General features: G+C 32.3%; 1 protein-coding gene across 2 annotated transcripts; it reads right to left on the bottom strand.

The window, feature by feature from the left end:
* Positions 1-12,762: 12,762 nt before the first annotated feature.
* LOC124372456 (cohesin subunit SA-1-like) lies at positions 12,763-59,525 on the bottom strand. Of its 2 annotated transcripts, XM_046830858.1 has the most exons (16): positions 59,315-59,525; positions 58,458-58,557; positions 58,239-58,357; positions 55,086-55,268; positions 53,897-54,109; positions 51,488-51,649; positions 49,439-49,618; positions 47,959-48,118; positions 28,788-28,799; positions 24,137-24,270; positions 23,385-23,561; positions 22,962-23,170; positions 21,423-21,583; positions 19,168-19,219; positions 17,740-17,808; positions 12,763-13,017 (listed from the first exon to the last, which is right to left on the bottom strand). In XM_046830858.1, exons 2-16 carry the CDS (start codon positions 58,504-58,506, stop codon positions 12,867-12,869), a joined length of 2,031 nt encoding a protein of 676 aa, XP_046686814.1. In that variant the 5' UTR covers positions 58,507-58,557; positions 59,315-59,525; the 3' UTR covers positions 12,763-12,866. The 2 variants fall into 2 exon arrangements, with proteins under 2 accessions (XP_046686814.1, XP_046686815.1); XM_046830859.1 differs by lacking the exon at positions 28,788-28,799 and having other exon boundaries at positions 59,315-59,524.
* Positions 59,526-65,920: the final 6,395 nt, after the last annotated feature.

The raw sequence follows: 65,920 nt of genomic DNA, 5'->3' as shown, positions 1-65,920 counted from the left end.
AAACATTTTATACGAATAATAAGAAATATATAGCTTTTAAAACTGAATAATCTTTCCCCAATTTTTGCATTTGAAATCTTAAAAATTTTTCCCCCTGCAATATATGTTCGTATATAAAGTTTTAAAAATATTTTTCATTCGTAGAGATGTGCATAAACTGATAAGGCTTTTATGTCTAAACTAAGAAAATGCAGCTAGTTTTTAACTGTACCCAAACCTTCCAATAATACTTTCACAAAAACATATTACTTTTTTAGCACCAAGAATGTTTAATAAATTGCCCAATTGGAATTCAAAATTTTAAAAAAACAGCAACCTTTTTTGCTAATAAAGTTGGGAATATGGGTTTGGTTTACTGTTGAAAAAATTAATGAGATAAGATGTTTAATATAGTTCAATAGAAACATTCCCTTTTCATAAACTATAGTGTACTATCCTATTTATGAATTGCATAGAAACGCTTTTGAAAAACCTTTTGCCTACAATTTCCCAATTTTAAAATATTTTACAAATTTAAATACACGTCAAAAAATATAAATTTAAACTTTGAAAACAAAGACATTTTTCTGGTAGTTGAAGGGCTTTATACAAAAATTGCTCTTGGGAACGATATAATTTTTTTTGAAAATATCAGTATGTTAAAGTTTGGGAAAAATTTAATAATATTATATATAATATATTATTTTTATAATTACGTATTTATATATATATATATTTATACTCTGTTTTGCCATACTATTACAGGATTTTGAGTGGTGAAAGGGTACCTCCAAACAGGCACTGGCCCCCTTGGAGTACTCTAGTTTCCAAATAAATAATAATAATGAATATCCAATATATTTTGTACAAATTACATTTGGAACCCAACAATTCTGATTTAATTTTGTTATAATTTTTAAAATGTGGTCAATCCATGAATTTTTCCAGTAATAATCTTACTTTATAATTTGTTGTGCATTTATGAATGTGAAGAGTGTATGTAACTTTTAATTCATGTTGGAATGAGCATGCGTTAAGTTTTAAGGATGTAAAGTTAAGGCTTGGCACTTAAGTTTAAGATACTTTGTAGATTTTCAATTAGTTGTGGTAATGGCCAAATGTATTTTGTATACCCTATAGTATAAATTATTATAGGTTGTTTGATTATCCCTGTATTTGTAGCAAAGAACTATGCATTAAGGTATGTATTTAATTTAGAAAAAAAATAAATTAAATTATTTATTATTATTTATTATTTATTATATAACAAATTAGATGCAATATAGCTGAAAATATGATAAAGGGTAAGAAATAAAATTTTCATGCTGTTATTGTCTGTAGACAATCCAGTACAAGGCAAGAGGTAAAACTGCTGCAGTCAGAGACACGAGAGCTAGCGTCACTCTCAAGAGGAAAGATACGACCAGGGGAGAGTGACGAGTGGAGCAACGAACAGCTCTATGTCCCTCCCCTCCCCTTCCTACCAATCTCCGTGGCCTGCCATCTCATTAAAATACAGTACGATGTCTATGTAAGTATGTTTTCTGTTCTCAAGACGACAACTACAGGGTGCTTATATTTTTTACATATAAATGCCACACCAGAATTTATAGTTTTTATAAATTAAAGAAGTTTTGAACATGAAACTTATGGAAAGAGTAAAATTAACTATGCCAGAAGCCTAACTGTTTACCATTTTATGCCCAGAAATTGATGAAAATAAAACATGTTCTAGAGTGTAAAATTTAAAACATTAAGAAATTAAGAACTTTAAGTTTAGATATTATAATAAATGACCCACAATATTTCTTTTACTTTGATTGTAGAGTTTTTGTGAATATTTTATTAAAATACTGTATGTTATATACACAAATTTAAAATGGGTTATTCCATAACCTCAGATACGATATGTATACCCTCGTATATTACAAGTCCACCACCTAAGGGCTGAAAGTTCATTATTTTATTTTTTATGGTAGGTCAATATTATAAAACACATTTTGGTAAGCATCTAATTTTGTATATATCTTACCAAAATGTTGGTTTGAAACAATACCGGAGTAGTGTAGTGGTAACAGCTAGGTAAAATTTAATCATTTTTACAAGAATTATAATATTTCTAAATGATAAAAATTAGCAATATCAGGTTTTGTACTTTTTTATTTTTATTAGTATATACAATTATTGGTATTCACTATTAACAGAAGTCACTAATACACAACTAGTGCCAACAAAGAAAGCGATGAGAACTACATTAAGACAATTAGACATTCAAAGAAAATGGCAGGTAGGCATTCATAGCCATTGCTCACTGTCTCTCTAGCCCGAAGTGCTCGAAGTGACGTCTGTATTAATATCTGTCAACTCCCACGAGTCGCAGATGGACTCATCATTCCAAAAATACGAAAGCATGAGTCTTGTGTTTTACTAAAATGTCAACTGTTATAGTTAAATAATCAAAACAAGTTAAAATAAAACTGAACTACGATACATTGTTTGACTACGAGTATACTTTCAGTTTAACACAAGTTCAAATATATCTTGAATATATGTACCAATGGAGGGAAGTGTACAAACCCCCCCAGATCTTCCCCTCCCCTCTGAATAAAACCTATAACCATATCAAGATTGTTCTTATATTACCATTGACCTAAACAAAAACAAAGGAGAAAGTGAGGAGGAAAATTAAGGCTAAAAGTAGAAAAAAACAAAATGATACGTTAGAACCTACTTATCCTTGTCTAATCAAGGACATCACCTAATATTTATCCAAAGATGCAGGAGCTTAGTCCAGTACAGAATACAAACCCTCCCTATAAGAGTACAAAGAGTATTTGGCGGCTCTTGTTATCTGGTACTAATTTAAATATTTTTTACCATCATTATTTAATACTTACAATAAAGTTTCAAAGTTTTATATTTACCAGTTCAAATGTATAGAGATGTATACATGGTGTAAGTAGTGTACAGAGAGAATTAATTTATTAGTATACCAAAGTAAAAAAGAAAGTCTTGAGTTATTCTGTGAGCTCAAGAGACTGCTAATGAATACAACCAAACTGATCACAGATCATCAATTCACGAACATCAATGAAATTATACTTCATTTTCAAACTGTCTTAGGCTGGAATAGTCAGTTTACAGTTAAGGCCACCAGTTGTAGAGTATGTGCTGTTTCCGTTACATATCATAGCTGCCAGGGACTGGGAAAGTTATTTTTTTATTTTACTACAAGAAAATGCCACACTCCACAATATTATACTCCTTTCATTTTATTATTGTTATTAAAACTTTACTTAAAAACTAAATTAATAAAATTTTGTTAAATTTGTTGTAAATTATTAAAAATTTACATATATTTTTAGTTTTTATGATTTCTTTGCAATGGATATAACATGTTAAAATCTTCCCATCCTTTCTGCTTTGACAGTTAAAAAAATATTTGCTCACTGTAACAGGCTGGTATTACTATGAGCTGGTGTGTTTTTTTAAAGTGAAAATTGTGTATTTGTTATAACTTTAGCTAATGAATAATAATATGATGTATCAATTCTGTTTTATTATGGAAATTGTATTAGCTGAATATAAAATTATAAAATTTCTAATATTAAAAATAAATGTTACTTTTGAATTCTTAAGCAAGGGTTTTCAATTTGTAATTACATTTTTAACAAACAATTTATCCTATCCTTAATATCATGTTTTTGCTTGTTGGCATAACAACTTAAAAGTGTTATTTCCAGTACTGTTATTAATTATTATTCTTTATTTCTTAAATCTTTATCTTTTTAAATAAATAACTTAACGAGGGATTAAAAAAAATCTTTGGGTTAGGGAATAAAGCTTTAAAATATATTACTAATAACAAAGATATCATTAATAGCAGTAAAAAACCTCCAGAGAGGATCTATTTTAGTATATGATAGAAAGTATAAATTAATTCACAGCACAAATTCAATACAGTGGTTGTCAGATAACAGAAAATGTCTCAGAATCAGATTCAGTAGTGTAAACAGACCGCTCTACAGCCAAGCAGTGAGGATTGAAGTATGGCATTGTTCAGTTCATTTCAGCAATGGTGCAGTGAGGATTGAGGTACAACATCCCTTCAGTTTCAGTTCAGCAATGAGCAGTGGTGTCAGACTAATCACTATAAAGAGCTGTTTCTCAACTGAATCGTGGTTAAAAGTCCACCTATTATTCAAAAGAACAGTGAGAAAAACACAGGTAGTAAGTTCGGTTTACCACTACTAGAACAAGAATTGCAATACTAATGGCTAAGCTTTTATTACAGCTTATTTAAGTTCTCATGCATTTTGTTTTTTTTTTTTAATAATTTTTTCACTAGACTCACCCTTTTTTACCTTTTCAATGCTCACCATGAACTAGCTGCCATGGTTCACCAGACCTTGAAACAAAGTTCTAACGATATATCCTGTCAATATTCTGGCTGTCTGAGTCTGAATCTGTACACAAATACACGGTAAAATTTCTTAATTTTCTGTCAACTCTCTGTATCTGAAAGTGTGTTCCACAATCTAGGCAAAAAACTCAGGCAACAAACTCCCCTTCCTTACCCTATGCAGATATGATCAAACAGCTGTGCTAGTGAGGACAGAGTCCACATCACCATGTTGTATCTATGCCTATTCCTAACTTTGCCTGTATAAATAAAGAATTTTTCATTTCATTTATTCTGCTACAATTTAAAAAGAAAAACCTTTTATACTGATTTAGCCCCAGTCAACTTGCTAACTCTGGGTGTTAACGACTTCTGCTTGTTTTATTTCCTCAACTATGATATCTTATTGGCTGTGAGTATCTCCTTGCTATGTTCTGGGGACACTCACTCAGAGATTATCCAGAAAGAGCAGGGCCATATTTAGCTTCAAGCCGCCCTTAGGCCATACAAGAATTTGCCGCCTACCCCACCACCTCCTTCACATACACAAGTTATAGATAAACGCAGCAAAGAAGGCATTTAATCCAATCGTTGATGATTGGGGGAAGAGGTAAGCGGTGCAGAGAAAAAAACAATATCATCTCATACAAATTTACAACAATTTTGAACAAAAAATAGTCTAATATATTTTTATGATATTTTTGGGAACTTAGACACATCCACCTTATCTCAAGTAGATTTTATATACAAAAACAATCTATTGCAAGTATATATAAATGTTTGAAGGGATGGGGTGTTTTAGCCTCTGGGTGTCATATTTGAAGTTTTGTGGGTAATACGAGGACAATTATGATCTAGAGATACTCACTCTCAATCTGCAGCTCTTTTTTTCCATGTTAACTTCAGAAAACCACGTTTCTTTGAAAAATCTAACTCCATGCTCAAAATCAGGCAACAAGGTAAAAACTGGCTAATTAGTTCAAATTTAACAATTTAAGAGTGACCTGTCTAACATTTTTTAAACTCTTTTGCACGATATGTGCTCCTCATTTTTATCTTTCTATATATGTCACTTCTACCACCTTATCAGTGAGACTCCCATTTCCCTCAAATTCTTAAGTTGTACTCTTTTTGACACACAACTGATGAAATGTATTCTTAACAGTTCATCATCGACCCGAAGAGTTTCGAGAAGGAGGTGAAGCTGCAGTTGCCGATCATGATGGCCACTTATCCTCTGAGGGGATCAGAGGGAACGTTGCGGAGGAAACAAGGAACCCACTATCCCTCCACACTACCCATCTTTCGCCCCTGGCTCGACGAGAAAAAACCTTCCAGTGATTATGACTACAAAATTATGTTTTGTAGTTAGATAACACTTAATTAATTTTCAACCATTTGGTTGCATCAGAGACTTATATTGAATTAGATATGTAATTCTTCAATTTAAAATTAAACTATATTATTTAGTATGATCAAATATACAGCTAACTTACTATAATCAGGTGATTATCAGTTCAATTACCTACAGGAATATCATAGTTTCAAGCCTTGTCAAAAGCACATTGTGTATGTTATACTTACAAAGCAAAATAATTCGATAACAAGCCTACTTTAGTGAAGTTTTCTCTAAAACATGACCAAGAAAATATTAATAAGTATGCTGCTTCATATACATTAAATACATTTTTCACAACCCTAATAAAGAAAAGAATTTTTTTATCCTGTACAGCTGACAAAAGTAGAAGTGTGAAAAAATTAATAGCATATACTAATTTTGCTTAGTATGTTCCATAGGCTTAGCTATTTTATACATTGTTATTACAGTACTACTTTTATTGTAATGTTTATTTATTTTGTACATACCATTATCAGTGGCATAACCAGGATTTTCAAGGGAGTTTACCAGGAACATTCCTAGCATAATATCATGATTGTTGTCTCAAATCAAGAATAAATAGCTAGTTGGCAATTGTTACATTGATATAGAGTGAATTGATTATTTGTAATTTCTTGTCTCTACGTTATTATTCTGAGATCCTCATAATGACAATTCATGGAGGCCATGTAACCTTATATAAACCCTTTTGGTTATGCCACTGAGCATTAAAGTATACTTTACTGCTACTAACCTCTATTTATGAAGGCAACATGCACCTTTTCTCAGTTGTTTTAATAGTAAATCAGAAGAGTAATTAAAAAACATGAAAAAGCTTATTTCTAATAATGAGCGAAGCTATTTCTTTTGTTGAATAACTGAATAGGTCAAGCATATGTCCAGTTACGGATCACAAAATGGTGCAGAAGATAAGGTCATTTGAAAAACCTTGTTACTACTTTCAAATAAAAAGCTTTGTGAAGTATATTATTCTCTTCAGTGTATAATTTATTTCATATGTTTATTTTTCAATGAACAAATAGTAATCTTACTAACCTATTTTTTTCTTAATTCAAAATTGTTTTATTTACTTAACTTTTTATTACAAGTTGCTGATAGCAAGAAAAAACCCGATTGTTCCATAGCATATTGGTGCCATGCTTGTCAATACTGAGGTTTGGCTGCATCTTCCTATTTAATTTTTTTTTGTTTTATTTCACAAAATGAAACAGGACTAATTACTACTGTACTCTTTAATGTTAACTCAGCCACATCATGTCTAATATCTTCTAGGCTGTTAACTTGTTCAAAATCTAATAAGGCTTTGAATGACTTTCCCTAGGAGCAATTAGATCAATCATAATAATATTATTTTTAGTTATCTATAATTATAAAGTTTAATTTTAAAATATACAGACATATTCAATAAGTATAAGCATATATTAGTTGTCCACGTAATAAATACCATAATACATATAACTGTTAAAATATTAAGCAGATGAAATAAATTTATTTTTCAAGATTTTCTGCCAGTGTTATTGATCACCCAATAGGTTTTAACTTGTCTTCCTCAAGGAAAAGTGTGTGTTTCAGTACTCTCGACTTAAATTCTGGATACTGGCAGGTGAAGTAGAAGAGAGTTCAAGACCATTGACTGTGTTCACTACTCTAGAAGATCTATATCAGTTTAAAGTCATGCCATTCGGTTTGAAGAATGCACCAGCAATTTTTGTACAGCTAATGGATAAAGTACCGTATGGTATTGGACAATTTTGCCAGGTTTAATTAAACAACATTTTAATTTACAGCAAGAATGTAGAATACATGTGTCACTTAACTCGAGTACTCGAGAGACTAAAATTGCATTGTCTTACATGTCAGTAAAGGAAATGCTGTTTCATGTCACCAAGAGTTAAGTTTCAAGGACATGTTTTAACACCAGAAGGTTTAGACAGACAGCTGGAGAAAAAGTAAAGCAATCAAGGAGGCCGAAAGACAAAACAGCAAACTAAACAATTTCATGGACTCTAGTTGTTATAGCAGTTTTGTTCCACACTCTAGAGTCTAAAGCCGATCCTTTAAACCAACTTGTTACAATTAAGATCAACCATTTAAGAGGTCACAAAAAGAAGAGAAGTCTTAAATCTATAAAGGAGGTAATCTGTCAGGTACCACGACGATTAGGCCTATATTGAATCCAAACAGAAAACTTTGCCTTCAATCTGATACAAACAATATCTGATTAGGAGCAGTTTTTGTTTCAGAAAGGGATTGATGGTGGAAAATATATAATATAAATAGTCCAACCCCAAAAATTCAACCAGCAGAAAACCGCTACTGTACAGCCGAAAAAGGAAGCCTTACCTGTGATTTGAGCTGGGAAATATCAAGGATATATTTTGATGGTAGGAAGTTCAAGTTTTACACTGATAACTCTCCCCTTCAATGGTTTTATAGTGTTCAAGGTAATAAGTCGAAATTGACATGTTTAGCGTTCCTGTTGTCTGGATACGATTTTCTTGATGGATCATACATGAATAAAATAAGAACATGTCAAGAGAATGATCAAGGCTGTATATACAAATGAAGGTATGGATGGCTAAAAGAACAACAAATATTGAAAGGAGTTCCAAAACACTTTCAAATGTGTTATAGAGTAGATAACGAAAATTTTAAAATATTCGTCTCGTCTAACACTTCTGTTCCAGTAATTCCAAAATGTTGCACTAAAGAATTAATTCAAAAATATTTTGATGATGTAGAAGCTTGTCATTCAGGAGTTATGGAGATAGGTGACGTTTTTTCTGGGTCCATATGAGTCAAGACATAGCTAACTATATCAAAACATGTCTAGTATGTAACTACACAAAACCCAGTAACCAGAAAGCTAACTAATCCATGCAAGCGAGACAATGTTATCAACCTTGGCAAGTAGTCGCACTCAAGCTTGTGGGATCATATCCAAGGAGTTCACGAGGGAAATATTTTCTGGTGATAACTGATTTGTTCAGCCGTTAGGTAGAAGTTTTTGCTATCCCAGAAGCAACAACAGCTTGAATTCTGTCAATTTTGAAAGCAAAGATCTTCAGTCCTTACAAGTATCCTTGATACCTGTTAACAGATAATGGTACCCCAATTCAATTCCAGGTTATGGCAGAAAAAACACTTGGAGAATGGAAGGTAAAACACTGGACCAACTCCTATCTATCATCCTCAGGTGAATCCAACTGAATGAAGAAATCTAGAACTTAAGAATTAATTGTGAATTCTTCTAATAGACAAAGAACATAAAAACCTGGGACCAATAACTTTCCCCAGTCACTGTTCGCTCTCCGCCAATAAGTAAATCACATAACTGGTTACTCTCCTGCCAAGCTGTTCCTTGGGTGTCAACTCTGCCAAGCTGTTGATTGGAGAATTAACACACAAAAATAAGGATGAAGACGTTAACGTAGTGGATTGGCAGAGAGCCAAGCAGGAAGAATATCAACGGAGACAAGAACAAGCATGAGCTAGAGGTGTACATGTAGTAGTACAGGATTATATTGCTGAGGAATATACCTTCAACCCTGGTTTAACTTGGTCTTACGACGTAATACATGTCAGAAGTGACTCCACCAATCAAGATACATGCAAGCGATTTGAAATCGGTAGAAAAGCCTTCCCACTCAGTCAGCAACATGGATGGTGAAGAGGAAGATGGAAAGTCTGATGTAAAATCTCCTAGATACAGTCTCTGACCAAGGATGAAGTGAACTAAATATAAATAGACTTGAGTTAAATACTGTAATTATTTAATGTATTATTATATTGTGTGTATTCCATATCACTAAGTTTGGGTGTTATAGGGGGGGATATTGACATAGGTAACATTATTATTAGGATAACATCCCAAACTTAATGTTTTGATATGTAATCAGTAATCCCTGTTCTAGAACGAATCAATATAGATGCATAAACAGCTGAGCATTGTTGGTCAACTGAGCGTATGTTGGCAGATCTTACAATGGCAATCTTTTATAGTGTGTGTTGTTTCTAAGTTCTATTAATAAATGTTGTTAGCAAGTGATATTCTGGTTTATTGCAGTCTTTGGTTTTTAGGAACAATAACTTTTATGCTTATTTTTAGAAAACTGGTATAAAATCACAAATAATGTGGAGTTTAAAATGTTGAACAATTAGTTTGAATACAATGCCGGCATACCCGAGCTTAAACAGACAACTGAGCAGAAAAGACAGCCATTCACAGATAGTTTGTTTCTCTTCTTCTTAACATAGATGTTAAAATAAACACACAAATAAATGGAATATTTTGTGCTCTCTGGGTACTTTATTAGATCCACAGACACTCATCTCCACCCTCTCTATGGTTGACATAATGTGAAGTGGGCATAACATGTCCTATTTACTGAGAACGTTATGTTTAGACATGATAGAATCTGGTAAATAAAAAGATTGGTCACCATCAAAGTGAATGTAGCATTCACAAAGGGTCTAAGGTCTTGCTAACAACTTAATTTATGGTTCTATGCACATTATTATTTTTAAGATACCGAACCATAGAGTTAAGACTGTTTTGTGAGATGTATGGTGTGAGTGTCTGTGTAGTCCTACTGCTATTTTAACCGATTTTTGGAAAAGGTTGTCAATTTCAAATTATGAAAACCTTTCTTTTAATAAATGATGGATTATCAAAGGTAAACCTCTGTGAACAGGGAAACTGTGTTTAAATATACACTTTTAACATTTAGCCATTAGTCTGATTGTAAAGGCTAATCGACAAGCCCTCTTGAATTCCCTTATTCTAGTCAACCGGGACAAGTACGTTTCTCTAGTAGAAACAAAATTCAATAATACCGGTATGAAGATAAACAATGTGTAAATGCCCCTGTCAAACTTTCTCATTCTAAATCTTCTAATACTAGATTACAGTGCTAAACACAAGTTGAGGTGATTACAGTACTACAGTAGTGTGAGGTGTTTGTTGCACATTAAGATTTCTTAACCCTTTGCACTAGACAGGCCATTAAGTGTTGTCCATACTTATCTATCACTCAACTTAGGTAGAATACAGATAGTTCTTCTTAGCTTGCTGTACCATAGCTAGTGGCCTGGCTAGAATCTGCATCACAAACTTGGCGCTTGCGTAACCATGTACATCACTTCTACTCGTAAATTAAATAGTAGTATTTGACCTTCAGCTCTTTAAAAAATTATGACATTAAAATAAAATTTTCAAAAAATATGCAAGGTTTATTAGCTTCAAGTTTGAAACTTTATCAATTGGTTACTTTTCATTTGTTTTTAAACAAACCAAAAGTCATTTGTAAGTACTTAAAAGTATTTTTGTTTACAGGATAAAAATACTATAAATCTCAAGTAGGTTTCTAGTATCAACAGAATATACTCATTTCCATATTTTGAGGTTCATCTCCACTAAAGGCACTAGTATTTTAATAAATTGATAGGATACTCTATAGCAGCTATGGTGACACAGATATAAACAATTCAAAATGACGATTACTATGATATATAATGCAAATAGAGAAATATTCATTCAGTTACTTATTTGGGTGAGAGATTGCAGCACTTTCCAGCCACAACTGGATAAAGATTGATTGTTATAACTGTGCAATACCGTGGGCCACATATAGTGGCCTGATGAGCTGAACGGACAAAACGGCAAGGTTGGGTGATTATGAGTGGCCTGGACAAGATGGTACAGGACATGGTCATAAAACTCCTACCTATAAGATAGAACACTTATGGGCACCCATAGTGGCACTCTGAGCTGAGAGGACAATTACATACATTCAACTTGAGCTACAAGGGTTAATTTTTAATTTGCTTCTACAGTTATTGTTAGTTTTACACACTGCATGATTTCTACACACGTCCTTCACTTGATAAAGATTAATAATAATAAAACCATATATGCCAAGTATAACCACTCCAAAAAGGCAGAAATCTTCAAACAAATATATTAATATTCTCATAAATCATACATAGTACACAATACTGGGGATAAATAAGTCTATATAAACAATTTCAATAAAAATATGTTTATATTAAAATTATTATTTACAATTTATTACAAAAAAACAAGTAACTTATTTTAATACATTTCACAAACATTGTAAAAAACCTTAAAGTTCTAGTTATTTATTGTTGAATGGAATCAACAAAATCTACACTAAGTAAATTAAAATAGTTGACAATTATTGAGAAAGCCATGAATTACAGTTTAGAATGTGATTTTTCTGTTAATATTAAGTAGAATTACAATTACTATTAAATGTTTATAAGCTAAAAAATGGATATGTAGTAGAAAATTGTTGGTGTTTTCTACCAATAAAACTGTTAATATTCATATAAACATGAAATTCTAATTACTCTGTAAAAGGTAACTTTTCTGACCTTTTTAACCTCATCAGCTCAGTGTTCAGTGTGTTGTGCTACTAGACCTCTCACTGTGTGTCAACTGTAGAACTAAGGAGGTTAAGTAAGCAGCTAGGTATGCCCTATATAAGTACTCAATGAAGTAGGCTGAATATCATAATTCTTTTCATACACTTAAACTTACCAAATTTTATTAGCAACGTGTAGATATTTGTTTTTTTTTATTTTTAAATATCTATTGTAAACATTAAATTCAAAATCAATATTAACAGAAAAATGTCCTTATTCCTTCTTTGTTTCTACTCATTTTATAGAAAAATATAGTACATTACTTTAATGTGCATTAAAGATTGTATTCGTATTTTAAATTCAAAATAAAATACAATCAACTGTTTTTTGTTGGAGAATAAAACCAACTTTTAACTTCCATTGTACAAACAGTCCTAACACACTGTTCTACTCATTTCCAATTATTCGGAATGTCAGTTGTTAGTACTAAGGCACTCAAGATGTAAAATAACTAAGTACAATGGATAACATATAAATACCAAAACTACAAGAGTTGTAACATAAAAAACAAGGTTTTTCTTTCACTTGAAACTATTCAAAGATACTTATTATACAAAGATAATCTTCACAGTATGGACACAATTAATGTTTTAGATCAATTCTCAAAACTTGAATGGATCGATTGAGTCATATTTATGTTTACATTATGATGCTCTCTTCATCATCATCACGCTCCACATAGCTGAAGGCGAATCGAGCGCACTGGCGCTGGGGCCGTGACGATGTAATTGTCATGTGGTGATGCTGCTCCTCAGAGTCGGCATCCTTCAGCACACCCGCAAAGTCCAGTCTGGAAAACAACACAGACAGTTGTTAGTTTGCAGAAAAACAGTTTTAATTTTTGATATCTTTAACCAGTCTTCCCAGCAGTCAACTACAGCATTCAGCTGTTACGTTGTAAAATACTATATTCACATTTACATCTAAACATTTAACTTTAAATGGTAATAGGTTGTTAATGAGTATAATTAATATCTCTTCCTACACCCTCATATGTGTTATCTACCTCCTAAACCCCATCTAAACAACTCTGTATAAAACTAAGTTCATCTATTTCAAGAGCTGTCTAGGGGTGATTATTGAAGGAAAGTGTTACCTGAACTATGAAATTAGAAAAAGCCAGGCATTTAAAAAATAGAGAAATCATTGTGGATTGACCCTTCTATTAAATAATTAACATCTTATTGGTGAAAACTGACAATATCATAAAGTAAAAGTATTAATACTGTTTATAGTAGGTAGAAGCATAATGTTGAGTGTTACAAGATTAGTAGGTTATGTTGAAAAATACTTATATGCAAACCTAAGGTTTAATTGTTGTTATATTAATGTTTTGCATTTCTAGAAACAACCAAAATTTAAAAATCACAGCAGATAATTGTGCATACAAGGGTAAATAATTTTCTTTAAATCACTTTGATACTTACTGGAATTTGATCTGCAATTGATTTCATGAATTTCTTTGAAAAAAATATGATGATTCAGCTGTTTGCATAATTACTGAATCATCATACTGGATGGTGTTCTTTTGATTCTTGCCTCATGAGTTAAATTCTATACAACTAATTTAGACAATCTTGGTACAGTACGCGCGCTGAAGGTTCGGCTCCGAGTCAACCGAGCGGACTGTGGCGGGGGATGGGTGGATTGCCCGATATAACAACTGTTCTGTAGACATCCGCCAATGTTTGGCCCGCTGCAGTCTGAATATTTATTGTCCCTGTTCTCCCTCACAGTCGAGTATTCACTGTTGTTAGAAGTGGACAAATGGTTTAAGTGCGTTATACACAATTCATTAGTTTAGTTAGTAGTGATGTTAGTGAATTTTGGTAGTTGTAGGGCGTTACAAATTATTTAATATTATCCTTGCTATTAAGGTTATATTACAAGTTTTAGTAGTTTTGTTTTGATTCATCATCTCAGTCGGTATAATGGCCCACCAAATACATTTCCAAAGTGGCTCGAGGAAAAAACTACGAGAAGCCAGGCTCGAGAAATTATATGGAGGGTTAATGAGTTCATGGCAAATGAGTTGAAACTATCTAATGATGAACGAATATAAATAAAAAGTTTAGAAAGAACTGCCGCGGCTTGTGGTGTTTCAAAGGCACTGATTAAGGAGATTCGCCGTTAAAAACAAATTATGGATTCTTCCACTGAAGGGGAGTGTTCGTTCACAACCCCTAAAAATACAAAAGAAAATAGTAGAACTAGACGACTTTGATAAATGTGTTGTTCGAAGAACCGTCCATGAATTTTATAAAACTGATAGTTGCCTGCCAACTCTTCAATTGTTAAAAAACAAGCTGAATGAAAAAATTAACTATGAAGGGGGTTTGACTAGCCTCAGAAAAATATTAGCATCATTAGGATTTCGGTGGAAAAAAATTGAAAATAATAGGCAAATTTTGATTGAAGCTAGTGACATAAGAATGAAACGTATAAACTATTTACGAAGTATAAAACAAGCGTGATCATAGAACTCTCCTATTGTTTACATTGATGAATCGTATATATTATCTATCATCTCATGTGACTGAAAAGGGATGGGCGCAGCCTTCAAGGTTTTAAAAAGAAAATAAGTAAAGGCGAGAGGGCCATAATACTGCACGCAGGGGGTGAAATGGGGTTTATTCTTGGTGCTTGCTTAATCTGGAAAGCGGGAACGAGCGAAGGAGATTATCATGATCAGATGAACCATGCGAACTTCATGACATGGACAAGAACTCAGCTCATTCCAAACTTACCAGTTAACTCTCTAATAATTATTGATAATGCCGCCTATCATAACGTCCAAGTTAATAAAGCACCTAATTCAGGTTCAAAAAAGCAGAAATGATCAAGTGGCTACAAGATCATGGACTGCAGTTTGATACAATGTCACTTAAGCCCGAATTGTACAGTTTGGTAAAACAACATAAGGATCTATTTAAAAGATTTGCATTTGACGATTTGTTAGAAAACCACGGACACAGCGTTATTCGCCTTCCTCCGTACCATCCAGATCTAAATCCGATTGAGAATATTTGGGGAATAATAAAAAATTATGTAGGTCAAAAAAATGTTGTAAATAACATTAAAAATACCATAGCGTTACGCAAAGAGAAGATAGACTCAATAACAAAAGAAGAAAGTTGTAAAATTTGAAGATGAATATTATAAAAAGGAACATTTAATTGATGACACAACAGAGAGATTTATTATTAGTTTGAATGACTCATCTAACGGCAGCAACAGTGAACAGAATGCCAGCGAAGAATCGGAAACGGGTGGTGAGGATGGAAATAACTCGCCATTGGCAACTCTGTTATAGGTAAGAATAGCTTTGTAAACAAAGTAAAATCTAGGGAAAATACTGTTCACCACGCCGATTTTAAAAATAACGGATTCTACATTTATGCGTTGAGAATTTAAATTCTTAATTTGTATTGTTAGACGTTTAGTAATTTTACGATTTTTAATCACTAATAGATTTATGACATTTTATTTCTTATCTGTCAGAAAGTCAATTAATATACAATGTATTGCTAAGGTAGTATTCGAATTTTTAATTGAATGCTCTAATGTAATACGGTTTAATCCATATATAACCAATGCCTCTATGTATAGTGTATTCGTAGAAATGCTAAAAAAATAATTTATTGTCATGCCACATAATTAATAATTAAGTTTTTCATAAACAGGATTCTTTATACAACAGTGTTTCGTATTCATTCATCTGTCATAAAATTAGTTTATAAACAATACACCCCAAAAACCCCTTTCTATTTGAATATAATACAATGAAATTCAACATAATTGAAAACATAATTAGTTTAAAACTTTTAGTTATCACAGATCACCACTATGGCTTAAAGTGTTTTTTTTTTTTTTCAGAAATAAACTATTGCAAAGTGATTCAATGTTAAACTTTCAAATGGTATTGCCGTGTTGCATTTACGTGAATGGACCATAAACTGTAGGGCAGCGGTGTCGGTGATACATTCCACTTCAGACTAAGTTACGGCTAACCTAAACTATGTATCTGAAAAAAGTTAAATCTAAAAATAACTTCAGTTCATTCAGAAAAACTTTCCTGCTGGTGAAAGTTTCCTGACCAAATAATAAAAAAAATCCTCACATACAAACTTTTTTGTATTACAATTTTGGCACAGTTAATTTTAAAATATATTTTATTGAAGAAAAGTAATAAGACATTGAAACTTAATACATCCATTAGCATTGGCATAAACAGGAAAACAGATCTGCGAAGTTTCAGAATTTTATTTGTACAGGACGTTGGTCTAACCATAAGTTGATTGTCGAGCGAGAATTAAACATTGCCGTCCGTGACGGATCATTGGAGAGTCAATGTTTTTATTTCGTTAGTAGGGCAACGACAGGGCCGAACCTTCAGCGCGCGTACTGTATTACCAGACATTTTTGGATCTGTCCAGGATTAGATGCTTGAACCTTTGAATAAGAATATCAAACTTTCTGACATCTTTCCTCATTCTCATTAATCTTTTGGCCCAGACCTGTACTGCAATGCTTAAATTAATCTTTCCCCCCAGCCAGGATGGGCCAGATAAACCATTTTAAAACTCCCGACTTCCTCCTGGTTGATAATCCTAATAACTTCGAACTAACCTCAGCAACTTTATTGTTCTCAAATGCAGAAATAAGTGTAAATATAAAAGTTAAAAACAAGTGGCAGTGTGAACAAAACATAACATTTTATGTGCCATAAAAATTACTGTAAGTTATAATCCAACATGCTACTCAAAAAGGTAACAATAATGGTAAAAAATAAATGTGTAACTCTAAAAGGCAAAACTTAAGATGGTATGAACAAGAACAGCTTGTGCTGGTATAAATATTAGCAGGTCCAAAAACACGTGCAATTCGAAAAAGAGTGAACAAAATACTCTTCTTCATAAACATGGAATACACAATTGTAGAACTAACCAAGGTAAGCTTTACATGATATAAACAGTAATATATATGGTGTTTTTTTTAACAAAATAGATATGTAACTAACTGAAACACAGATGATTGGTCACACACAGAGCCATTAATAGATAAAAACAAACTATGATAAAACATGATAAGGTACAAACATTTGCAATACTATATTTTACACCCACAATAAGACCTGTAAGTTTTGCTGGATCAAAAACTATTAGAGTCAAATTTTAAAGCAGGATTTTGTTGATCAGAAAACCCAAGTATTTTATTTGCTCATCCTTAAATTTAACTACTTACTCATTTCGTTATTGAATTAATATATTTACAAATACACAAAAAATTTGTACAAAATAAACACTGTACTAATATATTATTAGTCTCACCAGAACCAAAAAATTATTGAATTTCAAAAATTTATATATATTATGGAAGCAGAAGGTAACGTTTAATTACAATTTTGATGTTTCTCACAATTATCTAGTACTAATAATTTTAGACAATATGGGGATTGAAAAGTGCCATCATCAATGTTCAAGATATTCAACCATAAGCATTATAATATCACCTTGGCATTGGTCCTCTCCTTCGCTTCTTTGTGGGTTTTGTACTGTCTTCCAGTAGCGGCGGCAGGTGTCTGGAAAACAAGTAAAACTGGTTAACCAGTGAATTGTGAAAATCTATTTGACAATTTATTATTAATCCTTTTCGTGCCTAGGATTAATTCTTATTTGTAATATGTGACGTTTGTAGTATGTATTTGAACATAAATACCATTACTTTCTTAAATACCATAAAAAAAACATTAATGGTGAAACACAACACTTACTTTGTATTTTGTAAAATACAACTAGAAAAAACATTCTCTTGGTAATAAATAATACTTTTATCCCACTATTTATGTACTATTGTCTACTGATACAAAATGTTTTTAAAAATTTCCAAAACATATTTTTACAATAGTTTTCCTAAAATATAAAACTGATTTTGTATTAGTTTATCAAAGAAGTTAATTTTGCATGAAAGCTAATCCAATAGCAAAATAATGAGTCTCAAATAATTCACAATGATGTCTCTCTTTTTCCTCCATGATCTACAGTATATTATGGATGCGTGTTGTTTTATGGATCATACCCCTATAACTTAGCACCAAGATTGAAAGCCAATATGTAAACTCTTAGGCTTTTCCTAACAAACATTACTTAGTTGCTATAATTTAGATAAAGCAGGTAGTGTAAGGCCAAGGTAGTGTCTTGTGTCTTGTCCCGTCTGTCAAAATTAAGAAGTTTCAGCTCCCACATTCACTTTGGGATGAGGTACTTTAATTTCCAGATGTTTGTTTTTGAGGAATAAAATTACCTATGGGTAGATTTCCAGATTCAGTTGGGTTTAGAACATGTGACATTTATATTGATTGGATAACAAAGCCTATTTAAAACCCAAACAATGCTCAAAATATATGCACTCATTTCTTATTTCTTGTTTTATTTAACAGTTTTGTGCTTAGCAAATCATTGGGATCTGTTTGGTAATATCTGTGGCTGCCTAATTATTAAACACATTAAAAATCAAATTGAAACTTTTAACAACCACGACTACATTCTACAGATATAAATTTCGAACCATTAAATATTCTGAACAATTTTACACTTCAACAAATTAGTTCTAATGTTTATGGAGAATATGTCAGTAGTAACTCTGTAGTAACTGAGATACTCACCCCATACTGAACAATTTTACACTTCAACAAATTAGTTCTAATGTTTATGGAGAATACATCAGTAGTAACTCTGTAGTAACTGAGATACTCACCCCATACTGAACAATTTTACACTTCAACAAATTAGTTCTAATGTTTATGGAGAATACATCAGTAGTAACTCTGTAGTAACTGAGATACTCACCCCATACTGAACAATTTTACACTTCAACAAATTAGTTCTAATGTTTATGGAGAATACATCAGTAGTAACTCTGTAGTCACTGAGATACTCACCCCATACTGAATTCCTGGTCTGACATATCATCTATCTCGTCCATTTCATCATCTGAAACAGTAAACAGTGCACTCAACACTGGCATAAAGTACACAAGCTATGCACCCAAATTATAAAACTTTAATTGAAAACCAAAACTATTTAGCACAAACTTCAGTGCAGCTCTATCACTGGTGACAACCTACTCCAAAATCAAGCTTTGGTTCAGGAATTGTGAGTAAAGTGGAATGTTTTCCTTTAATAAATTTCCTTATACAATATCAAATGCTAGTAGAATCTATGTACAACACTAATAATGGATCATTTGATTTAAAAATCAAGTTGAGAAAAACAATTTTATGAATTGTAACAATACCATATTTAAAAATTTATTTTTGTTCATAAATATAACTTAACAGTTTTTGGAAATCAAAAAAAATGTGAGCCATGAAATATATTATAGAGAAACAACTTGTCCCAAAAAACTTAATACACTACAGGCATGATTCTTGAATGTGGTTATAAAGCACATTACAGGAATTACATTTTGTACATAATCCCTTCCTTATTGAAATAAATCCATTTAATAACACATTTTTACTGAACTAAAACTTTTTATAAATTGTTTATTACTACACCACGAAAATCATACTGTCTGACTTAGTTATGGGCAATCCAGAATTTTCAAATCTCGATCTGATTCTGAATCTTAATAAATTGGTTCTTGATTCTCAAATTTCAAATCCTAATAGCTTTTTTTTAACTTAAGTATGATTTAAACAAAATCACTACTAATCCAAATTATGTCATTCTTAAACCTTTGGAGACTATCTGATTATATAAAAAGTAATATAAGAATAACAACTTTACTGCATAGGGATTTACTGAGGTTCAGAGAAATAGCTACATATTAACAAAGTCATATTCTCTATCTTCTACTTTAATTTGATAGATTATAATATGGTTATTTAATGCATTATATCCCTTTACTCTGCCAAAAATATAGATTTAAATTTTTATCACTTATTAAATATATTTTAAATCTAAAATGTTTGAAAAAATGTAAACCAACCCTAGTTATGATAAAAATATTAATATAATATATTTCATGGAGAAAATATTTACACAACCAAAAAATTGTGAAGAGAACAAAGATTTGCTGCTGAATACATGCAACAGACACATGATATTGCATAAACAGGAAGAGAAAATAAAAATTGCAAGCGAAATATTATTTTAAAAGCACAAAAATTTGTTAATTAGGTTATAAATTTACGGTTGTACATGAACAAAATACATCAAAAACATGTTGTAGTGATAAATAATTTGCATACTACCAATCAGCAATCGTCTGCAAAAAGACACACCTGACTAACGGCAATACACACAAAAAATATAGAAAATATTAACTGCAAACAAAGTATTATTTACAAAATGATCATTTGTTTAGTTAGGTCATCTCTTTACAGGTTTTCACAAAATACAATGAAAACACGTTCTCCCGATTGATAGTTTGCGTAATACCGATCAGCTGTTGTCTGCAAATTTATTATATTATTTATTTTATTATTTATATTATTGCTGTGCAGATGCTGGGCAAATATACATATTAAAAATACCATCTTGGTATTCAGTAATTTGTTTACTGTTGATCAGCTGATAATTAATAACATGTCGGATCTCTGCAGAATCGAATGTTGGGATTCAGTTTAAACCCATCACTAGTCAGACTACAAAGTACTTTAGTGTGCATAAAAACAGTTAAAAAGTCATAAATTAATGGTGTTAGAAACCCGATAGCGTTGTTACTCGTAGCACTGTTTCTGTGCACATGTCAGAACACTGTCACGTTTTCATAAATAAATGTGGGTTACTTTGTAAACTTTCCTATGTGTAAAAAATAAACCCAGTGAATGCTACACTATTGTGCTACTAAATTCTTATTGTTAGAAATTGATTACACTCTAAGGCTGGAATAGCCAACACCAATCCCTGGTGTAGACGCGAGTTTGTATGATGCTGCTGTTCAAGCTTTAATGGTCTTATCAAAAATTTCTATCATCCAAAATAGGTTTGGTGTCAACTTCAAATAATTGATTCTCTAGTGTACGTTTTATTGTCGGTAAAAAAAGTTGTTGCAAATGAAAATTACATGTATGTATTACTCTGCTCACTTACTATATAAAAATCATAATCTTGCTTGTTTTCTTAATTTTTTGTAACACACCCATTTCTCATTTTTTACTGAGCTTCTACAATGAACAATGAAACATACCTGCTTCTTTCTTCTTGCGGTAGTACGCCCGCTTGGACGTGACAAGAGGTTGGTCAGTCTCACCGTGTACGAGACTGTTCCTGTAAAGCAGCAGCGGTTGCCAATCCTCTCCTCTACTGGAGGGCATCCCAGCTGTCAGTCTACGGTCCAAGTAGTTCAGTCTATTTCAAATCAATACAAAATGTCAAATTATTCTCTTAAAGTATTCCAATAACAGAAAAAACATACAAAAGGAGTGTGGACTAAAGCTGAGAGCCCGTACTGGGTTAAGCAGTAAATCCACCCATACCACATATTGTGGGGTGAATTAAAAGGGGGTAAATATTGTAAGATCACTAGTGCCTTTTATATATTGTTATTTTGTCCCTATTACAGTTCCTTTTACCACTTTACCATTTTTGTTTCTAGCAAAGTAAAAACATAAAGGCATTGTTAGAAGTTCCACCTAGAGTATTAATTCAGGGGATGTTTACATGACTAACACAAACTACCCCATTTCCATGGGAGTGCTACAATAATGCAATTCTTCTTCAATTTTACAAGTAGGATTTCAAATGTACTTTGAAGCCTAGGTTAATTAATTAATTACATTCATTGATGATGTAATAATAGCCGATCAGTAAATTGTTACACCTCAACGGTTTTATATTTTTCGTTGCAGGTCTTCGAGTGATGGTTTCAAGAGAAGAAAAGATATTTATTTTTTTATCAACATATTATATTTGTAGACAAACTTCTCAAAACTTACTTTTTTGAAATCCAATTATAGAGCAAAGCTTTCTTATTAAAACCTTAAATATATATTTTGGTAATAGGGGAGTCAAAGTTAAAGCCAAGATAGAATGGCACTGTTGACCAAAGATTACTGTATATATCTCTTACATACAGAAGACAAAGGGTAACTCAATATAACAGTTTTTACTTATGGTGTGTCCAGAATTGCAAAGAATATCAATTTTAGTAAAAACAACATAAATGTATTTTATCTGAAAATCTTTGATAGTAGTTTTCTTCAGAATCACAGTACATTGTCTCAGTTACTGTTGAACTTACAGTTCTTGGTGGTTAGTATGCATACCCATAACCACATTATCTTTCAATAAAATACATGTGAAAGTTTTGACCCACCTGCCTACAAATATCTTTTATTTTGGCCCTTAGAAAAATAAGTTTGGAGACTCCTACTCTATACTGTTAATTTTCTACTATATTTGATCTATTAGATTTTCCTTCTGTGTTTATCCTGTAAACTATTTTACTTATTCAAAACTAGACACTGAAGTGATATAGAAGAAAACTAGAAGCAATAGAAGTAAAAAAATCTGTCGGTATCAGACCAATTACAATTCAACCTACGACAAACCTACCACACTATCATCCTACCTCCAGCTTTGATGATCATCTTGCTTCACTTCTCAGTTCATTTTGCTACTTGTACTTCTCTTCTAATGTAAAAATCACACATTTGAATGCTATAAAAAGGCTAAACTTATTTGCTGGCCATGTAAAGATTTTACTAAATGACATAAAGATGCTTACACGATGCGTTTATCCTGCTTGAGCAGCTTGTTGGTAAACTCTGTGAGAATCTCCAGGAAGGCCAGATTGTGTGGGGGGCCAGTGGGGTCCTCCACATATTCGGCTCTCTCTACAGCAAACAGTATTCCCTCACGATGCAGCGCTGTGATGGCCTCCCGGTTCTTGATAGCATCCAGTCCAAATGACAGAGCGAACCTCTTGGCCAATTCCTGCAGACAGGTCATGTTTAATACCACTCGCAATATCGTTCATAACATTTAGTCACCAAAGTCATCATTGAGACAAGAAACATTGTTTACATCGGTCCAGGCTCTCCAAAATTTGTTGGTGAGCAAAAAAATTAAAATTGCAGAGTGTGTTGAGCTATACCTAATTTTGAAGTGAGTTTATAGTATAGTATAGTAGCTTGTTTGTATTTCTAACCTTTAGACTACTAAACTCCTCCAGCTGGCGATTGATGCGTAGGTGGCCCACCTCCTTCTGCAGCTCCCGGAACAGTGATGTCAGACTGGTCAGCATGGTGCGTGCACAATTGGTCTTGTTGATCTCTCTGGCCTTGCCCAGTGTTGTCTTGATTATGTCCCCATAATCATTATAGGACTAAAACACAATTTTATACTTGTTATAATGTCGGTACATATTCCTTAAGATTCTATTCTGTCAAAAATAGTAAGTTAATATTGCATATTTCGATTGTTTTAGTCTAAGCAAATTTTTTTATTGATCACTTCTGTATTCAAAACTCGCATGAAACGTTTTTAATTAATGTCCAACACCATTAAAATTGAGACGTTAGAGACACTGTGTGGATCAGTGACCAAGACACTACAAGTTTACTACTATTGGAAGTAGATGATTTTGCTAGGAAATCGTATTTTTGTCTTCTCGATTAAGGAGTATAATTCAAAATGTGTAAGTGGTGTTTATCAACACTATGTATCCAGTACATTTTATATAGCTGTTCTGGAACTAAATAACAACAGTACATCCTAGTAGTTCCACCTTTCTTAAATTCATTGAAAATTATATAAAACGCAAGAATATGCAAAAAAATTTAATATTCCATAATTTTAAAATACCATTACTAATACCAACAGCAGGCATATTCTTAATAATACTAAACCCATGCTTGATACATAAAAATGTGTGCATTTACAACAAAAACAAAACCTCACCTTAACATAATGCTTGAAGACATCTGCGGCACATGACGTTGGCATCATACTGTACACGATGAGCTTGCAGTAGGAGGCCAGGAAGTTGCGTCTTTTGTGCAGCTCCTCTATCTTAGAATGTTCATCTTGTTCATCTAAACAGCACAAAGTCCACAAGCTAGAGAAATTAGCTATCAAATTACAGACCTAATCAGAATAAACATACTAAAATGACAGTTAGGCAGTTAGAAAAAGCTTAAACCACCAATTGTCACCATTCAACCTAGTTGAACAAGGACATATGTTTAATTTGACTATTGTAAAAAAACAATAATAGGTACTTACTTTTATACCTTTTAGTAAGTATAATAAAATGTAACACGAATTGGTATACTTAAGAAGACAAAAAAAGGTTTAATTACTATACTCTTTTCTCCTTAACTTTCTCCTTAACGTAATCTATTTGTTAGTAAATTTATTTAACCCAAGAACTGATGAATTTTGCTTTTGTTCTATTTTATCTTCTCAACAACTGGTGACGATAACAAATTTGATAGTCTAGCATTGCCATAAAATAGCTACTTCATATAATAAACAATTATTTTTATTGATGAAAGTTATGGTGATTGGTAGATTGTTTGTTGCAAGTAAATAAATATTATTTGCAGTATTATTATTTGGTAAAATGGAGTAAAATATTTGTGGAAAGCAAAATATAATTTGACATTGTTTCTAATTTTTTGAATGTAATATTTGTCACCAAAAAAATTTAATCTTTCTAGATTGAAACCTATAGTGTATTTTTCTTACATAATTTGATTTTTGGTCATGTTATGCTATTTTTAGGCAAATGTATGACATACTAATGTCAAAAAAACATTTCAAATGCATGAAAAATATAATTATTCCATTATTACATGTTACTGGGTACTGGAATACATAATGAATTTAAAGTGTATTGAATGAAAGTAAATGAATGAATTAAAGTAATTGTTTTAAATTTTTTAGTTTAAAGTGTTTTAAATAAATTTTTCATGTTTTCACCATAAAATAAAAGGTTTTTGCCTACTATTATTACAAAATTGTTTTTATCATAAAATGTATTTTATAAAGATATTGAATTATAAAATATATTAATACATGGCACTAAATTTGAATACTATTAAATGTTTTTAGTTACATGAAAAATCAGAAAAATTACAAAAGAATACAAGTTATCTCATTGACAGTTGATGGGTTAAAGGTAGTAGTAAGTGTATATATTTATTAATAAATGTTAATATATAATAAAGAATAATTTTTGTAATTTTACAATTTTTAGTTTACTTTTGTATCAGACGGTCATCTTATTAATAAAAAAAAAACATCTTTAACTTCAACTTTCAATTGTTGATTTCTAACTTTGGCCCCACTTACCTCATCAAGATTGGTCAATTAAGAATCTTTTATATGAGTAATCAAATGTTGAGTGTTTCCACTGACAGAACCTATGCCACAAAACTGACATGCTAACCACAGTACCAATAAGAAATAGATTATAATTAAATAATTACTCCTCTACTTAAGTTGTCTAATAAATATTGTTGCAAAAAAATAGCTATTTAACTCTGAACAAAATTTTACCATATTCATTCATATCGGTTATGTTTTCCTAACATAGTTGTTTTCACACACAAATAGGTCTATAATATAACATTAGTATGTTTATACGACTCGTTTAAAATTTCGACTTTCAAAGTTCTTTTCAAAAGCAACATTTTTAAGACTTTCTGAGAAAAAAAAATATTTAAACTACGGATGATTAAATATACTAAAGTGACCTAATAGACAGTTATATATTTCAACATTTCATCTCAATCAGCCAAGTATATTTTCAGTAGTAGGAAAAAAAAGAAGACAAAGTTTAACACATTTATATTTATTATTTTAAATAATATTTGAGAACGTATCAAATAGCTTTATGTGACAACTTCGACTTAATATACCAGCTTGTTTTTTCTGACTACACTGATGCAAAGTATGTAAATTCTTAGGAACTAGTAAAATATATTTATCAAAAAGACTCAAGAACAAATGAGGCAAGGAAATATTTAGTTTATCAGTTTATTTCCTTTAAGATGTTTAAAAGTTTGCCATTTTGAAATTTGACAAAATAAATCAAAAGTATATTTGAACATTTTAAATATTCAAGTTAGTAAAACAACTGCAAAGTTTCGTAAAAATATTGAACGGTTTTTTATATTTGCAAAATGGCGGATTATAACTTAACTAATCTGAAAAAAATCTTGGACAGATGGCTAAACTGTTTGTAATACCTTGAATATGTCAGAGTTACAGTTAATAATATATATTCCTAGTTTTAATTACAGAAACATAAATTATACATTAACTAGAAAACATTATTGACAACTAACATAAACATATAACTTTAATTCCAATTCAGCATTTTTCAATTTAAGTACATTTTAAAATTTAAAGGTGGAAGAGCAGATTAGATGCTCTTCATTTTTCACTTCTGACAAGCTTAAGTTAATCAGCAATAAAAGGTTTACTACCAAAAAATATAAATTTTTGCTCTCATATGTGTATTTTTGCTTCAGTATTTTCAGATATCAAGCCAAAACATTAACAATAGAAACAAAATTATAAACTGCTCAATAATGAATGACTTTCACTCGTAATCTGCATGTAAACATTACATTTTTTAAATGCCAATCCTCTCTTTAGCCCTATTCTGCCCGTCCTCATGAGGCACTCACTGTCGTGTGCAAGGATAGTATCAAAACACAATAAGGGGGAGAGCAGGTAAAGTACTAATAAAATGTGCGCTGCTCACTGACAGAATCATCTACTGACCGGATATCTAATTTATTTTAGATATAGTCCATTTAACAAATATGATTGGGAACGAAGTCAATATAATCAATTCATAAGAAAGAGTTTTCTTCAAAGACATATCATTAAAACTTCTGAATAAAGTTTAGATAATCAATTGCTTAGTAAGATATTAATAATTTATTGCTAATACTAGAAGATTATTTTGAAGGTTTAAAAGAAATATTAAACCAAACAACCAAGCAGCAGTTTACTGTTGAGCTGTGATTCTTCTTTAAAAATAACTGCGGTTTGATATACATTTATTATAATAAACAATACAGTTACCAGAACATTTATATAACATTTTAATACATTTCAATAGAAAAATATTGTTTTAAGACATTTTTTTTCCACAACAAAATCAATAAATTGGTGGTATTTATCATTTTGTAATTATTTGTAACGTGTTTCATCAAAATTTGCAATTTTGTGGCTAACAAAATGATATAACGTAATATGTTCTCTCCAATATAGTTTTTTCTACTTTTATTAATTTATCTACCTAGAAATAAAAAGAAATAAAGCCACAGTAAAATAAGTTTATAAAAAGTTTTAATACAATTTATTTCTATTAAAAGTATGATTTTCAGTTGTAATTTTTTATTATTGTAATAAATATGGACATCCAATTGTATTGCTTATAATTTTGTTAGCATGTCCTTTACATTTTTCGTTATTGTAAGCATTGAATTCTCATGTTACAATGATATGTTATCATTTGTTTATTTAACTTTAATTATATTGTTAAAATATGTTGGTTTTTCATCCACCTAAAAAATAAATCATTTTGTAGATCTTGGGCAATTTAGCATTTTTTCATCAGAGCCTTTCAAATTTTAAATTTCTTACTATTAAAAATTAATTTTACACAAAAAATATGATTTCTGCTATTGAATACAGTTTACAAGGAACTATTCTGACAGCAGACAAAAAAATCAAAGGACATGCTTTGAGTAAATATTATACATCTCAATATTCTCTGTTTTACGTTAATAACAACGAAGGACTAAAAGAATAGTAATCATCATATCTGATAATTTTATGGTTATTTGTCATTTGTCAAATGATGCACATATGAAACTTAATTATATGGATTTGAAGTGTGACCATAATCCACATTATAGTGGAGATACTATAATAAATTGCTTACAAAATGTTCGTGAGAGATTTCTTTCAACTGAGAATATTTAATTCATTGCAGATCGAAAAAATGTACTTCTGTTAATTTTTTTAATTAACTAAGGCACATTTACATAAGAATATTTTCATTCTTTTTATTTTTTTCATATAGATGTGACCATTATAATTTCTTAGCATTACTTACAGATACTGAACCAAATGATAATTAAACATAAAATAAAAATAAAAAATATTTCCAGAAAAATTTTTCATCCTTTTTATGTTTCTTTACAGATTTAGCTAACATAATATTGGTGTTATTTAACAAAAAAATAATAAAATCTGAAATTAAATTAAAAACTTAATATTTATACTAGAAATAATGAATTAATAAAAGTCAATAAAACAAGTCAAATTAAAATAACTAATTTTTATTTGAAGCCAAAAACTAAAATTTAAGGAGCCTCAGAACAATTCATTTAGGTGATTATCCTTTCATAAGTTTTAGAAGCTAGCCCTAGCTGACATTAATTTCTTTACGCAAATTTGTATTAATGATGACAATAGGGGGAAGCAAGTCCTAACCAGACTTGAATCATGCATACACCACACAAACAGTAGATAGTGAGTGTTCTTACTTTATAAGTAACGAATGGCAACGTACGGAAAGACATACCATTTGGGCGACATGTGGTCCGCAGCATGAAACAGTAACAAGTGAGAATATCACAGGCTCCAGATGTACTATCAATAGCATTATTATGTACACGCAAATAAGTAGTAGGTGAAAAATTTAAACTGTATATAGATTTCAGTGAAATTTAATTAAGTTGTCAGAAGCACTTGGCAAACCGTGAATTAAAAATCTAAATTTTAGTGAGTTTGTCAAATTAAAGAAACATTAAAATTATATTTGAAAAATAACAAAATAAAGATAACACCAAAATCAATAATAAAAATAATAAAAAATTAAACTTTATTACAAAAAGGTATTTTTATAGGAAGTTTTGTGTTTTCATATAAACATAATTTTTTGCTAGTAACATTGAATTTTCATCATTTTATGTACAATTTGGTTCTTTTAAAGCACAGTTTTCAATAAATTTTGGTCCCACATCTAGTTCCTTAAAGAATACCATGACCTGAGTTTTTCAATCTGTCAAATATACTAATTATAGGGCTGCAAGTTCTGTAAGAGATCAAACAGTTTGTCCACTTAAAACATATTTGAGTCAAAAATGGTATACATATTCATTAATGTGTTTTACACTAAGTATGTAATCAATTATAATAAGATTTGTACTCCATTCTACTCTTTTGCGCAATCCAAAAGCCATATTCTTCTTCTAAACAAACAGAATGTCCATGGAAACTGAATAAGACAAATTATAAAATACTTTTTGTATTGTAATTTTGCCAAGGATATTAATGTATTTTCAAAATGTCTTTCCTCTGTGTAGACCTATATTTAAATTTTATACTAGTAATTGGTTGCTAAGCTTCTAGAAGAGTAGCTAGAGAGAAGAGTTTTCTCCTTAAGTTTAAATAAGTAGACATTCCATCTTCTCGTTGGAAATGTCAAATAACCATGTAAATAAAAGGTTTCCTACAGGAAGTCTAAACATTTATTTTGAAGAGGCAGCATAACTAAGGACAATTCGTCCATCCTCACCTGTGGTCCACTCAAGTTTAAAGGATGGAAAGTTTACTTTCTCAAGACACTGGGCATTTCCAACTACTGAACTTAAAATTTACAAAAGAATTTCTGGTGCTATGATCAACAAAATTATTGGAGTATTCAAACTAATTAAAAATATATCTTTTGACATATTATATTTATATGACTAGGTTATTTAAAATACAGTAATTAAACTATATGGAAAAGAACTCTAAAATAGGTTATGATTTCATCTACTTCTATAAAACAATATTTGTATATCTGATGTCATGAAAAGGTCTTTATTTACAGAGACGGAGCTATAATGAGTCCTCTCTTCATTCAACTCATGGTCACATTCATTGAGATAAAAATCACCATTTTTACTCTTGATCCTGGCTCTTTGTTTCAGGTCATGTACCACAAACTTTTTGGCATTCTTCACAACTTCTCAAACACTTTGAGATTTGAACCTCACTTAGTGTTTTTGTAAAAACGACCTTTCTAACCCAGAGATCCCAAGACATATCGCTGTGGTGGTTTTACAACTCTCTTAGTGAATTAGGTGGAACTAACAATTAGTTTATATGCTGTTAAATATTTTTAAATTTATAGAAAAAAAAGTTAACCCTAGATCTGTGCAATGTTAAATGTTCAAAATGGTCTCCCAATTTTCAGTACTTTACAAGCTCACTTATTTTAAATCGCCACACGTACATGATTAGTTCCCATTATACATTGTTACACATAGAATTTCTCAGGAAATGTGGATTAGGATGATGTTGAATAAAATAATAAATATGAACTTAAAAAAATTGTTTACGCAACAATAAATCTTGTTTTAAAATTTTACATAAACATTTTTCTTTCTAGCATTATTCTAGTATCATAAATGTTTTGAAAAAAATCCAAAATATACAAAAGTTGCTCAATTTCATAAGGAATATAGAGATATAAATGATTAATTTTGTAAATATGAGGAAGAAACTTTCCCTATGAATCATTTATTATTTATGTGTTGCGGTAAAATTTTTAGGTGAAAATGCAACAGATCCCAGTACTGTAACCATCGAAACACAAGTGCCGATGTGACAGATGTAGGATCAAACAAAGCCAGTAAACATTGGTATTAAAAAATTACATTACAATCCAGCAATTTCAAAGGTTACATCACAAATACTGCTATGTGAATCCGAGTCAGAATGATATATCTGGTTACGCATCACCAAATACAGACTCGGGGTTAGAAAAATTAGTAATAATTAATAAATATAAATGACTTTTCCAGTAAAACATTAACATGTCATACTTTTATTATGAATAATGCTGAGGTAATACGTAAAACTCTATTTTTATTGGCCAATAAAAGTCTTGTTTTTTTTAGTTTTAGCATACTATTATTTTATTCTTATTACATGTTTTACAATTCCTTACTAATTATTTATTAACAAATATATTTTTGAGTAAAAACAACAAAGTAGATTAAAAAACTTTTACAAATCAGCCAAAATAAGCCTGCCAGCACAGGAAAAATCAATGACCAGTTCTAGGGTTAATGGCTTGCCATCCAGAAAACATGTAACTGCTACTGTTAGTGTTACATTGATTACCTTTTTATAAACTTGGGTGTTGGCTTTGACCATGCAAGAGAATAGAATTTACAACCGTACGGAGATTGTGAAACTGAAATTTTTAGTGCTAAAGCTATTTGTGTGAGGTGATTTTCAGGTAGTACTATCATGCTGTATATTTTGCTTATGATTTGTAGTCCACTTGAATCTTCTAGTAAAATTACATCACTTTGATGAATTAAGTATTGGATATTTTTTGTTACTGCAGCAATTGACTCAATACAACTCCAATAATATGTGTATAATGTTCTAAGAGTATATTAAAAATAATAATAAAATACAATAATGTTTTAAGTAATATTTTATTAATATGTTATGTGTTACTATTTTGTCATTTCCTATTAAACAGTGTGCAACCAGGTCGTTTTAAGTTGCAACAGGATTTAGAATTTAATGACACAATTATGTTTTCATTATTAAATAATCATTTTTTTAGCTGATTAAAACTCTATTTGTACATAGTCCCTAGCTGAGTAAAACGTTCTTTGTACATAGTCCCAAAAGAACCTTTACCTCCTTCCAGAGAGAAAAAACGTGTAGGATTGTGGGTAGGGACTAACTCTTGTTGTTACATCCAGTATGAGTGAAGGTAGTGGCCACTATATTTCAGCTCTGAACCAGCCTTTTTCACTCCAAGTAGGCAGGTCATTGTACTTCCTAATGTTTAAAAGTTGCAAAAACCTTCAACACTAAGAATCACACCCACTCCAACAGTTATTTTCTGTAGTAAACTACACCTATTGATCAACTACTTCAAACCAGTATCTTGAAATTTGTGGTTTATGGTGTACCACCACTGGACATCCAAGGGATTGCCTTTATGCAAGCAACAAAATCGTTAGTAACAGTTAGTTTTTATTTTTCGTTTTAATGGCTTTACAAGGCAAGTTTTTCTAAAATATTATTATTCCAAATCTTAATTTCAAAATATTTATACTCTCCTCTGAGCTGTCTTTATTTTCTTTAAGATTCATAAACTGTAATTATTTAGGATTTGTAGTGCTAGTGTTAAAATGTAATTTTCAAACTTAACTTTTGATTTTTAAAATTGCTCATTATATAACTTTAAAATAATGACATAAAATACAAAAATAATCTAAAACTACAAATGAAATTTAAACTTTTACACAGACAAATGTTAAATATGTTTAGTTTGTTCTATCAATTTGCTTACATTTCAGATTGTTACAGTAATCAGTTTCCATTCAGACATTTTTCAAATATATACACACAAATATATATATATATATATATATATATATATATATATATATATATATATATTTCTCATTTAGACTATTTTCAGTTTAAAATTTATTTTTTGACCACTTCCAGAAACCCCTCTATCCAAAAGTGATATAAAATATCTAAAATTGGTAAAGAGGTCATGAATAAGATTGTCACTAACACTTTACAAATATCTCAAATAATAACCAATTAATATACTTTCTATTTCTTGAAAAGAGAAATAGCAAACAACTTTTTTTAAGTTCTAATAGTTTTACACTTGCACTATATGCAAGTGTAACGATGCACTATATAAGTGGCTGCATCGTATGGTTAAATCTGCTTGTCACACCTTGCATCGTAATATGAAAAGTCAATAAATGAATGGCACTGGATTTTTATTGATTTTTTTACATGACACGTTTATTAATTTGGTTCCTGATGGTCATAAATCAATACATTTACGTATTCCTACACACTTGCAGTATTTTAGTGAATTATAATGTACACAATAAAGTAAAATAAGACAATATGTATGCCATGTTTAGTGCAATTCTGATGGTACGGACACATCTGTATGCAGAGCTATAAGAGTTAATATGATTTAATTTAGAAATACAGGATTCCAACCATATTTGTACAGAAACCGTTTTTCTCTTGGCTCATAAATGAGTTGTGAATTATTTTAAGTTTGAAACAACAAAACTGGCCAATAGCCAAGATATTTATAAAATAATTTTCATCCAAATTTGGATTTGTTACAGCATTTCTTTTGCAAATTCTTGTTGATACAAAAATTCTTATGGGATTTACAAGTAATCAAAATTTGATGCCTCTCAACTGAGACATGTTTATTGTTTCCAGCTTGTGCAAGTGTACCTTTAACCCTTTGAGCCCCAGCCTCCGGTATATCGTCGGTAAATTTCACTGTCTAAAAACCCCAGGCCGACGATATTCCGGCAGTAAAAATAGTGCGAGAAACCCCAGCCGACGATATGTCATCGGCATGATATAAGCTATTATAAATGGCTCTTAAGTGTTTAATTTTAGCGACACCAGTGGTTTTAGAACTTATAATGTTATTTTCATACATATACAATATGATTACATGGTCAAAGGTTACTAAATAACATTTACACTACTCCTAAAGAAAGAGTAAAAAGATCAGCTGTTACTAAGAACAACATCTGCATCTGCTGAGTCATTGTTTACGATTAGTAGACTGTGTTGTGTTGTTACACTTTGATGTTTGTTACATTTGTGTGAGTAGACAGTTATATTATTGTTTCGGTACTTTCAGTATGAAATATTATTTTATTTTGTAAATAATGGGTGACTCAAACCTAGAAGAACATTCAAGTGAAGTTGACAGACAATTGAATATTGACTTTTCAGATGACAATTCAGTATTATCTGATATTTTTGACGATGATAGTGGACGTATGATCCTAAATATGTGACAATGGCAGAAATGTAGGCCTATTTAGTGCTACAGACTTAACACCTGAGATACCATCTACATCAGCTCAGAATAATGTTACACAACCTAGGCCTAGTATGTCACAGAATGCTTCTGCTAGGCCAATATATTTTACAAAATATTTATTATTGAACTAATCTGTCTGAAAATGTTTTTGTATGTTTACAATAACATGACAAATGAAATAAAATTATTTCCCACGTGTTAATTGTTCCTTGTTTTATTTGTAAAAAATGTTAAATGTAACTTTTTTCTTTTTTTTAGTTTGCACATATGCGTTATTTTACATATATAAAAATACATAAAATCTTTTTACCCCTTATTGAGTTTTTTATTTGTAAAGTACCTTATTCCAAACATTTTAATGTATTATATTTAGGCCATTAGCTAGTATATTAGTGATGGTATGATTTTTCAAATGAAGTCGTACAAAATCACTGAAAAGGCCTTAGGGTTTTTAGACTGTTACTTGCAAAACTAGACTTGGTAAAAATTTGCACAAACTATATTTTTAGGTCAATTATCAATCAAAGCTTTTTTTTAGTGTGACGTGTTATTACAGAAAATACTTTGATTGATAAAACAAAATATTTTCATAAAATACCAAATCAGAATGAGAACAAAATTAAATAGTTTTAAATTGAGTTCATAAGGAGAATATAGACTAAATAATTTAGTATACAGTGTAGGTTTAAACTGAGATTAATTAGATCAACTTAGACTGATTTAGTTATACGGTTAGATTTGGGTAAATTATAGATATTGTCCTGGCATAACACACCGGACTTAAGAAGTTTTTTGGATGTTACTTATCATTAACCTTTTCATACGCGCACTCAGTACAATGCTAACTCGACAATTCCAGTCCAAAGTTAGACAACTGTTACAATGTGAATATTTAAAAAAGAAGGTTGTTCCTACTCCTATTTGGGTGATGTAGCATCTTTGTAGGTCTTATGAATAGGTTTTTAATAACCAATCACAAGTTATCTTTCTCTACGGTTTCACTTTCGGCACTATTACAATGTGTAGTTTGATCACCTATGTGTATTGTTTACTTTCAGCCGACTACCAGTGTTTTGACAAATATCATACTAAAAAACTACAAAGAGCAGGCCTAAGCCTAAGCATAGTTGTGGGATGATGTAAAAATTTTGTAAATAGGCCTACCTAATAAATTTTTGTTTGGTTTATTGTTATTTTAAGTTGTAGTTCAATACATCATTGTTATAGTAAAAATCTCTATATTTTAAGTTTTTTTACTAATGTGCTGATATAATACTCAGTGTTGAAGTAAAGAAGAACCCGAGTATGTAATTACACAAAAGAGCACAACTAATCAAGTTCTACATTTTAATTCTATACATAGTACAATATATATTTTTATTTTCTGATTTCAAATTATATTATGTTTCTTAAGCAATGAACTATTTATGTAGGTACTTATAACATGACCAGTACATATTATGGGTACTTCCCTAGAGTTTTGAATAAAAACATAAAGTAGAGAAAACATTTAATTAGCTTATTACTTGATTTTATAAATACAAAATTAAATCATCAATACATAATATAAATTAAAGTCGCTTTTTGTGTTCGTGTAAAGATATTTTTTAAACTAATCAACAGATTTTGATATGGTTCTCACTGGTGGTTTCGTTAAGAACTAGGGCAGGTTCCTAGGTATGATACATCAATACTGTAATCATAGAAAGTAGAGAAAAGTTTGTAAAATGTGAAAATAGATATTTTTAAGTGCTTTCAAGAAAATAATTACAATATTGACAGGTAATCCAAATTTAACTGACCCTAAACAACTATTGACACGTTTGGCTGAAGTTGACCAAAGTGGCAGACTCGTTTGTTTAAACTTAAATTTTAGAAAATATTTAATAATCATACAATTAATAAGTCCTTGATCAGTAGTGTAATGCAGATTACAAACACAAAGTTACTATGTAATTTTTATTTTAGATTGCACCAATGACGAATAAATCATCTAATGCATTACAAATAATATTTAAACAGTGTTCTAAAACCCAACTTGATAAACAAAACTGTGAATGTTTTGTTCTGGTTATCTTCATTAAGAATTTTACTGTAGTTAAAGAAAGAGCAAAGAGATGGCACTCTTTTCCCCTTATATAAGTGACGAAAGTTGATGCGTTTAGTAAGTAACACAAAGTAATCTTTTTAAGTTCAATTATGCACACATTTTCTTGATCGTAGAAAAAATCAATATTACTTAAAGCACCAGAAACATGGCAGACCGAAAGTAAATGCTTTTAAATCTAAGTGGGATTCCAAAACCCACATATATGCTTATTTTCTTTATAAATTCAACAGCATAAACGCAACAATAGAACCATAAATAAATTAGAGGGTAAGTGAATTTAACTTATCGTATCTGACTATTTTTCACCGCAGTAACTTTTCAGTCATATGTAAGTTGTATACTTTCTTTATCAGAACAAAATAGCAAACTATTACTACAGCACTTGAAATATCTTGACAGAAAGTAAATTAAAAGAGTCGAAAATAGATGCTTTTTAATTGTTGAAGTTGGTTTTTGTTGGTATACATTTTCTTGATAGGGACACAAGTGAAACAACTTGAAATACCTTAGATAAAAAATGAATCTAAAAGACGGAAGTTGACACTTTTTGACCAAATTAGGTTTTTGAGACATATGTATATATTTATTTATGCAACAAAACCTAAAATATAACCCGTCAAAATTTTATTTATGTTTTTAATATCTCAACCAAGGATCCTCAAATAATATGTACATGACATATCTACTTAAGTATGTTTAAAAACATTGTAGGGCTCCATCATATTACATCATAAATGCTTTCGGTAAGAATGCTATAGCCTTCGATTTTGAAAATTGCATGTGAAACCACTGGTAACTGTTAGTAAATAAAATAAATATTTAAATAATTTGCCAAAATTTATTTTTTACAACAATGGTATGCTGCCTCAAAAAAGGGTTTATTGCAAATTATTTTTTATAGTGACATGTATATGATTAATATTTACATACAGTGGAACCTTAATAACATGAACCTCAATAACATGAAACTCTCTGTACAAAGAAAGATTTTTCTCCCCTTAAATACCCTGCAACACTCAATGTAAAACATATCTCTATAAAACAAAGTTCTGTGATTGATAACATCTGTAAGATGGAAGTTTTGATTATCTCACATTATAATATGAAATTTCATTATCATGGCCTGCTATAACACGAAATCTATCTCTATAAGATAAAATTCCAACACAGTAACCTTTAAATACCAAAAAAAATGACAAAGAAACAATGTATTAGCTACAAGTCTAGATTTGAATGCTCTTAACTCCCACAAATCGTTGACCTTACTGGATTCAGTAGTGTTTTGCCACTCAGTGACGCATTACATGCAATTATTGTAACAGTATTGCTGTGATGTCGGAAAATTGGAAAAGTGGGGAGTCCCGCTCTGTGGGGATTTAAATGCAAAGTTATTAAAGCTGTTGAAGAAACTTCTAAAAAGAAAGTAGACATTGTCAGAGGGTTTAATATTTCTCCTAATACTTTGTCCACTATTATTACAAACAAGTCATAGTATGAAGATGAAAGTGGCCTTCCTGAGAAGTGTAAAAAGGTGAAATCTATTGAGTTTGTGGACACTGAAGAATGAGTTTTGAAATAGCTAAAACAATATCGTAACAAGAATGTGCTTATTGTTAGACGAGTGCTTCAAGGAAAAGGAAAACAAATCGCGAAAAAATCTGACAGCCTATGTTTTGGAGTAAGTAACAAAGTAACTTCGAGCAAGTAACTTTGATGGCTACAACATGTTAAGAAAAGAAATAAAATAATTTATAGAAAATTGTGTTGATAATGTACATGTAGATGATGGAGTTTTTCAAGTGGAAAAACAAATTTTCTAAACTTATAGAGAGATATGAACAAGAAAATATTTGTAATGCTTATGAAACCAGTCTATTTTTCAAGTGTAAGCCGAACAAACCTTTTTTACGAAGGTGATCCTTTAAGTGGTGGAAAATAGCAAAGAACGAATAACAGTCTTGTTGGGCACAAATAGCACAGGAACAGTTAATTTTAAATGTGTGCTGCAATAAAAATCCCGCCAGTTGTGAAGTGCAATCTGTGATTAGTTTTATATTGGCAAATAACTTAATACCAAAATAAATTCATCAGGAACTGTACAGTGTACAGGAACAATGTAATAACTGAAATTTCTGTCAGGAAGTTGTGCATTCAGTTTCAGAATGACAAAACAAACGTTTATGATCAAAAGAAGGGTGGACGTCCAAGCAATGTGACTGATGATCTGTTCCCGAAAGTTAACAAAAATATTCGTAAAAACCGCTGTTCCACAATAACTGACTTTTTCTATGTTTCCCACAAGTTTCACAGACTTTATTGTTTGAAAGTGTTTCACAGAAGCTAGGCTACCACAAATTTTCTGCAAGATGGGTGTCAGAAGGCAGAATTCTATGACAGGAATTTCAAAGCTTGTCCACCACTATGATAAGTGCCAGAATTTGTTTGGTGATTATGTAGTAGTATTTTAGTCCTTCTTTTATATGTATATAATAAATGCTTTTCTTGTACTTAATTTTTTTAATTCCAAAAAGTCCCTTACTTTCTGAATAGCCCTTGTACTTCTAATAATAAAAACTCTAATAATAGATATTTAATTTTAAACCCTTTTTCTGTATTTAAAGGAATCATGTTTTATTTGTTTTGTAGTTTAGGTTTATGTAGCTAAAACCAGGTTTATGTAGCTACAGTAGGTTTTTTTTTTTTTTTTTTTTTTTTTTTTTTTTTTTTTTTTTTTTTTTTTTTTTTTTTTTTTTTTGCTATGTGTACTATTTTATCTGTATTTATGCACTACAATATTTTGGAAAAAGAATACAGTTCTGTAATAAAATGGTACAAACCTCAATATCACAAAGTTTAAGCTCTTCACCCCAGTAAGAAGAAGCTCAAAATCACAAAATCCTCAATAGCACAAATTGTACAGAATCCCCTAGACATTCGTGTATAGAAGTTGCACTGTATACGCAAATATACTTGAAATTAATTGGACATGGTGAATCAAGTAAATGGTAAAGAAATACACTCCAATGGTTAAGACTCAATTATTCATGATTTTTATTTACTTTTTTGTATCATTATTGGTCTTTGAAAGAATTTGGAAAGGGAATGTTTGGTCTTTAAATTTGAATACGAATTGACAATTTTTGCACAGGCCTATCCCTATTTTTGAACTTGTTGATCTGCTGTGGTCAGTATTATAAAACCCTGTTCATATATTTATGACCACAATAAAACTATCCATACAACTTTATTTATAAATTCGGTTTTGTGTTTTATTGCATTTAATTTTAAGTTCAAATTGAATTAACTATGTGCTACATATGTAAATTGTTCCAGCAAATTTTCTTTACCACATGTCAAAAGTCAACAAAAATAATAAAAATATAAGAGAAACACAAAAATAAGATTGTTAAGAATAAAATTAAAACTAATAGAATGTGTGTATTGAAAGTGGAATAACCCTATGTTTGGAATTATATTGGAAATTACAATCTTGATAGGAAGAACTTTCAGAATCTTAAGAATTGGCCTATTTAACTGCTACTTTAATCTTTAGCTTGTAATGATGATGTATTATGATCAGTTAATATTTGGCCACATGATGCACTGCTTAGCTCGTTATGATTTTGTAGTTCTCCATTCTTAATTTGAATATAGTTAAAAAGAACAAGGAACTAATTACTTTAACAACACAACATATGCTACAAAAGGTGAGGAAGTAAAATGGAGATGCACAGACTACTCTAATAAATATTCGTGATATGACCAGTGGTTTTTATTACATTACGAAAGTGAATATGTGTACTCAAGTTAACAGCAAATCTATCATACATTTACAATACCCAAAACTCACCAAATAAAATTAAGCACTATTTATAGGACTTACCTGCACGGAACCTTCAAAATTTAACTGTGAAATAAGGCATCAGTAAAGTATTTACAATAACTTACAACAGTTATCTTTCAACTTTCGATCTTGTCAGGAAAGCATACTTAGGACATTTAACTTATATTTCTATTGCTAAACATACAGAAGTTCTGACCAAGTAAAAAACTGTGCTAAAGAAATTTAACAAAACCTTATTAGATAAAAAAGTTAAAATTCATCTCATTAAATATAATAATTTACATAACATATTGATCTGTATGTGAAACTTGCACATTGATAACTTTACAAAATCTCAACTAATAGAATCTCAAAATTTCTGTATAAGTGTTAATAGATTATTATTATAGATTGAAAATTTTAATTTTTGACTTATCTAGATATCTAGGTCTGCTAAAATCGTGGCATTATTTACTGTGTTTCAATTTACAAATACAAATAAAATTTATTTTAATTGAATTGAAAAGTTGTCTGAATTTTTGAGTACTTACATATTATTAATGAATTATCTTTAATAACTTTTACTACTGCTGAAAATCATGACAACAAAAAGAAATATGCTACAAAAATTTTAAACTAACAAATTTATCTACCTCATTTCACGATAATCAAATTAAATTGCAATAAAAATATTTAAAACCTTACAATCCTGACAACTACTAAATTTTGATTCGCTTGGCCTTCTCACCTAAGAAAAATATTGAACTATATAAAAAGTTATTGAGTGAATTATGCTAATTTTGTATAATGGTACATGTGCTTTAAATATGTCATGTTGTATATACAGGCAAAGTACAGTTCAAGTTAACACATGTGACAAAATAAACCAACTGTTGTCAAGATTTACTATTCCAGAAACAAAAATGTTATGTAGTTCAGCAAACTAATAGAACTCTTTTTTAATCAAGACATCAGAGTAATGGAGAATCATCTAAGTGATATGATTTTGGAATAAAGATTTAGAATCGGGCGATTCCTAATAAAAATGATTCTAAATAATTATTCTATAATAATTGTTCCTATACTAGCTAATTTCAGGTATAATTCCTACATTACATAGGATCATACCAATATAAAGTTATTGAGGTTAAGTGGTAGAGAGGACTTTATAGTCCTAATTTTGCCTCTAATAAAGACATTTTTCATTTCATTTACAGGCCACTAATTTCTTACTGCTTTCAAACCATGGCCAGTTTCTTCTGTTGCTTATTTGATAACAGACTTATTCCACTCCCTTTATGAGTAACGTTATAAGAGTATTCTTATAATAAGCCGCTTTTCAACTGAAGTAACATTAGCAAGTATTTTTAGAACTTAATACTTTTAAACCAATATATATATATATATATATATATATATATATATATATAATATATATATATATATATATATCAGTTTATTATTATTTAGTTCTTTAATACTTAAGTATATACTATGTATTTATATGTAGTACTTACTTCGATATTGAAATGGATTCTCTTGAAGTGAACATATTAAGTGATAAAGGAAACATGTTTCTATTATTTAATTTACATTTCGTTCTTAATCAAGAACACATTAAATCTAATGTGAAAATGTACAAAATAAAACTTAATTTTCTCTATTTCCAGCAGAATTGAAATGCAAAATTTAAGGTTATACTACCTTACCTTGTCAATTAGTTCTAAAATTGTTTTTAACGTATCAATGTCACTTATTTCGAGACCTGTATTCTCTTCATCATCAGGTGTTCAAAAACATGATAGTCATGGTGAATCTTTCCGTCAACCGTCCGGTTCGGTCCTCGTAGTTGTGTGATTAGCCTACAATGTATGTGTTTCTATGCAGGCCCGGCGACAGGGGGGGGCAAGGGGGGCAAAATGCATAGGGGCCCGGGGCCACAGGGGGCCCGGGCCGACTAAAATATGTATTTTTATTTTTTTTTATCATTGCCCATTACCATCGGCCCAGGGCCTGTGCGGTGAAAATATTCAGGAAATAACATGCAATGTTAATTTAAACTACTTTCTTTGCTCCGATTTAAACCAATAAAATTGTAAACACTGAGGTGGCGCGAACCGTTGTGGTTGTGGCTGTCAGACGTCGGGCCCGGGGTCCGCATCGCCCAGACGCGAAGGCAGTGACTCTTCTCCACCCCCTCCCCTCCCGGCCCCTCCCCTCCTTGCTCACTACAAGTTGCAACCTGAGCGTCGGATGACAGTGATACCGACACGATAATAAACTAAATGTTTCTTTCAATCTTGCATTTCTATGCTGGTTGCTGGTGGTAATGGTTTTATTAAGTTATCGTGATTGGTTGTTTTGTACACTTCTAGTTTTTAGTTTGTTGTCGTGCTTAATTAGGTTTGTTGTTGTTGTTGTTGTTGTAAAGGAGATTGAGATTGATTTAACCGTGAATTAAAGAAACATACAGGTGAGTTAGTAAATATTTTTATCATTTAATTTTAGAAAATAAGTTCCAAATTTCCGAAAAAATTAAAAAAACTGAATAAATTTTACCATGGATCCCACATTTGATTGCGGGCCCTGTTACCAGGATCAGGCTCAGGGCCCGCTCCTTCTGTTCACTTGTCATGCTGTAGGGGCATAATTAAAACATGAGATTTTTAATTTTAATGTAACGCAGATTTTTATTTTAACTGATGATTATAATATAAACATAATAAAATAAAAATTGTAAAATATATATAAAATTAGGGACAGAGCCGGGCCCCCAGGGGCCCAGGCCTGGGACCAGGGGTCCACCAGCCCAACCCATGTGGAGCCATGATTTTTTACCCCTCATTATAAATTTGAATTATACAGTAATCAGTTTCATAAAATAAATTAGGCTACAGTTAACTCCCGATTATCCAAGGGCTGGTTAACCTTTAAGACGATCAACAAGGTTCCATAACAGCAAAAAATACAAATAAACTTAATTATTACTGGGCTGCAAAATTTGAGACGTTGTAATCGTCTTATAAACGTACCTATGTAATAAGACGTGAAATTATAAATGTTACTGACGTTACTGTGTATCTAAATCTAAACTAAAAAACATATGAGGAGTAGGATGGTTAAAAATTAAAAAAAACAACACATAAATTCGGTTTGCTACTGCTACTGAACGTCGTTTTAAGTTTCAATTAATCAAGTTTATCCTATTAAATCAGAGAGAACGACGGCTCATCGCTCACTCTTTTGTGGTTGTTCACATGCTTGTATGCAGTATGCACGTTAGCACGTAGAAAAATATTATTCAATGACGACATAGTTTGGTATATGTTTCGTGGTTGGCTCGTTGGCTGATATATTGGTTGTATGACAACCAACTTGAGGCGACGCATCGCATCACTAGTTGCGCAGTTTACGAGAGGGAATGGGGAGTGAGGACAGGATAAACAGAGAGAGAAACAGGAAGTAAACCCCCAATATGTTTGGCAAGACAGGTAAACAATAGAGATCGCTGGGTGAACGTCTTAAAAAACTTGAACCTTGGAAATCTGAGGTGAGAGCGCAGCAAGCGATACAGTATCCGAAAATAGCTCAATGACTCATCACATCCCCTCACGTGTCCTGTGATTGCACCTGTACGGTTTTTGATTAGTTTAGCCCAGTTTGAGATACATTACTACTTTACAAACGCAGCGTTTGATAATTTACATTCCGTATTTATTTTAGTAACTGCCTCGGTTTAGGCCTAGTAATCAATACTAATTTTTAATTGTCTAATAGTGTTTATGATCAATTTGATACATTTTTAAATTTGTATTTTGATATTTAGGTTTCTAAAATTCTATTTCAAATATTATTTTATGATCTGCCCACATCCAATTTATTATTCTTGACTAATCCAAGATATTTATTTTTAGGTCCATTCACAGTATTTTATCATCATTTCGCATAAAAAACACCGTTATATCTCAAAATGGACACTTACAAACATAAATCTGGTGCTCAAAAACGTAAAGAAAGGCAAAAGAAAATTGAAAGTTCAAATAAAGGATCCAGGACATTATTTGACGTTGGAATCAAAGTAGACGTAGCTACAACTAGTTCTAACAGCGGCCCTAACGACCCTGGCGCCGCCAGGGAGAAACTTTGCGAAGTTTCTCACAGTTTTTCATGAACACCCTAATACTGAAGACAGCGAAGATCTTGAAAGCTGTAGGCCTAATGCTGATGAAGGAGAAACAATGAGGTAGATAGCTTTTACCTCAGAACCTGATCCTAAAGATGATATTGTTTTGGAAGATCACAATCGTGACATTCTAAATGCTAATGTAGATTCGGGGTTAGGAACTATAATTACCAGTTCAGATTTGGGACTTCTGAAAAACAAGGTGGTGACTGACAGTGTGATTGAGACTTTAGTGAAAATGGGTCCATCTTTGATGCCGTCAGATCTGCCAAGTGATGGAAAAAGAGCGTTTCCAAAAACGGTTCTTTTTTCAAAAAGGCCGAACGGAGAGAGCGTCAGAAGAGATTGGCTTGTATGGAGTGAGACTGCTGAGTCCTTATTTTGTTTTCCATGTAGACTTTTCAATAATAATAGTGGGGGTGAAAACACGATTCAAATAAGTCAGTTTTGTTAAGTAACGATGGATGGAAAAAGGAATATGGATGGCGGAAGCTTTACAACAAGCTACCTTTGCATGAAACCAGCGCTTCCACAAAAATTGCTACATCCAATGGAGAGATTTAGAAAGGAGGCTAAGTGATGGATCAGACATACATTCTCAACTCGACTCAGAACTGGCTTCAAGAACCAAATATTGGAGGGATATATTTCAAAGATTGCTCTCCGTGGTCATGTTCCCTTGGAGAGCGAGGATTAGCTCTCAGAGGGACCTCTGAAAAAATTGGGGATCCCAACAATGGAAACTTTCTGGGTCTGATAGAGCTGTTAGCGGAATATGACCCTTTACTAAGAGAACATATTGCAAAAGTAAAAAAAGGCCCAAGAAGAGGGAAAAAACGTGTTCAAGCTCATTATCTGTCTAAAGACTCTCAAAATGAATTCATTCAAGTTTGTGGGGAAAGAGTTCGACAGAAGGTATTGGAAGAAAGGAAGAAATCAAAATATTATGCTATTATTGCTGACTCTACCCCCCTATGCCTCACATACTGAGCAAACAACGTTGATCTTGAGATATCTCTTAGATTGTGAATCAGAATTTAAAATTTGCGAACGGATTTTTAAATTTTGTTGACTGTAACAAAAAAACTGGAATGGATGTGGCTAAGTTGATTATTAGCGAGCTCAACAAACACTCAATTTCCGTTGAAGGAATGCAGAGGCCAGGGGTACGACAATGGATCCAATATGGCTGGAATATACAAAGGTGCCCAAGCCATCATAATGGAGACCAACAATTTGGCTTTTTATATAATAACTTGTGCCGCACATATAGCCTCAACCCTGTGTGGGGTTAATGCTGCTGAATGCTGCGAGGAAGCTACAACATTTTTTGGCATGCTGCAAAAGACGTATAACTTCTTTTCTAGAAGCCCTCAAAGATGGGAGTACTTAGAAAACAGAATAGGCTCTTCTCTGCACAGTATTTCTCAAACGAGATGGTCAGCCCGAGTAGATATGTGCGCCCTTTCGTAAAGCATTTGCCTCTCATCATCAATGCCCTCAATGATTGTAAAGAACTGAATCTATCTGCAGAATGCAAGACAGATCTGAAAGGGCTATTGAAATATCTACAATCGTTCGAATGTATCATGATGTCGACAATATGGCTAAAGGTGCTTGTTTGCAATAGACAACAAAAAATAAAGTATTACAAGCCCGATCAACAACTCTAGACGTTGAAACAAAAAATCTGAATGATTTAATAGAGGAACTAAAAGTACTGAGAGACAGATGGAGCAATCTCTACACTGAGGCCAAGCTAGTGGCAGGCAACATGGCTGAGAGTGTAAGATTGCGAAACTGATTTTAAAGGAAAAAAGATTAAAGAAAAGAAAGATTTTTTCATGACGAAACAAGGGACGGCACGGAACATCAATTAAAAAAACGAAGAGGAACGTTTAGGATTGATGTCTTCTTCAAGATCTTAGACTCAGTCTTAGGGGGACTGTCTCAGAGATTCGAGTTTGCTGGAAAAATCAGCAACCTTTTCCAATGTCTTTTGGAAATATATTGAGGAAGACGACAGTTTTATTGAGCAGCAATGTTTGAGTCTGTGTCAAACATACAAAGAGGATATTGAGATGGAAATTTTAAATGAATTTAAACATTTGAAATCGATTCATCGCACTAACTTGGGGGAACAAACTCTTCAACCATTAAGTCTAATAAACGCTCTAAGGAAGAACAAACTAGATAGTTTATTTCCAAATATCACTACAGCGATCCGGTTGTTCTGTTTGCATACCTGTATCTGTCAGCCAAGGGGAGAGGAGCTTCAGTTTGATGAAAAGAATTAAAAGTGCAAATCGTTCTACGATGACGCAAGACCGCATGAATGACCTGAGTATTCTAGCCATGGAGTCAGATTTGGCACGTAAGTTTGAAATATGACGACATTATAGAAGACTTTGCTGGGAAGAAGGCCCGACGAGTTGTGTTTTAGTCATGTTTAATGTTAGTGAGTAACATAGCCCAATGTTCTTTATTAATTTCAATTTATGTTTTGTACAATGTTCATTAGGTTTTGTTCATTTAATTTTTTTTAGTTTTGTTCGTTAAGTGATTGTTCAATGATATTTAGTTTTTGTTTCATTAGGTTTTCCAGGAACCTATCATTAAGTTTTGTTTTCTACTAAAAAGGAGAGCGACACGAGTTGAACTTTAATTTTAATGATTTTTATTCTTTGTTAATTATGTTTTGTCCATTTAGTTCATTAAGTGTATAAGGATGGTGTTTTTGGATTTTAATTAAAGTTCAGTGAGTTTTGTTTTGTATTGATTTAGTATAAAAATAATCACTACATAATTATAAACCTTTCTTTCCATTTTGTTTAGTAACATTATTTATATAACTTAAATTGAAGTAAATACAGTGAAAAATCAACGGATTTTGGCATAATTTTGAAGAAGTGAATCATTTAACAAATAAGTCAAAAACATGATAGTCATGGTGAATCTTTCCGTCAACCGTCCGGTTCGGTCTCGTAGTTGTGTGATGAGCCTACAATGTATGTGTTCTATGTACTATTTATTTATTTATCGTGTTTTATCTCCTATTTACTCAACTTTTAAACTGTTTGAAAAAGTATAACATCATATAATTTTCTTATCATCTCAATTTTTAAGATATTAAAACTAAGAATTTGATAAACAGCTCTTCAATGACCTTGATGTGTTCACCATGATTATCATGTTTTATTGATTTTTTTAAATTTTTGTGTATTTTTGTCTTTGTTTTAGATTTTTTACACCTGAAGAACTCCACAGAATACCAATTCTCGAAACATAGTGTTTTAGTTTTTATGACGTGGCAAATGTTTTAAATTTGGTTAATCTTTGTCATTCTCAAGCACATAGAATAATGACAAGAGAAATACGATATACTGATTGGATAATACTTCACATATGATACCATTTGCCTAACATGATTTATTCAATGAAACAAGACCATAATATTCATGTTTTCCTGAATTGTGTTTCATTTTGCATATTAAGTTACCCACAAAAATATGTTGTCAATAAAGATTGAAAAAATGGTCAGAAAGAAACAATGACTTCTCCTAAAAGAAGTGTTATAAATTCAGTCAATTAACTAAGTAAAGACCATTATTGTTGCCCACTACAGATGGCCATATCATCTGAATGACACAGTAATCTGTTGCATTACTCAATATTACTTGCCTCATCGCACACAATTAACTACAAATACTAGAATGTTGCATACACCGACCTTCCTCTTGGTAAACGAACACATTGTTCTGGATGAAGTCGTTGAGCATGGCTTGAAGTGACTTGTCTGCCTCATATACCAGGTCGCCAAGCAGGGGGTTGGGATTAGTAAACAACTGGTTGCAGAACACCACCAGAAGATCACATATTGTCACATATGCCTGTCACAGAATATGTCACTGATTTACTTACTTTGATATGACTCCATTTGAAGAGGTTTGCTGATTGAAATGTCAACTTGATGTGAGCTGATCACACCGATCACTTAATCAGATACTTCAAAATAATTACTTCACAAGCTACAACTAAGGTTTTTTATTTATTTTCATAACAGTCTCTACGCCCACAGCTAAGTGAAAAAGTTTGTTGAATTCAATGCTTTGGTAAAAGTTAAGTTAAAATTTGTTATTTAATTACTAGTACTTATAATTTAAAATTAATACACAACATTCACAGCTAAACATAATGTAATTGTAAGTAATACAAGTAATAACTGATGCATTCTTTAAAGTGACGAAGAGATAAGTGCTGAGGGTGTTGTTGGTATACAATGAATGTTTTGGATAATGTATGTTACCACTAAGCCATAAAGATGATCATGTTTGTTTCTCAAGTTACCTATCCATAAGTGGTAATCATGAAATTAATGTGTTATTATTCACAATTCATAAACAAAGATTATTGTCTTGGTTATGAATTAAAAAAGTTGATTCTTAACATTTGAACTGAGATTCTATTTAATTGAAAAGTGATCTTCAACCACAAAAATGTTCATACAATCTTTTTAATAGAAAACCTTATCAACTACTACTACAATTTTTAAAATTATAGATAACATAATGTTTTAGAAACTCATACAAGATAATAGACTATTTTATTCAAACACCTTTTCTTACTTCCAAGGTCTACTACTATATTCAATACTCACTTGAATCTTCAGATACACATTCATTTACACATCTCTTTTGACTATGCCACTTAGGTGTATTTATGACTTTGTCAATGCATTTTGTAAAATGACAATAAACATTATTCTATTCTATTCTATTCTATTTCTATTATTTTACTTTTTGTAATAAATTAAACTAATATTTCTTTGATAACTTCTAGTTTTATATTTTTTTTATTTTTGCACCTTGTTAGGTAAACTTTTCACTGTTTTCCCTGCACAGTTTAAAAAACTCAACATTAGACTATAACTATTTTATTTAAAAGTGTACGGTTTGTGTTATTCAACAACAAATTTTAACTTTAAACTTTTTTATAAAAAAGCAAGAACATCAATCATGAATGCCCTCAAATCCACTTATGTTATTTTTTGTATCTTGTACTTTATGTTTTTTCAGTGTTTTAGCAGTCTTAGTATTAAATTTCAAAGGGGATGAAATTTTGCAGAACCAACACAAACAAGTACTATTAGCATGATCACCATAACTGTTGATTTCACAGAAATTCTAGATATTTGGTGATGCCAAACCCACCTCCTCCTTGTATAGCTGGTTGCTCTCCATGGTGAGCATCTCCTTCATAGTCTCCAAGAACTGCACAAGCTTGACTTTGACTTCCTTGCAAGCATCAGCACCACTCTCCGCCAGCTCTTCCAGGTGGTGCAGGTCCCACAGAATGCCAAAGTAGCAGGCTGAGATACAGTACTTCACCGCCTGCCACAGACAAACATTTCCAATCTCTGAAAACATTCTACACTCCAGTACTTTACAACAGGCTTTTCCTATCCAGTCTCTTACTAATAGAGAGCAAATACAATTTAGTTATAATATGAACAAAATGAATAAATTCATTACCAAACCGTTTCTTAGAACAGCTATTCCATTGCTAGTTCTTATCTTTTCATAATAAATATTTAAAAATAAGTGGGTTAAAATTAGTATAAACTGAATTCTTTCTCTATGCTGCAACTTTAAAGCATGCCATATTATAAAAAACTTGTTAATTTCACTAGTTTCAAAAATTGTTGTTGGATCAAGTAATTTGATCATAATTAATAAATAGTTTGGTCATAATTTTCCATTTTTAAACCACGCTTAAGATTGTGCCTTAACAGGCATAATCTGTATATTGGATTTAATTAGATTAGTGTATTTCAATAATCCTCAACTCAGTTTCTCATTACTGATTTGGTCTTCCAGCTTCCTGATAAAATATTTCCTGAGTCAAAAGTACAGTGCTACTGTTTTAAATTAAAACTTTAGAAAGAAACAAATTTTTACAATTTTTTTATATATTTCTTCCTTTGCTTGAAAAGAATATAAAAAAAATCTAACTCCTCATTTATTCTACAATGAATAGCTAATACACAATATATTTTTCTAAACTAATAATAAATCAGTGGTTTTACTCAATCTTAATCACCAAATTTACGGCTTTTTCACGGTTTTTACATTACAAATACAGGAATTCTCCAGTTGACAGTCTTTATAGACATTACGAATGAAAATAGAAAAAGGTGGTGTTTTTCACACAGAGTGGCCAATTTCAGTAAGTAGCGCCAAAACACACGATGTGTGCACTGGCCCAGACCTCTGTACTTTGGCGTCAGTTGCCAGTTCTTGCATCTAAACTCAGCTTAAATACAGATGTATTTCGTTTCTCAGACACAGCGAAAAGGTGAACTATTTCAAACCTTTCCTTATTTCACTAACGATGTTGACAATTTGTGCAGGAATGGATGGATGCACCTATAAAATAGAAACTTATTTTAGGTCTTGGCTCCTCTCCAACCAAATACATTGATATCTATATTTAGAGAAGCCGCAATTAGGCTTACTTAATTACCGCTCACATGTGAACCAGACCTTGTGACAATAGTCACGGCGATGACACATGTTGATTCATTAAATCGCAAATTGTAAAGATGTTTTCTGTGTGTACATTAAATTCATGGCTTATTTAGTGTTTTTTCACAATGAAAGAAATTTATGGGTTATCACGCTTTCACAGTTTTCATGGTCAGGTGGGGACCCTGTAAATAAATCATGGTGATAATTTAATAAGTAAGAATTTTGTGGGCATTTTCACTGTATCTGTATCTCATACACAGTTGGGTCATTTTATTGTTTATTGTTATTCATTTTCAAAAACAAGTTTGATTAAGTCTTTGCCATTACATTAAAAAGTAAAATACATTTTAATATTCAATAGTTACTACACAGGAAATTTATTTTGTTGTTGGTACAAGAAAACTTTTATTTATGACGTTCACTACCATACTGGAATTTTATGAACAATATTAGGGTATGTAAATAAGTTTATTCGAGAAGAAACAACACATGTATGACATGAGTAACTGGTTCCTCATTGCAGAGTGAGTATGTGGTGCAGAATATTTAAAATCTTGGCAGACATAGAGCATGTTAGGTTATTTTAGGAACTCTTTTACTCTTGTTGCCAATATGACATGTCCGTTACCATGGACCAAGTAATCATTACTTGTCCTGCACACGAGACTGTTTCGTTGAATTTATAACAACAGAACGAGTAACTGCTTCTTATGATCCAGCACCTTCACTCACCTCTTCCGGTAGTGTTCTGTTGCCATCCTTAGCTTCCACCACATCCTTGAAAAGACTGCTCCAAATGTTCCAGCTGCCCAGATTGTGACAAGAGTAGAAAATTGCCACCTTCTTAAGGCTGTTGACAACACTGAACGTCTCATCATCGTCTGGTGTTTCAGCCTGAAATAAATTCAACGATTAATTAAAGATCAAAAACAGATATGATTATATGAAAGAAGATATAATATATGTATGTGAACACTTAAAAATTTGAACAAATACATTAATGTTTTAATTCATAATCTATACTTTTCTAAGCAATGCATTTGATTACTTAGATCATCGATTAATCAAATCAAATCAAATCAAAAACATCTTTATTTACATGATCATCAAGATACAGTAATGGCGTCAAACAATAAAAAGTTATATTAAATAGACTTTACAGTAGTTATACAATTTAGTTATATATGTTAAAAATGTCTTGATCAGTCTTCTTCCACTGCAGGAACTCTTCAAGGCTGTAGAAAGGTCGCTGCAGTAACCATTCAGTCAGGCTTGATCGTAAGCTTTTTCCCTGAGTGCGTCTTATGTCTGTTGGTAAAAGATTGTAAAATTTTGTTCCTGAGTATGAAGCCTTCTTCTCATATAGGGTTGTCCAATGTAGAGGCAGGATATAGTTTGAAGTTGTTCTTGTTCCATAAGTATGTATATCTTGACCTTTAATATGCATGCTTCCGTCAACATATAACACTACTTCCCTGATGTAAAGAGCTATTACTGTCATAATTTTCAGACTTATGAATGCTTCTCTGCAGCATTCCCTAGCTTGTAGCCCATACAGGATTCTTATGGCTCTCTTTTGTAGCAGGATTCCTGCTGAGGTTCCACCCCAGGATGCAAGGCCATATCTTATATGAGATTCTACAAGTGCATGATAGGCAATTTTTGAAGTAGCTTGATCGGTTGTCTGTTTGATGCGCTTTACGGCATACAGTGAGGTGTTGATTTTGGTAGTAATACTATCAGTGTGTTTGTTCCAGGACATGTCATCGTCAATGATGACTCCTAGGAATGTTGAATTGTTCTCCCTCATCACTTCTGGCAGTGCTGCAACTAAGTCTTTTTTCTTACCAAAGGCTATTTGTTTGGTTTTGTTTTCATTAACTACTAAGTCATTGAAGTGACAGTACTGGTAGGCCATATTGAGTGAAATTAATGATTGAACAGCTAGGGTATCTGCAGATTTCTTAGCTAGCAGCCTAGTCTGCAGGATTAGTCCTTGCTAAAATAGTTCCTTGGGTATCGAGGACATGGAACTGCAGTGATTCAAGAGCTACTTAAGTGAGCAGAAACAGGTAGTAACAGTGCAGCCAACAATCAATGGAATAACACGTAGAGCAATGTTGCTGCCATTAGCCATGACTCGTAGTGTTCTCCAAGGTTCTGTATTAGGTCCCATTTTATTAATTTTATTTACTAGTGAAGTACCTAATTTCACTGATTAACACTGTTATCCAGTCATGTATGCTGATAACAATGTCCTGATTACATCTCACAGATCGACTGAGCTCCTTGAGATCAACACTTATATAGCAATTAACATGGCTCATCAATATTACACTGAAAGTGACTTGGTTTTTAATCAAACAAAAATTTAACACATCATATTTGGAGAAAAAACAAGCACAAAATAGCAATTTCATACGACTAAAATTTCTCAAAATACAAAACACCTTGCACTAGTACTATTTAGATTGACTGGACTAGCACCCAAATAAATAGATTGAATTTTCTCTTCGAATTTTTACATCAGCATGTCATAAGCTCAGCACTGCATTGTTTGCCCTAAGAATAAAATATATAAATACTACGGAAGCCACCAGAACAGCTTATCATGCACTTTTTGAACGCAGAGTCCAATATTGAATTATACTTTGAGGGGCATCCTCAAATAACACCCTCCAGCAAATGATTCTACAGAAACAGGTATTAAAACTGATGGTTGATATTGCAACCACAAGATAGGTGAAGAGAAACGTGCAAACACCACAACATACTCGCCATCACATCTTTTTACATACATGTCATACATGCATTGTACTTTACATACATGCAAAGTCATCATGCATGTTGTAAGCTTGAACTTGACTTGCAACAGCCAACATGACCGAACAATAGAAATGGGCTTGACTTCAACCTATCTGTGCACGAGACACCAAAAGTTATGAAGGAGCCTACTGCACAAGGTACCAAAAACAATACACCACTAAGATAAATTTTGTCATCAACTCTAGGGTTAAGTATTCATAACTAAATTACACATAAGAAAGATTTGTTAACTACAGATGGTTTTTACTTTATCTTTGAAGTGTTTAAATGTTCTCACTATCTCTTACAATGCGAAGATCTCAACCGTATACTGACCCCTTCGATGAGGCAGTTCCAGTCATCCATGGCCTCCTTGTACTTGTTGACAATGGTATCGACTAGAGTACTGCGCTGTACATCGCACCGGGTGTAGATAGCATTGCCGTCTGTACACAACACCTCCAGTGTCTTAGCACACGTCTCCAGCACATCTGTATCATGGTGTTTCTCCACCACCTGATGTAACTTCTTCAGCAACAGGTCTAAATTCTGAAAAATATTTTTGTAATGTCAGCTATGTTGGACAATCGACTAGCCGTAATCGATCAAGAATTCCTAATTAACTGAATTCTAGTTGGTGAGAGGTCTCAGTTACAGTCTGGTATAATAAGACTGAATGACATGCTGTAAAGTATATGAAATAGGCAAAGCAGTCATTAATGTACTAGTATAGCCTACTTAATCTTAAAATATGAATAGAGCAAAATATTGTATAAAAACTGCCCAGGATGATAACAATTATATTTGTCTTATATTGGGTTTTAACTTTGTCCAACTAAAAAATTACGACAAATAAAAAAGTTACTGCTTGGTATTTCTAAAGTTTTCACTTTATCCTCCCATTTCAGACCCCACCAGAATTAGTGAATTTTGATTGATTTACTTCTTATAGAAAATACTCTATCTTATTCAAGTAAAACTACAACAAAAGTGTAAACTTGATCTTGCCTCTTAGACTATAATATAAACTTGGGAGTTATCACTGTTCACTTTGTAATGAAATCCTCACTCCACGTGCTTGCTTGTTTTTCAGCTTTAGAATAGCAAACTTTACTTTGTTAAACATTTAAGTACTAAAAACAAGTTCGTTACTTGAGGTGTCAAAACATCTGAAACAAGAAAATTAAAAATTTAAGAAAGGTACTACTGCCAATCTTTCATTTGCAATTGGGCCAAATGATTTTTTATAGTTCAGTGAACATTTTATAGTTTATAATTTTTACAATCTTCTATATAAATGGACTTCATTTAATCAAAAAGTGAATGATAAAGTTATTTTTGGTACACCTTGAAGTTAAAATTAATATTTGATGTTTCAACTTGTTTTTATGTATTAACAATCTCAAAAATGGTTTCATGAACATTATACTACATGATTGTGTCTATTACAGTGTTAACTAACAATGTTTAGTGTGTATTTTCTAGGATACAAAACAACAAGTATCACAGTCTGTAAGAGACTCACTGCTTCCTGTCTGGAGGTTGTGTAGATCTCCAAGTCAAAGTGCTGCGGGATGGAGATGAGGTTGGCAAGCTTGTCAGGATCGGCCCGATACTTGTCGATGAGAGGCGGCAGAGTGGAGATAAAGTGTTCTGTAAGCTTCTGCTTATCATCTTGAACCTGTTTGATCTCTTTTACTGACGGAATCTGTGGAGAATTAACATGGAAATGAAGAACCACAAACAAAATAATTTTAATGTTACTAAAAGATAGTTAAACTTCTTTTGGTAGTTAAATTAACATCAATTTCAAATTTCTTCAGATATATACAAAATATTGATGCAAAACATCCATGATTTCCAATTCTCATTGTTTATCATAATTAGGAGTGTAAACCGAGTTATATGGAAAATAAAGAATTGTTTTACATATATGATATACAGTTTCCTGGTTACTGTTAATCATATCCACTGTTACAACTTCCTACTCCAGTTTATATAACGTGCATAACGAGCATCAGGATACAACACATATTGACCGTTAAGCTATAATTTAAAATATGTAATAACATTTTAAATTCCACTGAATGTGAAGTACTGTACTCAAGAAGTCAACATTGTTTTTCATTAAATACAATGCACAATTTGAAAAACAAGCTATTGAACCTCATAAACCTCAATTGTTTGACATTAAATTTAATTATCTCTTATTCAAAAAATAGTTCCACTGTGTATTGTTTAATTTTTTTTAACTTCCGAGATGGAACAGTAAACATCCATAGTAGACTGCTGTTAGCATTATCAACTATGTACTACAGTAGAACCCCTCATATCCGACCTCGGGATATCCGACCTCGGGATATCCGACTCTCGGGATATCCGACTCCTCGGGATATCCGACCATGTGCCCGACCAAACAAAGGCTGCCTATAGTCGACAAGTCTCAACGTGAAACATGACTCATCAGCGCTGTGCATTGTTTCTCTGTTAAACGGCCAGTTGCGTTCTGATTGTCGACGTAAACGTTGCTCTACTTGACTGTTTTGTTTTCGTGATTGTTGTACAATCTTTGGTTTGTGATTGTGTAAAAAACTGTGTTGTGCGATTAGTGAACGTTAGCTATGGCTACTCAAAAACGTAAGCGTGTGTGCGTTACCCTTAAACAAAAACTTGAAGTGCTCCAACGATTGGACCAAGGTGAGTCACTAGTAAAATTAGCCGCAGAGCTAGGGGTCGGCGTGACAACAGTTAAAGACTGGAGAAAAAACCGTAAAGACATCGAAACCTATTCTATGACCGTTGAAACGGAAGATGCTCTTAAAAATCGGAAAATGTTAAAAAAACCTAAGTTAGAACTCGTTGACGAAGCTCTTTGGGTTTGGTTTTGCCAAGAACGGCGAAAAGGGACTCCTTTGTCGGGGCCTCTTGTAAAAGAAAAAGCCGTAAAGCTGTTTGAAAAATTGGGAGGAGATGTTGAGACTTTCCAGGCAAGCGAAGGTTGGTTTTCACCGCTGGAAGCTTCGCCACGGCATTAGACATGTTGTTATTGCGGGTGAAAAGTTGTCTGCTGATGACGATGCTGCAAAAGATTTTGTAGAAAAGTTTCAAAAGTTGGTGTCGGATAGTAATCTTGTAGCCGAACAAGTATATAACGGAGACGAGACCGGACTGAACTATAAAATGTTGCCAAAATCTACTCTTGCTTTCTAAAAATGAGCCTGTTTTGGGTATAAAGCTAGCTAAGGATAGACTAACAATTGCTACGTGTAGCAACGCCAGTGGCAGTCACAAACTGCCGTTGTTTGTTATCGGCAAATCTAAGAAGCCGAGAGCTTTTAAAAATCTCAATATGTCAACACTCCCCGTGTATTACCGTAATCAATCCTCTGCCTGGATGGATTGTGCTCTTTTTAAAGAATGGTTTTTTCTTGAATTCGTGCCCGCTGTTAAAAAACACTTAAAATCAAAAAACCTGCCACTTCGAGCTGTGTTGTTGCTGGATAATGCACCAAGCCATCCCGCAGAGCATGAATTGAAGAAAGGCAACATAAAAGCGATGTTTTTACCTCCACATGTCACCCTATTAATCCAGCCAATGGACCAAGGCGTAATCGAGTGGGTAAAAAGACGGGTACCGGAAAAAATATGTTGGGTCTCTTTTGGACAAAACAGAAGGAGGCTGCTCACTATTGGAGGCCATGAAGATGTTAAACATAAAACACGCCATCTATACCGCCGCTTCTGCATGGGATGAAATCAAAGAGACAACTCTTCAAAAATCGTGGAAGAAAATTTGGCCATCATTAAAACAAAGCGATAGTGCTGATAAGGACGATGATGAGCCCACATCATCAATGGAAGTTGACCTTGAAGCTGAAGAAAACGATGTCGCAGAAACTCTTCAAGACCTGCAGGAACTGCAACACGGTGTCCAGCTGCAACTGACAGATGTGGAGGAATGGCTGACCGAAGCTGACATGGCTGAGTCTACAAATGAAGAACTCAATGATGACGAAATAGTTGCTGCAGTTCAAAGCGCAAATAATGAAGACAGCGACGCTGAAGAAGAAGAAGTTGATCGTGATACTGGAGTGACGCATTCAGAGGCTAAAGACGCATTTGACGTAGTGTTGAAATATTTGGAGCAGAACCCGAGAGCTACACCTATGGACGTGTTGTGGGCAAAGAAATGGCGTGATTTTTCAGCTAAATCAAGATTGGGTAAATTGAAGCAAAAGAGTATTAAGGACTTCTTCAATTGTACTGTACACACTGTATGTAATTGTTTGCCTTTTTGATTAAACAGTACAGTACTGTATTTATATAATATTTTTCGTTGTTACTGTAATATAAAAATGAAACGTTTCCATTTTATAAAAAAAACTGTTATTTTTTATTAAAATGTACTGAAAAATAATTTTGTATTAAATAATTTTGCATTGGATACAGTTCGTAATTACAATTAAGCAGCACTATGTGTATTGAGTGGGTATTTTGTACAGTTCTGTACTAATAGTTTAGTGCAATATACGGCTTTTTTTTACCCAAAAAACGTGTTTTATTATTCCTCGGCTTATCCGACCTTTTGGCCGTTCCGACCACGGCCCGGTCCCGTGAGGGTCGGATATGAGGGGTTCTACTGTAGTTATGGTAGTTGTGTGATGACAGTAAGACTGACCTTTCTGTTTGGACCCCTACCCACCGGTGCTTCCCCCATGGCTGCTTGCCGCACACAACATACCATCAGCTCTATCAGACTGGTCTCCTGCCTGTCGTCCAGGGGCTCTTCTTGGATACCTGCACACACAATGAAAGTAACATTTACCATACAACTGTACCAGCTTACAAGTTATCTATAAAACACAACATCTATATAACACACTGAGTATATCCTTACCAGGCTCTTCCAAGAGCAAGTCCGTCATGCATTCCCAGTCTTTCATCATGTCATTGCTCTCAATGAGAGAGTCCACTAGATATGCTCCGTGTTCATGTAACTGAAACAACAACACTCAATTAATGAAGTTTTGTATTGCAAAAACGCAGTACATGTGTTTAATATATTGTTGTTATTAATATATTACAACTGGTAAATACTATACAAACACAGAGGAAGTTAAGGAAATACTATTTACCTCTAGAAAACTGCTGTTACTATCTTCTAAATTGTTGTTCTGTCTTCTAATGTTTAAAAAAAATTATGAGAAATAGATCTCCAAGTAATATTGTAAAATTTGAAATAATCCAAGAATCTGTTTGCAAGGCTTCAGACATAATCCTCACTATCATATTCTACATCAGGGCACTATCATATTCTAAAACTGAATAAGAGGGCATGAATGGTCTCTCCACGCCTGGAAAGGATTGGAGACTTTGACATTTTAATTTTCCAGAAAAAAAAAACGTTTTATTGCAATGTTATTTAAGAGTTACTAATAATTTTGGCCAAAATATATGAGCTAAAATGGGGCTATTAAACTTCTAGTGGATTAAATATAATTAGGCCATCCTAATATTGATAACAAAAATCTTCTTCATATTTTTAGATTTATTATGGACAGAAGCTGAAAACAGCTGTGACGAGTTCGCTCGTTTAGGACTATTAACTCCTTGATGCATTTTTGAATGGCATAAAGCAGCCAACATAACTTGAGATATTTTATGCCCATAACATACTGTTAACAAATAAATAGAATAATTAACACTTAGTGCAATTAGATACAACTTAGTAAATACAAAAGATGATCAACTGACCTCAGACTCAATGAAGAACTGGACCAAGTCCCGGATGAGGGGTGTATTGGGGAGCCGTTTCTTGCCCCGCTTAGTCCGTATTGTGGCTCCAACATCCTCAGGTACAAACAGCCGCTCGTTGAGGAACTCACCAGCTGCCTGGGCTACAGCTCGGTGACTGGAATACACCAACTCGTACACATGCTCACAGTCCTTATCTGTCAGGATGTCACGATGATGTCTGCATGGAAGAAGTAAGTTATAATTTGTTATGTTAGATGTGCAGGAGTGCAAGTACAATTGGCAAATACTATTGCCTAGGATTTTTTATGAGAAAATAATTTGTTCACCAATGATACTACAGTGCTTTAAGTAAGTCATATTTAAGTACCTACATTTACTTATATTAACCCAAATGACAGTTGTAAGAATTGTATTTGCATGTTCTTTTTTGCTAGTTGTGCGCACCATTTAAAAATATTTAGAATAGTAGTTATAAGAGGTAAAGTATATACTATTATTTATTTTCTTGATCTGTATATTATAGTGTATTTACAGTTTAAATGTAGTTATTGCATTCTAAATGAAAATAAATCAAATCAAATTTCTAAAACCAAAACTTCAGAAAAATGTTTTAAAAATTTATTTTTATTTTTCAAAATATACAAAATCTGTCAAAAAAAAGGTTTGTAACGGAAAACAATAAAAAATCCTATTTTAAACAAACTAATTTAATTTTTTAGAAAGTAGTACAATTTATAAGTTTCAAACCAAAGTGTGTATAAATATTATACATTTTTCAGTGTGTGTAATTATTTAATTATATATATATATATATATATCTCAACTTAAACAGTGAAACATCTTGAAAAAATATTATATAATATAACATGAACTATTAGAATTTAATGTTCAATATCAAAGATCTGATTAAGAAGGTGACTGCACAAAGGACTACTAATAGTCTTTTGCCACTTTCAGGTTAAGAAATCTGTATTAATTTCATTACCAAAACAATGTACTTTAAGTTAGTTTTAATTCATACACCAATATACAGTTCACATAACTGGGCCAAATACATAGACCTATATCTAAACTTAAAATGCAGGTGGCTTGGCGAGTTGTGCTCCTTCCTTTGTTTTTATATGTATGTCACATATAAAAACAAAACTTGACCAAATGGAGATGGCCATTAATATTCTGATTTCAGGAGATGATCACCAAACCTGTATCCAAAAAGAAAATAACATTTTGACAGAACAAAGCCCATACCTGTCTTCAAGAACTAGCCAAACCTGCCAACAAAACGTTCCCAGTCGTCCAACGATACAGAATGCCAAGTCCTCTAAACAAGAACGCAGCCCAACTACTCAGAAAAGAGCATGCACTCCTCAATCAACCAGAAGAAGGAAGATAAATATGTTTAGTGTCTCTCTACAAGTAGCAAAAGCTGCTGAAAGATCAAATGCCCTTGGACCCCAAAAACCTGCAAAACTTAGAGACTAAAATGAAGCTAAGCATGCCCCACCACTAAACTCAAAGCTGAGGAGAAACGGTGCAGACTATGAGGAATTCTTCCTGAAACACACTGCGTTTTACCTGGAGCACATGACAAAACACTATACCTACAAACAAAAAGAAAATCAAAACAGTGCACACCCAACCCAAATCCCACAACATAATTTTTTTAGACCAGCAACCCCAATCCAAAGAAAGACACAAAATACAACTCTAGAATGCAGCATGGCCCCCACTAAAACTCAATTATCTACAAAACCCAAACACCTGACAGAAAATCATTACTGAAAATTGCACACCAAAACATCAACTGGCTATCCAACAAAATTGACAGACTGGCACACTTCCTTCAAGACGAAAACCCGGACTTCATGATAATAACGGAACATGGCCTGTCTAATGAAAAATAATGAAAATCTCCTTTCTACACCTAGAGCAGTTGTATTGTGGTATGTCATTTGTCCCATGCAACTACTCTATTCCATCCTCTACTAGCTGTACCTCATAGTTGTTTCTCTGATCACTGCTTCCCATTACATATTTCATTATACGTCTCTAAATATTTTTTTCAACTTCAACTAAATTAAATACTTTCATAAGCCAGTCACATATTCTGTATATATGCATCTTAAAACTATTTCTACATAATGGGCTTTGTGAGAATATGCTTGTGTGATAAAACTGAATCTGGATTCATTTCTTGTGCGAAACCCTTCTGTGAAAAATAAAATGGATCAATGCTTGACCTTTGCTGTTTCGGTTCTCGAAAAACTCCATAATTTGCTTTTGTTTCTCCCTTTATTCATGCTTTTGAAAACATCCTTGAAGAATGACATCTAGTTACAAAACATGTCTTTGTTCTGATGCATCCCATGATCCTGCAGCCAGTTTCTTTTCTCACCCATTTAAACTTTCAGAATTAGGGACCTATGTGAATCAGGGTAGTAATGTGTGAATATGTGTATTTGTTTTCATTATTAATTAATTCTCGTTCTTTCACATTGTTTTCATACTTTGTGGCTGGATCAATAATAAATTGAATCTCATTTTGCCCACAAGGTTTTTTACTGACTGTTGTATTAAGACATTAACATTACTGTGAAAGTCACATTGGTGTTTATAATACTAATATGTTTAGGCTTTTCATAAACATGTAGATCTTTTCTTATGTTAAAAAAAACCCCAGATATATCATTATAATATATTGATATTGTAAGTCTTTTCTGTTCACTCTTATTGAAGGTACAAGATATAGAGTTGCTGTACACTAACTTAAGGGGGGCCATGTACCACATTAAAAATGATTTATTTTTTTCAAAAAATTTTTTTTTTCTGTTTTTATTTTCTTCTTAGAACATTCTGGAAGACATGTTTTTGACATCTAAATAAGTTTTAATTTGAACTAAAATCATGGTTTTTTTGTGGTGGGTTTTGTACGATGGATACCACTGCCTGGACTCCCATTTTTCTCGCCCTGCATGCTAGAAACCTTCATTAATGCTTACAAACCCAGCAAAATACAACATAGTCCAACAAAATTATTATTATTATGAAACAATTATTATATAATTTATGACAATATAACAGTGGTTTGTCTTCTCGAGAGTTTTTTGATTTGTTAGGTTATGGCAATATACCCAGCCAGAAACCAATCTGATTTTTATTGTACTGGCATAGCAGGAAAGCCAAGGCTGATTTATGTGTTTTTGTTTACTTCTCTAGCCCCTTGTTTGTTGTGGTCAGTAAAACACAGTGTGTTAAATATTTTTGAAGTTTGCTTTTATTTATCAGTAGAAATGAAATGCACAAACTATAAATAGTGAATTGGATATTAGGTTTTATATGTTAGTGGAAGTGTTTGAAGGACGGTGCTGTCTTCTTTGATTTGTTTATGAAGGTAGGAACAGATTTGTTTTGAATGAATTTTGGTGGTGAGCTTATGAATTTTATTGTATTGTTAGTGAAAATGGCACCGATAAAAACATTTCTAACTATTCAGAAAAGTGCTAGAACCAAGAGTAACAAAAAGAACTTTAAAACAAGCTGCTTTAGCAGCCAGTAAATAGATGGGGGGCAAGTGGAAAAAACTTATAGTGCCGTAGCCACAGGTAGTGGATAGTGTGTTATACGATGAGATTCTAAGCGAGCGACCCTCGTTTCCCAGTACTTCTAAAACATCTGAGATATAAGAGTGATTTTAATTTAGGTCTACATACAAAATTCATTAGGCCTACGCGGTACTTGATTAGAGTAAATGAGTATAAACACAGCTTTTTATACTAGGCGTAACTCGGAAGTTAAGAGCTGCGAGGGCTAACACAAGCCTTCACGGGCCAGAATCGCATAACACTACCGGACTATGTACGCAGTTGGGTGACATTAGGTGTGTTTGAAGGGGCCTCCTTGTTACTAGCCTAGCTGTGCCCTCTAGTGCCTTTCAACAAAATTAAGTTTTGAAGACAATTCAGACCAACGTGGGTTTGCAATAAAAACTTACGATATCATGTAGTACTTGCGGAAGAATTAAAAGCTTCTTCTTTTACTTCTGATTACAATTGATTGAATTCTAACAACTTTTGATGTAAACCGTAGAGAGTTGTGAATAAAGTTTATACGAGCATTAGGAAAGAGGTTATGCTGCTGTAGAGCAGTTTTGAATGATTGATGAACATGCCTATTTTTGAGTATCAAAACAGATTGCACAAGCATGCTTCAGATTGTAGCAAGATACTGCCAATGATGTGCAGTCAAGAAGTAAACTTGAAATGGCTCGAAAAAGAGGTGCGTGAAGTATACAAAGAAATGGATTGTACTGTAATCTTGACGATTCCTTGTCATTGATCTCGGTGTTAGCTACGAGGGATCGTGGCACAAGAGATGGCCATACAACCAATTATGGCATTGGATGTGTGATAGAGCTACAAACTGGCCTAGTCGTAGACTATTGCGTACTGTAAAAGTAATTGTCAGGTGTGTGGAAAATTACTAAGACAGAGTTTTTAGGTGAAAGATTCTCCATAAATATAATATTGTGGTTTTAGTGGACATAAAGACTTGTGCTACAAAAACTAAAGATGGGTCATCCCCAGCAATGGAAACAAAAGCTGCGGAAATCCTTTGGCAAGTGATCTTTGACCAATAAACTTTCTGTTATGTCACTATTTGTCGGAACGGTGATTCTTCTGTATTTGGTCACCTCCAGAGCCTTCATATTTATGGAAATGAGTTAGTCCTAACAAAAGAAGAATGTGTCCCCAAAAGCCTTGGGACTGGGCTTCGCAATTATTATTAAGACATGTCGTGCTAAAGGTATAACCCTTGGTGGCAAAGGCTACGAATGCTCAAGGAAACAACAATTATAAAACTGACAAAATATTACAAGAATAGCATCCTTAGGAATAAAGATGACATTTCTAAAATGAAAAGTGAAAATACTTGCCACTTTACATCATTGTACATCCACAGATGAAGCGCCTCGCCACTCAAATGTCCTGATGGAGAAAAGAGCTGGTGTTTTTACAAAGGGCGCAAGCTACAAACGTTACAACCTGGTCCGCATAAGGACAACTTGGGTACTGCCATCACGCCACAGGTTCTCAGACACATCTTTCCTGTTTACCAAAGGTTAGTGGCAAAGGATTTGTTGGAAAGATGTGTAAAAGGAAGGACCCAAAATGCAAATGAGAGTTTGCATGGTACCATATGGAAAAAGTGTCCTAAAACAAGAAACGTTTCGAAAAAAGACTCTTGAGGGCGCAGTAGCTGAGGCTGTTTCACAGTTTAATTTTGGAAACTCTGTATTTTCATTGAGCATGAGTGCTGCTGGAGTCTCTCCTGGAAGGTTCAGTGGTAGAATAATAAATATCAGAGACAAAAAGAGAGTTACTAGCACTGTGCGCAAGAACAATCTGCATTACAAGAGATATCGAAGGAATTTGAAGCTGAAGAAGCAGAGACTAGAAGACAAGAAGAAGAAGAAAAAAAGGGCCTACTTATGGAGCAGGGAACTTCTAGGAACTTATATCCTTATAAGTAAGTGTTTAAACTAAATAAAATGTAAGAATTGTGTCAAGCTTTTGTTTTTTGGACTTTTCCCAAAGTTTTAAATTTCTGTGTTTTGAGTCGCAGGAAACACTCTAACTTTTTTATTTGTTAATATATCAACTTGAAATTTTTTATGTACTCTCCTAGATACGTTATTTACACACTGTAGCATGGAAATTACAAAAATACTACAATAACCCCACAAAAAAAAATCTTTTTGAAATTTTTTTTTTTAAAAACCTGACTTTTTGAGGAAAAAAATTTTTATGGTAATAAATAACTGAATTTATTAAAAACCATGCTACAGTGTGTAGGTATTTGCTTACCCTACAATTAAAAAAAGAAATACTTAATTATCTATAATACTAATAAAACTAGAGTGTTTCCCGTGAAAACAAAAAAAACTGCTCTCCCCCCCCCCTAAGGCAATGGGTGGGGGGGAAAGAAAGTTTTTTCATTGAAATTTTTTTTACAAAACTAACCAGGTTATAATAAAATAGTCAAATTAAAAAAAAAATTATAATTAAAAAACTTTTGGTTTTGGGTAAAATTTGGCCCCCTTAAGCAACACGAATAGAAGAGTGCACTCAATAAAAATTATGCAACCTAACTATTAAACATGTATCTTCCTTCTTTTTGACCACTGGTACTCTTCATTTTCTAGCTTATACCAATATTTACAACACTGGATCCTAGTATAAATATAAATTATTAGATAACTAAATAGATAAATTTGAATAGTACAACATATTGGGTAGAATATTTTAATTTTGGTACTTGAATAACAGGGTTGGTAATAGGACTTTAAAGTTTTAACTCTTTGGGGTCTCATTAAAATGGTTACATTTTCTATTTACTCTCTCACTATAAAAGAATTAAAAATTAAGCCATAAAAATAGCAACAGTATCTTGTCCACGTAAACACAAGTCTTCACACAAAACTGTTATAAATAATTCAATGACCTACTTGAGGATACTGATGACAAGTCTGACCGCTTGCACTGCAACATCATACTCCTTGTCTAGTGTCATGGCCACGATCCTGTCCTTAAACTTGCTGGTGAA

Source organism: Homalodisca vitripennis, unplaced genomic scaffold, assembly GCF_021130785.1.
Source record: "Homalodisca vitripennis isolate AUS2020 unplaced genomic scaffold, UT_GWSS_2.1 ScUCBcl_3267;HRSCAF=8695, whole genome shotgun sequence".
Classification (NCBI taxonomy): domain Eukaryota; kingdom Metazoa; phylum Arthropoda; class Insecta; order Hemiptera; family Cicadellidae; genus Homalodisca; species Homalodisca vitripennis.
Note: the sequence above shows the minus strand (reverse complement) of the source record. Positions and strands in the feature narration are given on the sequence as shown.

What these genes read in the sequence shown, in the direction of transcription:
- LOC124372456 (XM_046830858.1), bottom strand. Translation starts at nt 58,506, where the DNA reads ATGATGAAAGACTGGGAATGCATGACGGACTTGCTCTTGGAAGAGCCT. An exon ending in CTTGCTCTTGGAAGAGCCTG is followed by an intron (nt 58,358 to 58,457) that starts GTAAGGATATAC and finishes TTGTGTGTGCAG; the next exon opens with GTATCCAAGAAGAGCCCCTG. An exon ending in ACAGAACACTACCGGAAGAG is followed by an intron (nt 49,619 to 51,487) that starts GTGAGTGAAGGT and finishes TGTCTGTGGCAG; the next exon opens with GCGGTGAAGTACTGTATCTC.